The 72,089-nt window shown below is 35.8% G+C and overlaps 1 protein-coding gene across 3 annotated transcripts; it reads left to right on the top strand.

The window, feature by feature from the left end:
- Nucleotides 1-19,321: 19,321 nt before the first annotated feature.
- Nucleotides 19,322-59,918, top strand: LOC107857630 (villin-4). 3 transcript variants are annotated; one of them, XM_047405279.1, is made up of 24 exons: nucleotides 19,322-19,612; nucleotides 20,848-20,955; nucleotides 22,207-22,306; nucleotides 24,270-24,341; nucleotides 24,706-24,774; nucleotides 24,850-25,086; nucleotides 25,177-25,354; nucleotides 25,437-25,569; nucleotides 34,530-34,692; nucleotides 34,783-34,930; nucleotides 35,065-35,165; nucleotides 35,384-35,539; nucleotides 36,790-36,858; nucleotides 36,951-37,019; nucleotides 37,124-37,261; nucleotides 45,658-45,786; nucleotides 46,027-46,174; nucleotides 46,339-46,349; nucleotides 47,252-47,392; nucleotides 57,821-57,946; nucleotides 58,014-58,079; nucleotides 58,555-58,882; nucleotides 58,958-59,202; nucleotides 59,291-59,918. In XM_047405279.1, exons 2-24 carry the CDS (start codon nucleotides 20,900-20,902, stop codon nucleotides 59,402-59,404), a joined length of 2,997 nt encoding a protein of 998 aa, XP_047261235.1. In that variant the 5' UTR covers nucleotides 19,322-19,612; nucleotides 20,848-20,899; the 3' UTR covers nucleotides 59,405-59,918. The 3 variants fall into 3 exon arrangements, with proteins under 3 accessions (XP_047261235.1, XP_047261237.1, XP_016557970.1); XM_047405281.1 differs by having other exon boundaries at nucleotides 24,270-24,335; XM_016702484.2 differs by lacking the exon at nucleotides 24,270-24,341.
- Nucleotides 59,919-72,089: the final 12,171 nt, after the last annotated feature.

A 72,089-nucleotide genomic window follows, 5' to 3' on the forward strand; every position in this document is an offset into this window, starting at 1 on the left:
ACAAAAATAGATATAAGAATTGAAATTGGGCCCTTAGTTGACCCATAACTAAAGCTGCCCATTGTTTGGGCTTTGAATTATGGACTTTAGGTCCATTTTTCTGAACTGTATACCAGCTGTATATCACAGCTGTTTCCCCTGCGTTTTTCATGTATATCTCCAAGTATACACTGTATATCAGTGTAGAAATCAACATATTTCTTCGCCATCTTTTATTATACACTGCGGTATAGTGCCCAGAGACTGTTTTCAGTGTATATACACTGTATGTCAGCATATACCAGCCTTTGGATAGATTTTGATGAAGATTTTTGACTCGAGTAAGGATGGTTTTGGTCCCAAGGAAATGCAGGGGCGATAGAATCCAGTTGGACTCATCAAGAAGAACATAAACAAGAGAGGAAAACTAAATTAGTAATTATTCAAGTGCTCTTAACGCATAACTTAAAAAAAAGAGAAATATATATATAACCATTTGCTCAACGATGTAATAAATGAAGGAAAGACATACCACAAAAAGGTAATCAAAGGTGTTTAGCTAAGTAATTCGTATGACATGGATAAATCAATCAATTAAAATAGCTTTACCGATGATTGAAGCTTGAGGAAACAAATAATGATAAAAACTAAGCTATTAAGTCCAAGCTTTCCATGAGATAGACTTAGGCATCATTTGTTTGCACTTAATGGAGGTCTGAATCTGAATGGTTCAGACTTCAGACCATTAAGTGCATTTGTTTTTTATTAAGGTTTTAACTCTGAATAGGTCTTAATCATTCAGATCTAGAACCAAGTCTTAATAGGTCAGAAGAGATATTTTAGTGTTGGATAATATTCACCACTCTATTCGTATTCAGCAGTCACTACCACTAACCACCTCTGCCACCATCACTATTGTCAACCACGACACACCTCCACCATCACAATCACCATCGACAAAAAATACCGCTACCAATCACAATTGTCAACCGCTACTACACCTACTACCTCTTTTATTCTAATTATATTCATCGTCACCACTGCCGTCAACAACACCACAATCAGCAACCACTACCGGTCAATCTCTACTACCAACCAACTCATCTATCACAACTAGCACCACCACTAACTACCACTAATACATCACAACCTCTACACATTTTTTGGCCGCCACTACCATTGTCACTAGTAACGCCACCTCTACCACCACTTCAACTAGTACCATCACTACGATTTATCTCAACTAACAACCATCTCCACCATCTCAACTAACAACCATCTCCACCATCACACAATCAACACCTTAAACAACTAACATCAAGCAACGTCACATCACAACAACCACCACCACCATCAATCACCACCATCATAACAGTCATTACAATACCGACCATCACAATTAATACCAACAACATCATTAATCACTAACATCAATCATCGTCACCGCAACTACCATTATAAGTCATCTCCACTATCACTAACAAACATAAATATTTTTTCTCAATCAAATACTAATAATTTTGTTATATTAAATTACATACTTTTTTAAATATATAATTAATTTTTTATTTGAATTGTATTTTTTATTTTATTATATATACAAATAATTTTTTTTATACATTCAGATGTTGAAAAACAAACAGTTTTAATCATTCATTTTGCAGATCTAGAGACAACATCTTAATCATTCAGATCTGCATTCAGATTCAGACGTCTGAATCTTAAAACAAACAAATGGAGCCTTAAGGCCATAACATAATTCATGTATTATATACTATCAACAACTTATGCATTTATCTGGAAAATTTTATTTATTTATTTATTTTTATTTATTTTTTATTTTTTTATTGCTCCCATGATTCACAACAATGATTATTATGTAAACCAAAGGATTTGCCAAGTGATTTACTAACAGAGGTAGCATAGAAAGATTCAGATCCTCAAAATTTCAGTTTTCCATTCTAGTGGATTATAGCGCAATAATTTGTAAAAAAAATACTAGGTGCATAAAAAGGCCGCTGATGTTGCTCAGTTACCACTCTCAACCACAACGTTATGTCAAGAAGATGCAAAGTAACATCATGTGCTAAAAAAAAACATGCTTCTAAAAGAAGAAAAAAAACAGGCGAGAATTTTGCAACAAAGCCATATTTAGAGATACTATACTTTTTCTGTACACCGGTAAGCCTCCTAGTTGCTGCCTTTTATCAAAAACAGATCCTAACTAAAGGATAAATGAAATTTCGCCGCATTTAAGAAAAATTCACAGGAGAAAAGCCAAAGATCGAAGCCCACTCGATATGAAGAAAAATCGTTAAGAATCTTCAGTCCAACAAAGTCGAACACCGCATATAATTTCAAACAAGCCCAAACCACATAAAAGAAATACCATATCGCAAAAATACATAACAATAGTAATGTTTTCATTTTTTCTTACACACAAAGTACAAACACAGATAAACGGAAAAAGATTCAAAAGGATGAAGTGATCACCTTTTTTCGGGCAGCGAACTGGAACGATGAGTCAACGACTTCACCATTGTGTTTCTTCGAGAATTTTTGATTGCGTAGGATTAGAAGCACGCGCCTTCCGAATCCTCAATTTACCCCCAAGTCCTCCCCTTGACCCCCATCCCTCATCGTCTATTTATAGAGGAAAAAAATTAGGGATTTTCGGACTTCAAATCTAAATTGGAGTTGATTTTCTTGAGACGTTTGAATTCCATAGTGAGACAAAAGGGAAGCTATTGGGAATTAATTACTTGCCGAAAATGGTGATCCAAAGACATCGAATGATGAAAGGCCTCTGATCTTTTTTCAAAAATGGACTGAAAATTAAATTCATACTCGTTGTTAACTGAACGTTGTTGAAGCTAATGGTTGTTACGGGTTTTGTTGGAGTATTGTCGTTTTTGGCTGTGGGTTAGGGACGTTTGCTCGCTGTTTTGTTACGGTGTTATTGAAGCTGTATTGCTGTTGTTGAGTTGTTGTCTTGTTTACGCTGTTAAGGGGAATTAAGGGGAAAATGAGAGCTGGGTCGGGTCGGATATGGTTGTTGGGCCTGTTGGGTCAGTGTGTTTGGTATTGTTGGGCTGTTTGGTGAGAAGTTATATTATGCAGAAAAAGAATAGGAACAATAGAATTGGGCTGCTGAAATATCATTTGGGTTGGGGTGACTGGCCCAATTCTAAAAAATGGGGAAAGGGTTATTTAAGAAAAAGGATTTTAAAATCAGGTTAATCAAGGGAGTCCGATTAACAATTGTAACCATTTTATATTAATAAAAAGGCCATAATTTAATTAATTTGAAAAAAATTAAGACAAAATTAACTTTTAATTAATTTGACGAATTTATCTAATTCAATAATTTTAAAATAAATATTTAATAAAAGCACAATTATTTTTGTTTTAAAAAAATTAAGAAACTAATTGTGTCATCAATTTCTTACTTTCAATCGATCTTGAGAAAAGTAAAATATTTGTAATTTAATCAAACTTTTCACTCTGAATAAATTTTAAAGTATAAGTGATAATTATATAATAATGTATAATTGAATACTAAATATATTAATTTCACCTAAATTCAAAAGGTAGGGTTGAAATTTATTTCAAAATGACTCAAAATAAATATTTTTAAACTATTAAAAATTGAGAAATTCAAAAAACTAATTTGAAATGTGGAGGGCAAAAATTAGGTGTTAACACTTGTGAGGTTATTGCTTGTGATATTGATATATCTCACAGCTAAAATAAATGAATGTGTGATGGAACAGAAATATCTAATCACAATAAACACTAATAGTAAGTCTCAAATTGTGTTTTTTTGGCAATAACATCGAATTTTGATACACTCAAGATGCACTTTCGATGATGTAACATGATCATGTATAAGTATAGTATCCCAAAAATTATTGAGGTTAAATTCCATAGAGAATAGGGAGAAATAACTTACTAGTAGGATGAATACCAGATTGACAATCAGTTTCTATTTTGTAAGGATTGAAGAGATTTGATATAATTAAACTAAAAGATTGCAGCAAATGACTGTGAATGTAAAACTAATAAGCTTAAAGAACTAAGATTGTGTTTCTGTAATGGGTTTCATAGTTCATCGATTTTCATGCAATTACATATATCCGGATATTACATATGCAGTACCTGCATTGTCACTCAATCTTTTTTAAGAGTTGATCGAATGATTTATCTCCATATGAAGTTCTCACAACTATATGAGTTTTTTCAAATAAGAATGAATAATCATGCATATGAATTCTATTATTCCTAAATAAAAATTCACTAAACGAGGGTTAGCACTTCGAGTTCATATGAAGCTTCTTCTATCAAATCTTAATCTATTTTTTCATGAAAAATAAAGATATTATGGTTCAAGTTAATGTTTGCAACCATCAACTAATAATTAAAAATTACAAAAAGTTTCAAATCTTACTACCCTAATATCATTCAACACACAAAAATCTTTTGAACTTTACAGTTGCATTGGGTTTCATAACCTTAATAGAGAATTTAGCTACTAATACTAAAAAATAAAAAATGAGTTAAAAGAATTCATGAACTTACTTTAAAGATTACAACTTAAAAGAATAATGTTGTTATTCATTTGATGAACTAATGAGAAGAACCTCAGAGTTTGTTCAAAAACCTATTAACTAACGTACAAAAACTAAACCTTAAACTAACTAGCCAACTCTTTACAAAATAAACCTAATAGGACTATTTATAATGGCCTACAAAGTTGGAATCCTATGTAACGCCCCGAATCTGATACTCGAAATGCTACACAGTGCTCACGACCCCAAAGGATCACAAGATAACTCATGATTGATATCTGTACCTGTACACTGTATAACATACTAAATATAATGCGGAAATGAAGGCTGAAAGGCCATAAGGTTCAAAACTGCATGACTGATAAAATATAACATCTGAGTGGGGCAATAGAATACCCAAAACTGAAATACAGTCTAAACTTATTGTAGTCTGAAAAACCTCTAAAACATAACTGTCTGGATAAGAAGTTGATGGGACATGTCCCCAACTAACTCCAACTTATAAATTAATTAATGAGATAATAAATAAATGATCATGTCCTCGAAAGATGAAGACTCACTGCTAACTTTGACTGTTGAGACTGGAACGCTACTGATGCTGTGGAGCTCGTGCTTCTGAACCTATAATATAAGACACTATAGCGTAAATATGTCAGTACTTTGAATGTACTGGTGCAACGGAAGGTAGGCTGGATGCATGGAGTTCATATGCAAGAACAATATTGGCTAACTGACTAATGTGAATGTGAAAATACATACATGAATACGTCGTAACTATAACTGAGATCGTGATAACATGAATTTACATGGCTAAGACATTTCATCAAACACTTGACATACATAACTTGTACTTGAATGGAGATTTCATATTATCATACTAGTATGACACTTTTCCCTCACATAGGCATTTAATCAAACATGGGGGGAGCATGCTATGGTTATACAATCATCAACACATCTAATAATCAAGGATACATCAACTTGTGAATTGAAGGGTTTATCATGAATACCACGTAATTCCTCACATGCTAGAATCAATTCTTGTAATTAATAGTCTATAACATGGAATAAAACCAAATAACAACATGAACATCACTTTTCAATTCAATCAAATCATGAACATTTGTAAATAGTCAAATCTTTGATTTTAAAAAAAGATTCTTGAGCTTTATGGGTGAAAGAGACCCATGAATTAACACATGACATACCTTAGTTCTTAATTTAGTGAAGATTGACGGAGAGAGTTTCTTGAAACTGAATCCCTAATTGAAACCCTAGCTTGTTCTTGAGAGAAAATTGAGAGAAACTAGTATATTTTGGGTTCCAAATAGCTGAATCTCGTGTTAGAGGCCTTAAATAGGGGGTGAAAAATTGACCCTTTTAACCCTAGACGCGTGTTTTAGATTGGTGAAAATTTCCCCCTGGTGCGACACGGCGCTATCGCGCCGTGTCACTGGAATTTGACAATTATGAAATAGGAAAATAACGCGACGCAGAGCCATTGCGTTGCCACTTCATTTGCAACCTGAAAGTTTGGCGCAATGTGGAGAAATCACGCTGGGACACTGGAAAAAGGACAATTGTCATTTTATCTTGTGGCGCGGCGCGCCACTGACCAATATGGCTCTGTTTTACGATGGGGACTTGAAATAGTCCTAACTTCTTACCCGATTATCAGATTTAGGCAAATTTTATATCGATGGAAAGCTTATTGAATTTGCCACACGACAAAAAGTGAAAATCTTGAAAATTCCCATGGAATAAACATCATTCAATTTAGAAGCTAATACTTGACATTCTTGAGACAAAATTAGTCAGAAAACTTTGAGGTATTACAATATCTCCCCCTTAGGAACATTCGTCCTCGAATGAGACTAACTGAAAGGGGAGAAACAATAAGCCGAAGTGCATACTGAACATAAACACTGAAACATAACTATATATCTGACATTTCTGAGATTCATACAGAGCATGCATATCTGATGCATGATTTCATGACTGAGCTGATACATAAATGCATGACTGAGAGTATTGATAAGCTGATCACATATATATATGATGCATGAATACATGATGGAACTGATTACATGACTGAGATTTGTAATAACTAAGTTTTCTTACAAGGAGAATGTGTGTCTGATGCATAAACACATGACTAATCTGATGCATGGACATATAATTGGATATGCAATGGTACTTAGTACCAAGTTTAAAAATGGAATCCTGAACATGAGGCTGATACCAAGTTGTAACTAAAATCTGGACATGAAAACTAAAAATCTTAAGGAGAACTGTTACCTTGAGATTGATCTGAGTCAGTGGAGAAAAGGTGAGGGTACTTGGTATGCATGTCTGCTTCTGCTTCCCAAGTAGCTCCCTCAACGGACTGATTCCACCAAAGAACTTTGACTAGAGGGACTTCTTTGTACCCCAGTCTACGAGTCTGGTAATCTAGAATTTCAACTGGAATCTCCTCATTAGAGAGGTTGTTCTAAACATCTATGCTCTGAATAGGGACTACAACTATTGGGTCACCTATACATTTATTGAGCAAAGAGACATGGAAGACTCGATAAACCGAGGCTAGATCTGAAGGCAATTCAAGCTCATAAGCTACCTTACCCAAACGACAGGGAATTTTGAAGGGATCAAAATATCGGGGACTTAGCTTTCCCCTCTTGCCGAACCTCTTCACTCCCTTTATGGGAGAGATCTTTAGATAGACATAGTCACCAACCTTGAACTCGAGATCTTTTCTATGCACATCTGCATAAGACTTCTGTCGGCTCTGAGAAGCCCAGAGTCTTTCTCTGATCAACTAGACTTTCTCTAAGGCATTGAATACCAAGTCAGGTCCTATGACCGAGGCCTCACTAACTTCGAACCAACCGACTGGAGATTGTATCTCATATCGTAGAGAGCTTCGAATGAAGCCATCTGAATACTAGAATGATAGCTATTGTTGTATGCCAACTCAATCAAAGGCAAGTGTCATCCCAACCACCCTTGAAATTAATTGCACATGCCCTTAACACATCTTCTTCAGTCTGAATGGTCCTTTCTGCTTGACCATCTGTCTGAGAATCAAAGGTTGTACTGAGATGAATTTGGGTACCAAGACCCTTTTGGAATGCTTTCCAGAAATAAGAGGTGAATTGGGTACCTTTGTTTAAAATAATGGATAATAGAATACCGTGTAATCTGACCAACTTCCTGATGTAGAGTTTGGTGTAATCCTCGACTGAATAAGAGGTATGAACTAGAAGAAAATGGGTTGATTTGGTCATTCTATCTACAATGAACCAAACTGAATCATGCTGATGATTAGTACGAGGCAAACCCATCGCAAAGTCCATGTTTACTTCTTCCCACTTCCAAGTAGGAATATTGAACTCTTGCATATACCCAATAGGCTTTTGATGCTCTATCTTAACCTGCTTACATGTAGATCACTTAGCCACAAACTCTGTAATATCTCTCTTCATCCCATTCCACCAATAGATCTCTGGCAAATCGTGGTACATTTCTGTGGCCCCTGGATGAATAGAGTAGCGCGCACCATGCGCTTCTGTAAAAATTCGCTGCCTTAAGTCATCTACACCTGGAACACAAGGACGACCCTGACAACGCAATACACCATCTCTCCCTTGGGAGAAAACCTCTACTTTCTGGTCTTTAACTGACTCTTTCAACTTGACTAAACTAGGGTCTCTATCTTTCTTTTCTTTTACCTCGGAAACTAGAGATGATTCTGAACTACTCTGAACCCATATGTCATCCTCCCCTGAATCGACTAAGAGAACGCCTAGTCTAGTAAGCTTATGGACTTCCTAAGCTAACTTTCTCTTACTGTCCTTGACATAAGTAACTCTACCCATAGACAATCTATTAAGAGCGTCGTCCACTATATTGGCCTTGCTCGGATGATAAATGACACTCATGTCGTAATCTTTCTAGAGATCTAACCACCTTCTCTAACAAAGATTGAGATCTTTCTGAGAAAAAACATACTGAAGGCTCTTATGATCGGTGAACACATCTACATGAACTTCGTTCAAGTAATGTTTCTAAATCTTTAAGGCAAAAACTACGCTGCTAACTCAAGATCATGAATAGGATAATTCTTCTCATGGGGTTTAAGCTGTCTGGAGGCATAGGCTATGACCTTACCGTGCTGCATGAGGACACAACCCAAACCTACTCTAGATGCATCACAGTTCACTACAAACCCATCTGAACCATCTAGAAGAGCTAAGACTGGGGTTGAGGTGAGTCGAGTCTTCAACTCCTGAAAGCTCTTCTCGCAATGATCTGACCACTGAAACTTGACTTTCTTCTATCAATCTGGACATAGGGGATGCAATAGATGAAAATCCTTCAACAAACTATCTGTAATAGCCAGTCAAACCCAAGAAACTCCTGATGTCTGATGGAGAGACAAGTATGGGCCAGTTTCTTACCACTTCGATCTTTTGAGGATCTACTCTAATGCCATCATCGGAAATGATATAGCCAAGAAATGCTACTGACCTTAGACAAAATTCGAACTTACTGAATTTGGAGAACAACTGATGATTTCTGAGAGTCTGAAGTACAATTTTGAGATGGTCTGCATGATCACACTCACTACAGAAATAGAACAGAATATCATCTATAAAGACTATGACGAACATGTCCAAGTACTGCTTGAACACACAATTCATCAAGTCCATGAAAGCTGTTGGGATATTGGTAAGACCAAAGGACATAATTAGGAATTCGAAGTGACCATATCGGGTATGGAAGGCTGTTTTTGGAATGTCACATTCTCTGACTCTGAGCTGAGAATAGCCGAATCTGAGGTTTATCTTAGAGAAATAACTGGCACCCTAAAGTTGGTCAAACAAGTCATCAATTTTGGGAAGTGGATACTTGTTGTTGACTATGATTTTATTGAGCTGAAGATAATCAATGCACAGTCTGAGAGAACTGTCTTTCTTGCACACGAATAAGACTGGTGTACCCCACGGGGATACACTAGGTCTGATGAATCCCTTATTTAAGAAATCCTTTAATTGCTCTTTTAGTTCTTTGAGTTCTGCTAGTGCCATTCTATATGACAGAATAGATATAGGCTGAGTATCTGGAAGAAGGTCAATACCGAACTCTATTTCTCTTTTGAAAAGAATTCCTGAAAGATCTTCGGGAAAGACATCTAAATATTCATTCACTATTAGGACTTATTCAAGACTAGGAGTATCGGAAATAGAATCCTTAACATGAACAAGATGATAGACATATCCCTTAGATATCATTTTCCATGCCCAAAGGTAGGAAACAAACTGACCTCTGAAAGTTGAAGTACTACCCCTCCACTATAGGACGGGTTCATTCAAAAATTAAAATTGGACTATTCTATTTCTGCAGTCGACTGTGGCATAGCAGGAATGAAGCCAATCCATGCCGAGAATGACATCAAAATCAGTCATCTCTAATTTGACTAAGTCTGCTGAGGTGACTTTCTGAAATATCATAATCGGGCAGTTCTTGTATACCCACCGAGCTATGATGATTTTACCTACTGGGGTAGAGACTAAAAAGGGCTCTATTAGAATTTTGAGATTGATTCCGAAATCAACTGCTATATAAGGAGTAACAAAAGACAAGGAAGCTCTTGAATCTAGCAAAGTATAAACATATACATGAAAGATCTGCAACGTACCAGTAACCACATTAAAAGAATTTTCCTGATTTTACCAGAACTGGAGAGCATAGAATCTATTTGGGCGTTGCCTACTAGTAGCACTAGAAGTGGCACCCTGCTGATTTGGGCAATCGGACTGAGCTGAGGAACGGTTCTGCTGACCCTGATAACCTTACTGGGGACAATCTTTGACTCTGTGGCCTGGCTTGCCACATGCAAAATAGACATCACTACCAGCTCTGCAAGCACCCTTGTGGTTCTTACCACAAGTCTGACAAAGGGGTTTAGTTCAGGCATTGCTGACACTACCCTGAGACTTAGAGCCTGGCACCCTATCGCTATTTCTATCCCTGAACTTAGGAGCTAGAGCACTGGATGAAGAAGGAGCTAGAGCACTGGCTGAAGAAGGAGCTGGAACTAATGACTTAGGACGGAACTGAGAGCGACTTGCTCCTTCTGATTTGGGTTGAGCAAAGTTGAAACTACCTGTCTTTGCTATCTTATACTATTTCCCCCCCATCTTAACATTTTGATCTTCTATCTGCTGAGTATGAGTCACAAGCCTGGCTAAAGTTTTGTTACTCTTTAACATCGCAGACCTACATTCGTTAACCACACTATCGTTCACCCAAGAAACAAACTTACTCATCTTGGCCCTGCTATCTGCAACCACGTGAGGAGCATATCTGGCTAATAGGACCTCTTGATGAATTCTAACACCTTATCCTCTCTCAGTTCTTGGAGAAAGAATCTATCTAAGAATACAGTGACAAATTCCTCCCATTCAATAGGCCCTGCATCACCTGGCCTTTCTGACTTCCACTGTTTAAACCAAGTGTGGGCAATATCCTGCAACTGGTATGCAGCTAGCTCAACACTCTCGATAGGAGTAACCCCCATGATGTCTGTAACCTTCTGAAGCTGATCGATAAATTCCTGAGGGTCCTCATCTGACTTAGACCCGAGAAAAAATGAAGAATTTATTCAGGTGAAGTTCCGAATCCTGACTGCAGCTGAATTAGCCATTGGGTTGGTCGGAATGATGGTTGGTCATTCATTCTGAGTAGCAAATGGTTGAGCAAGAGTAGTAAATGCAGGTCTAAACTATGCACGAGAAACATGTTCGCCCAAAGGTTCTTCGGGCTGAGGGGTTGACTGACTTTTGTTTCTTCTTTTAGGAGGCATGTTCTGTAGAAGAAAGGGAGAAACAGATTAGACTGGGAGATTGACTTCATATTATGCTCACTGGCACGACATAAATACTGAAAGAAGGGAAAACTATTCCTAAAATATCTTATAGCCTCCTGTACATAAATGTGGAGCGCAACACACCTATGTACAAGACTCTACTAGATGCGGCTTTCAGACTTCCTAGGACACTATTGAACCTTAGACTTTGATACTAATTTTGTAACGCCCCGAATCTGGTACTCGGAATGCTACACGGTGCTTACGACCTCAAAGGATCACAAGCTAACCCATGACTGATATCTGTACCTGTACACTGTATAACATACTAAATATAATGTGAAAATTAAGGATGAAAGGCCATAAGGTTCAAAACTGCATGACTAATAAAATATAAGATCTGAGTGGGGTAATAGAATACCTAAAACTAAAATACTGTCTGAACATACTGTGGTCTGAAAAACCTCTAAAACATAACTGTCTGTATAAGGAGTTGATAGGACATGTCCCCAACTAACTCCAACTTATAAATTAATTAATGAGATAATAGACAAATGATCATATCCTCGAAAGATGAAGACTCACTGCTAACTCTGACTATTGAGACTGGAACGCTACTGATGCTCTAGAGCTCATGCTTCTAAACCTACGGTATAGGATACCATAACGCAAATGCGTCAATACTTTGAATGTACTGGTATGTATGAATGGTAGGCTGAATGCATGGGGTTCAAATGAATGAACAATATTGGCTAACTGACTAATATAAACGTGAGAATACATGCATGAATACATCTTAACTATATCTAAGATCGTGATAACATGAATTTACTGAATACTAACATGGCTGATAACTAAATTCTGATGACTGATATAACTGATGACATGAGTGACTGTACCTGACAGTCCTAAATTTAATGAAACTAGCTGAGTTCCATAATGTTTTGAGTTGACTGTATTTGACAGTCTTGAATTCTGTAGAACTATCTAAGTTCTATTACTGAGACTTAATGACTGTATCTAACAGTCCTGATTCTGTAACTGGAGCTGTGGGAAGTAGTTATCTAACCGACATGCCCCTAATACACTGTTATGGCTGAGTTGGGGTTCAATCTACAACCCCAATTGGAAGGGTGTCAATACCGCGCCACTGGTAAGGACAAGATGTGAGTGACCCTTATTTGACAGTGTCCCCAAAAGATAACGGTGGGGCCCTCATCTGACAGTACTTATCCACCTCATCAACCCTCATCTGACAGTGTTGATGTCTCAACCTATGCCAGCTACATAGTTCTGGAACGCAAGGATGACTTCTAAGAATCGCACCCTCATCTGACAGTATGTATTCCCATCCTTGGGTTCACTCGGTGCTAATTCCTACTCCCATCTGAATAGACACTGATCATGGATTAATGAACTGAACTAGACTGAATTAACTGAGTTTCGTTGACTGACGAAATAGTACAGAGATTACTGTATTACTGAGCTTTCCTGAGTAACATGACTGACTGAGTTCTATGGATTATGGCTTGACTGAGGATCTCGTGAAAACATGACACGGACTCTAGGCACATAGCTATATTTTTCAGGTACAAGTACCCCCAGGACTCGATAGAAGGAAACTGACAAAGCATGACTTTCTTAAGTATATGACCAATATCAACAATACATAATCTATTGGCTAAGATATTTCATCAAACACTTGACATATATAACTTGTATATGAATGGAGATTTCATATTATCATACTAGTATGGCACTTTTCCTTCACATAGGCATTTAATCAAACATGGGGAGGGGGGGCATGCTATGGTTATACAATCATCAACATATCTAATAATCAAGGATACATCAATCAACTTGTGAATTGAAGGATTTATCATGAATACCACGTAATTACTCACATACTAGAATCAATTCTTGTAATTAATAGTCTATAACATAGAATGAAACCAAACAACAACATGAACATCACTTTTCAATTCAATCAAATCATGGACATTTGTAAATATACAAATCTTTGGTTTTAAAAAGAGATTCTTGAGCTTCATGGGTGAAAGAGACCCATGAATCAACACATGACATACCTTAGTTCTTGATTTAGCAAAGATTGACGGAGAGACTTTCTTGAAATTAAATCCCCAATTGAAACCCTAGCTTGTTTTTGAGAGAAAATTGAGAGAAACCAGTATATTTTGGGTTCTAAATAGCTGAATCTCGTATTAAAGGGCTTAAATAGGGGTGAAAAATTGACCTTTTTAACCCTGGATGCATCTTTTAAATTGGTGAAAATTTCCCGACCTGGACTCCTGGCGTGCTGCAGCGCGAACTGGAATTTGATAATTGAGAAATAGGGAAATGGCGCGACGCGAAGCCATCGTATTGCCACTTCATTTGCGACCTGAAAGTTTAGTGCGATGCGGAGAAATTACGCTGGGACACTGGAAAAAGGAAAATTGTTATTTTATCTTGTGGCGCGGCATGCCACTGATCAATATGACTCTGTTTTCGATGGGGACTTGAAATAGTCATAACTTCTTACCCGGTTATCGAATTTAGGCAATTTTTATATCGATGGAAAGCTTATTGAATTTACCACATGACAAAGAGTGAAAATCTTAAAAATTCCCCATGGAATAAACATCCTTCAATTTAGAATCTAATACTTGACATTCTTGAGACAAAATTAGTTAGGAAACTTTGCGGTATTACATCCTAAAAATAATAAATTGATATATCGACATAATCTGCGACTCAATTTATGGCCATACTTTATGTCACGTTCCATGTCTACACCTTATCTGTGAGCCATACTAGTTGCTCGTCCTAGAAGACCTTGTCATAACACCTCTATAGAGTAATATAGATAATTAAAATAAAGGAGAATCATAAATAGTGATAAGGGCTAAATCTGAAAAGAGACAATCTTTATTAAGACATGACTAGAATAATAAAAGATAGTCAACTACGAAGCAACTGTATGTATAGTGAAGCCTGTACTATTAACATAAGAGTCAACAAATTCCCCATAACCCTTATTGAATTCAAATTCTAAACCAAATTAAAAAGAAAACTAAAAGCAATTCCACTTTTCTTGGATGATAAAAACTCTCACCAATCATCTGAATATCAACTGCTATTAAATGTATAGCAGCAAATCTTAAGCTTTAGTATTTGAATCTACATCATATGAAAGATATAGTCAAAATGCAGTTAATACAATTGTAGTACCCTTTAAAAGTCTTAGCTCGTTTTAACTCTCAGTTGCATGTTAAAGGGTCCAAAAACTTAAAAAATCTGGCTAAGTGTTGAAGGCTTAGTCATTTCCAAGACCCTTGAACTTCGAGGATTTTATTTTTGATCTTTTCTACCTCGGAACTTTGATTTTTGAGTTGATTCATGATTGAGGATGCTAAAAGTACACCTCAGGTGAGTTTTAAAATTTTTGGACGAGCGTAAGGGCATGTTTGAAACCCAAAACAGTGGCAGCACCGGGATTAGCCCGTACCGTTCTCCAGAGCCCACGTCGCGCCCTCTATTTCGACGTTTCAAAGCCTGCGTCGCACCCTCCATCGCTGCCAGTTTCTATTTTTTGGCATTTTAAGGACATTTGGATCTTTTCCCTTCACCCAACTCGTCCAAAACACGAAATTTAGATTCCCAAAGAGCACTAATTGCTTTTTTCATCACAAATTCTTTCAAAAGAAGGCTTTCTTTCCTCAAGAACAAACCCTAACCCATTTTCAAGCAATCAAGAAATTCAAGCTTCAAATCTTAAGAAATTTCCAATAATCTTAACAAAATCATCTAGTGAGGTATGTGTGATGTTCATCCATGGGCACTTTTCACCCATGGAGTCCAAGAATCCCTTTTTGGTTTTAAATTATGAGTTTTTACATGTTCAAGTTGAATTATCTCCATGAAGCTATTATTGATTTTGATTTTTGAGTTATGTTTCCAAGTGTTTTTCGATGGGATGAGCTATTACATGTTTTGAATATTGAAATCTTTATATTGAAATCCCTAATTTATAGTTTTAGTAATGTAATCATGTTATCCTTGCATGCTTTACCCATTACCATGCTTAAGTTCATGACTCTCATGTGTTTGATGAAATGCCTAAGTGTTGGGTTTTGAACAATGATATCCTATTATGGTTTAAAGCTTTTATATGACATTACTATTGATTCCATTCAATGTTGGTGGTTATGAACACCCGATACCTATGTGATTTATATGAAATCATACTTTTCAAGTACTCAGATAGTTAATCCATGACTCTTATCAGTATACTTATATGTTTATATTCATGATGAGCACTATTAGTTATGTAATAACATCCAGTTGAATTTAGTTCAGTCCATTATTGGCGTCAGTTTAATTGGGAGAAGGATTTAGCACCGAGCGAACTCAGGGTTGAGGGCTCACATGACAATAGAGGGTATAACCCTTAGTAGCAATCCCTGAGTTTCAGAACTATATAGCCAGTGTAAGATAGAGATGTTTACCTGCCAGTTGAGGGTTGACAAAGTGTTTACCTGTCAGTTGAGGGTGACACATATCTCATTAGAACACCTGCCAGTTGAGGGTGGCTCTTTAGTCCTTCGGGACACTAGTTTAGTAGATCCACACAACCATTGTTAGTACCCGTGGCACGGTACTAATGTCCTTCCAACTGGGGTTACAGGTTGGACCCCGGTTAGCTCAGATTGGGGCATGTCGATTTGATGATACTTCTTACAATCTCGGTATGGTACTTCAATGTAGTCTTAATTCAGGTTTGTTGGATCAAGTATACAGACTTTCAGTTATACAGTTTACAGTCTTTCAGATTTCAGACTTACTTCATATTACAAAACTGTACTTTGTCTTGCATTCTCAGATGTTACAGTTTTTATGCATTCATGTTCAGTTACCTCATGCTATTCAGTTAGTCCTTATTTCACATGCACAGTACTCCATGTATATCAGCCTAACCTCATCTCATATACCAGTACATTCAAAGTACTAACTACATACTGTTCTTTGCGCTAGGCCAAACCCATCGGTGGCCCCCTAAACTTGGCACGAACTTCCACTTAGGCATCTCAAGTGGATGTTATTCACTTTTGGCACCTCAAGTAGCTATAAAGTGTGTCACTTTGACACCTTTTGCTGATCCAGCACATTGTGTGTGTTGCACTATACTAAAGGTGCGTGAGGAGCTCTATTTTATGGTTTTTGTGTTTTTTTTACCTTCTTCTTCTACCTCTTTCTTTTTCCATCAATTCAACCTTCCACCACCATTAACAACTATTGCAAAGCTTCCAACATCAGCTTTAAATCTTCTTCTTCTCCGTCCATGCTTCACTTTCCAACGTCATCACCATCATCCACCAAACTACCACCAAATTTTTGAATTAAAAAACATAGAAGAAAAAAATCACATACGTAATTTTAAAAATTAAAAATTACATCTCCATGATTGTTGTAGAAAATTAAAAATAGTGTAACCAAATTTTTCGCACAACCACCATTAATTTTGTTATTCATCTCCACAATTTTTGCACCACAATTGAATACAATATCACCATCAAACTTACCTTCACTCAATTTTCATTAATTGAATCTATCCTCAAATGTGATCCAACCAAAATATATCAGAGTATATCTGCACGAAATCATACCAAAGCAACTAGACAGAAATTGAGGCCAAATGGGTTCCTTCTTAAAATTATTTTTTTGACCAATTTATTTTTGATGAGATGAAATTGTTGTCAATTTGATCGAAAATTATTGTCAATTTGGACGGAGAGTGAAAAATTATTATCAAATATGGTCAAGTTATTGTGAATTTGATGTCAATTTGGTCGGATTGTTGTAGGGGTTGGGGGTTTGTGGATTGAAGAAGACAATATAGAGGGGGTGGGTGGGTAGCGATAGGGGAGGGTAGGGTAGCGGCAAACAATTTAGGGGTAGGGTGGGGGAGGGTGGCAGAATACAATTTGGAGGTGAGGGTAGCAGTAGATTTGGGAGTGAGGTGGGTTGAAGAAGATGATATGAGATGGGGTGGGGTAGTTTAGGAAGATGATATAAGGTGGTGGTGGGGAGTTATCAATATTTTTTATTTAAATTAATTATATAAAAATTATTTTATAAAAATGTCAAGTGTTTTTTTTTATAATTGGTCCCTTTTTATGTGTTTTAGGTTTTTTTTTTCAAAAAATAAAATAAAATTGTAGGTGGATATAGTGATGTGACAATTTAAATGAGTTGACACAAATTAGTTGGCCATTTTTTTCACGTTGGCAGCGAGTGAGACACACTCACTGGTGCTGGTGTCGAAAGGTGTCAAAGTGACACGCTTTATAGCTACTTGAGGTGCCAAAAGTGAACAACGTCCACTTGAGGTGCCTAAGTGAAAGTTCATGCCAAGTTTAGGGGGCTACCAATGGGTTTGACCTTGCGCTATGATGTCTTATATCATAGGTTCGGATGCACAGTTTCCCGACCACAATTAGACAGCTCAGCGTAATCCAGCAGCCACAGTGGTGAGTCCTCATCTATTGAGGACATTTTATGTTTATTCAGTTATTTCAGTATTTCATTTTGTTCAGTCAGTCGGAGTTAGTTAGGGGTCTGTCCCATCAACTCCTCAGTCAGTTTAGAGGCTTTCAGACATTCAGACAGAACAGTTAGACAGTCAGTTAGTTACTTTCAGTTCTTATCAGTTGTTTCAGATATTTAGTATTTCAGTATTCACACAGATGTTATGTTCATATTTATTCCGTGCTCACGGCAGGTATCGTTTCACGGGTTAGCTTGTGGTCACTTATGACCGTAAACACCATTATCGCAACTAGGAGGTAGCCTCGAGTTGTGACAACAATAAAATGTAATGATATGCAAGTTATACATATATACATATCATAAACTGACTGGTCGTAAAATCATATGGAGAGTGACTTAAAATAGTAGATAAGATACAAAACAACACTTTTGAGAAAGTAAAAACATGTGACTTAAAAAATAAAAAACCTGAAGCAAAATCATGATGGTTGAAGTCTAGATAAAATATATCATGAATATGTATTTTCTTTTAGAACTTTCTTAATGAAAAATCTTGAATCCACACTTATAAGAAAGTGCAAGGTTATGCATCTCAAGATAAATTCTTCCTCCCATGTATATTGTGTTGAATTTTAATTATTTTAATTATTTGTATTCTTAATTATATTAGAAGAAGTTATTAAATTGTAAAAGTTATAACTTTGAAATTTTTAAAATATTTTACCTAAGATTTCCAAAAGTAAAACTTGCTGTATGATTTATATGATTCAATTTAATTAGAGTTTGATCATAAATTTTCAAATATTTTTGACATGTTATTTTTGGATAAAGTTTAACCATGTATTTGATTATAATTTTTGAGAAACATATTTTACCTTTTTGAGATAAAATATAAAATATGATTTGTACTATAAGTTCTCAAATCTCTTAAAAATATGGATAAATTTGTATTATCATTTTTTAAATGAACATGTTTCCTGATTCAAAAATTTATATATTATAAGCTCAAATTATTACTGATCTATATGCATAAATGCACATATTTGTATTAGTTCGTCAAGAGATAAGAATTAATGATTCTTTTTATAAAATATAAAAATTTAAGGTAAATTTTATTTTTTTTGAAAATATAAAAGAATTAGAATTTGATCCGAAAACTGCTTTTCTCTAATTTTCGGAAACTTGAATTTTTTTTAAAAAATGATAAATTATAGGAGCAAATAATTTTTGTCAAGATAATTACTACTTGCCCTATTATGACCAACGGAGTCTTAGTAGATACAAAAAAGATAAAAAAGAAAATGAAAAGAATCTGCAATTAATAAATACACTAATTTGATTATTCATAGTAACTCTTTACAGTTCATGCGAGTCCTTTTTTGTTTTCTCTCTCCTCTTTCACTTGCCTTTTCTTCTCTGCCGTTAGTGACAAGCACGCCTGGCAACAAATCATTCCCTCCAACCCCTACTTTCTCTCTCCCTCTCTCGAACGTATATTACCATACTGTTTCTCTCTCCTCTCTTTCTCTTTCTCTCTCCATAGAAAAGAAGAAGAAGAAGAAACACTTTCCATTGTCAAATTTTGCATTTCAGCTTAATTGTGTGGTTTGGATTGGATCTGTTGATCTTAAAGCAGTGGATTTTGGTAAATTCAGCTAGATAATCTAATTGTTTTGTCGTTTTTACTGATAATTCGTTCTGTGTGTTGTTTTGGCCTATGAGAGAATTATTAACTGGGATGTTTTATGTGTGATCTGAGAATGGAAGTTGCATTATTGAAGTTTTTCGATCGAAATATGTGGCAATTTCAATGCTCTCTGCACCAATTGCTTTTTTTATTGTGTTTTGTTTTGGATTTGAATTCCGACATCATTGCAATATGATACTATTGGTCCTTTTGTTTCCTTTTTCATATCCCGCTTCTCAAGTTTGTCTGCTCTCCGGATCCTTTTGCTCCTAAAATTTATTGCCTTTGTTCAATTCAATTTCAACTCACTAACTGCTCTCATCCTTCCTATTATTCCCCCCTCACCCCTACCCCCCTACCCTATCCCAACTAAAAAAATGATGGGAAACCTCAAGTATGCTATAAAAATATCTTGCATCACTGTGAAACTAGTGGCTTCAAGATTAAAAGGGTTCAAGTAAAAATATATTGCATTTGCTTAATTTGAAAACTGTTTTTGTTCCTTCATATACCACATGTCTCTTTCTTATTTGTAGTTGTGAATATGTTTTCATATGTTGCACCAAATTGCTCACTAGCTCCTACACCCAAAAGGATAACTTAGTGGCTAATGAAGAAGGTTGAGAGTCACGAGGTATTAGGTCCATTTTCATAGCTGAGACTAAAACATTAGGCGATATCTTTCCATCTGACCAAGCCTTGATGGACAGAGTTACCCGGTACCTATTGCGGTACCCTGTGGATTAGTCGAGGTGTGCATAGGCTGGACCAAATACCATAGTTATAAAAAAGAAGAAGCTTTACTAGCTCCTTTCATTAAAAATGTCATCTTTCCTTTTGTTTTAGTGTTATCTGGAATTCGAGCAGTATTTGAAGTCATGAGAGGTTAAAGGGCGATGTCTGTTTTGCCATGGTGAAGCATACATTCAGTTGGTTTGGTGTTTGACGGATTTTGTCTGTTATCCTATGAGTTTTGTATAATTTTGTCTTTTTCTGCTAAAGGTTGTGGCTGTTGTTGCTTATCTTTTCATCCTTTTATCCTTCTTTACGTAGTTCTGTGTCTGCCATCTTTCTTTGTCTTTTGGATAATCATGTTTTCTCTCTTGTGCCATACACCTAGTAGAGAAAGGATTTGTTTTGAAACTTCCTCTCCGTCTTGTGATATTATCCCTGATTATACATTCACTTTTCAGTTATTTTCAGCCTTCTGGTTAGTTGAAGTACTGAAGGTAGAAAGGAACAACTATGGCTGTTTCAATGAGAGATTTGGATCCAGCTTTTCAAGGAGCAGGCCAAAAGGCGTATCCTCATTTTAGGTAGAGTTGTCAATACGGGTTGGCCCAGCCCATCTGGGCTAGCCCATACGGGCTTTGAGTTTGACGGGCCAGGACGGGCCGGCCCATTTAAATGATGGGCCAAAAAACACCAAGCCCACGCTATTACCCTGTGGGCTACGGGCCTCACGGGCCAGCCCACTTTTTAAAAAATAATATTTTATAATTTAATTTTACACTGTTAATAAAAATAAATATTTATCACAAAATAACACATAGTATTAATGCTTGTTAATCAAATCTCCAACACCTCAAAAATAATCCTAATAACGAAATTAAATAACTTTTGACATGAATATAAATAAACCACAAAAAATGTCATTATTTCATTCACTAAAAATAAAAATGAACTCAAGAAAAGCTTTCATGACATTCATTATGTATCTAACATCACCTCTTTATTCTTCATCAAGCATCTCTGAATCATCTTTTGATAAAGTTGTCTCATAATCTTCATTTTCATCTATAATTTATATACATATTAATTAATTAGACATTAAGAAATAATAAAATTTCATAACTAATAATATTTACATGTATGCAAAAACTATTACCAATTTGAGAGTAACCGTGCAACCAATTTCGAGTGGTAACAAGTTTTTGGACATTTTCATGATGGATGCAGCTTCTATATTTGGTGAGAACACACCCTCCAATGCTGAATGATGTTTCTGATGCTACAGTAGTAATAGGCCCACGGGCTAGCCCAACCCACATTCCTCAAGCCCTATGGGCCACGGGCTTATCTGGGCCGGGCTAAAAAGCCCTGTTCTTAAATGGGCTGCAAAAATTGAAGCCCACCCCCATTAAATTACAAGCCGGACCGGGCTGGACCAACGGGCCTTGGCCCATATCGACGGCTCTAATTTTAGGTCATGTAGTTGTAGAAGATTGTGGTGAAATGATATTTTCTCTCACTTATCTTTAATGAATCCTTAAAAACTTGTTTTTGAGAGCCACCTTTTCAGTAAGAGCTGCTGCTTCAATGTTAATTAGAGGATGAACTTTCATCCTAATATTTCCCCAGAAGATTGAAGAAATAGATACAGACAACATTACACTGAAAGAAACAAAGAAATAACATGTGAATGATGAATTAATTATAACTTTTGATATCATTGATGCCTATGTTCATTTTTGGATTCATCTTCTAATTTCACTGGCTTATGTTTTAGTTAAAGAATAGTGCAAGTTCAAATTCCTTGACCCAATTAATAGCGGAATAGAGATCTGGCGTATTGAAAAGCTAAGTCCAGTTCCTGTTCCAAAGTCATCACACGGTAAATTTTATGCAGGAGACTCGTATATTATTTTGAAGGTATGCTATTTTTGGTGATCTATTAGCTTTCATCATATGCTGAAGGTTCTTACTGAAGTCATTTTGTTTTACTTCTATACTGTTAGATTCTAACAGGAGAACATCGATTGTAGCTGCAAAATGTTTAACTGTTATATCATATTACTATGTGGTATAGTTTTAAATGTACAACTTACCTCAAACTAGAAGCTATTAACCTTTTAAAACAAAATAAAATATTCTTTTGTAAGCTAGATTTTCTAGAATGTTTCGTCCTTTAATATGACTTGACTGATCCGTAGAAGATATTGCATCCTATGGGTGAGAAATAATCTAACAAACACATCTATGCTAGTCATATCTGGCTTGTTGTATTATACTGCTTGATTAAAGTTCCAAATTGGAATATTACCTTTATTTTCTAGAAGGCTCTGGTGCTTCCATATCATGGTAAAGGGGAACTGTCATTGTCCTATTATGGTGCCATTTATGGTGTTGGACCAGCGTGAGACTCACATAATATAATTGCTAACTATTTGTGTCTTCTCTGGGTGATTAGATGGTGATGACTTGACTGTCAGCTTTATATGTTAGATTTGTCAGCTAGAAGGGCTTTGTCTTTCCTTTTTCTTTTTGGATTGTAGGGTTTACTGTGGTTGTGGGTAGAATTTGATTTGAGTACTGAATATTTATTAGACCTCATACTGAGGACATTTGGACGGAGTATTTAGAATGTAAGTTTAGTGACTCGAGGCAGGAGGACGAAGTGGTGGTGAAGTTGGACTCCCAGGATGTGTGTAAGAGGGATAGTTTTAAGTACCTTGGGTCTATGATCCAGGGGGATGGTGAGATTGATGAGGATGTTTCTAACCGTATTGGAGCAGGTTGGATGAAGTGGAGGCTCTCCTCAGGAGTGTTGTGCGATAAGAAGGTGCCCTTTAAGCTTAAAGGCAAATTCTATAGAGTGACAGTTCGTCCGGCCATGTTGAATGGAGCGGAGTGTTGGCTAGTTAAGCACGTTCACATCCAAAAATTGAAGGTGGCGGAAATGAGAATGTTGCGTTGGATGTGTGGGCTTACTAAATGGGACAGAGTTAGGAATGAGATTATCCGGGATAAGGTGGGAGTGGCTTCGGTGGAGGATAAGATGCGGGAAGAAAGACTGAGATGGTTTGGGCATGTGATGAGGAGGGGCGCGGATGCCCCGGTTCGGAGGTGTGAGAGGCTAGCATTGGATGGCTTCAGGAGGAGAAGAGGTAGGCCGAAGAAATACTGGAGGGAGGTGATTAGACATGACATGGAGTAGCTTCAGCTTACTGAGGACATGACCCTAGATAGGAAGGCGTGGAGGTCGAGGATTAGGGTAGAAGACTAGTGTTAGTGTGTGGGTTGTAGCTAGCAGTCAGGAGAATTCTTGTGTAATCGAATTTAGTAATCATAGGTCAGTGTACATAGGTGTCTTTGGGATGTGCGTGTATGTCACTACTAGGTGGGTGTCCTATTTTTTATTGCTTAGTTCCCATTTTTCTTATTCTGTGTTGCTCTTATTTTCAGTATTTCATATTCCCGTGATTTTATTCTATTATTTCCTATTCTTTATTTCGGTTATGTCATCCATCCCCTTGTTTATTATCCTTATCTTGAGCCGGGGGTCTATCGGAAACAGCCTCTCTACTTCTTCGGAGGTAGCGGTATGGATTGCGCACATCTTACCCTCCCCAGACCCCACGCTGTGGGAATACACTGGGTTTGTTGTTGTTGTTGTTGTCGTATACTGAGGACATGACCCTAGATAGGAAGATCTTGAGGACGTGTATTAGGATAGAAGGCTAGAGCCAGTTTGGGTCGTTAGTATAGGATATTACTTGGTGGGTGTATTATTCTTGTTATGCCATCTTGTTTCATGCTTTATTACGAATTTGTTTACTATTCCTTGTGGGTGTTGTATTTATGTTATGTCATCTTGATCCATGCTTTATTACAGATTTATGTATTATTCCTTGTCTTGAGCCGGGGGTCTATCGGAAACAACCTTTCTATTTCTCCGGAGGTAGTGGTATGAACTGCGTACATCTTACCCTCCCCAGACCCCACTATGTGGGAATACACTGGGTTTGTTGTTGTTGTATACATGTTATTCTTCAGTTGGATTATGCGTATAGGTTGAAATTGCTGAAAATTTTAAGATTTAAAAAGAGAAGGAAAAAAAAATCAATTTTGCTTGGCCTAGAGAAATTCTAGATGTAGACCTGTTTCAGAATTCTGGAAATAGAGAATTTTGGTGGAAGTATCTGTAGACGCAATATCCTAGAGAAAACGTTCCTTTTAGAAATGTTATGGACTACTGAAACTTTTCAGTAGAAATTTTATTCAGACGGCTATACTTGTTCATATGAGGCTTTATTTCTCCTCCTTCTCAGACCAGCGCTTCAAAAAGTGGTGCCTTACGGCATGATATTCATTATTGGCTTGGTGAAGATACTAGTCAGGTTTGTTTCTATTTTGAAGATTATGCAGCCAGTATTTTTTTTTAAATGTTATCTCATAGTTGAATGTTTTTTTAGGATGAAGCTGGTGCTGCTGCCATAAAAACTGTTGAACTAGATGCAGCACTTGGTGGGCGTGCTGTTCAATATCGTGAAGTTCAGGGCCATGAAACTGAGAAGTTCCTTTCCTATTTCAAACCATGTATAATCCCTCTAAAAGGTGGAATTGCATCTGGGTTTAAGCATGTAGAGGAAGAAGAGTATAAGACGTGTTTGTACGTATGCCAAGGGAAGCATGTTGTCCATGTGAAGGAGGCAAGTCACAACTACTTTGCTTCTGATAATGGATGAGCAGAAAAATTCAGGCTTATATTTTCATGACCGTTTTCTACATTATTGGGGCAGGTTCCTTTTGCTCGATCCTCACTTAATCATGACGACATCTTCATTCTTGATACCAAGTCTAAAATCTTCCAATTTAATGGTTCCAATTCCTCTATTCAAGAAAGGGCTAAAGCACTTGAAGTTGTTCAGTACATTAAAGATACGTACCATGATGGCAAATGCGAGGTCGCTGCAATTGGTAAGTGGTTAGTAATTTAATTACTCAAGGGAATTATACTGAAGTGTCCATTGCATTAAACTGTGGTCTGATCGACGTGTAGACGATGGTAAATTGATGGCTGATGCCGAGACTGGAGAATTCTGGGGTTTTTTCGGTGGCTTTGCTCCTCTTCCAAGGAAGACTACGCGAGATGAGGCTAGAAGCATTGTTACTGTTCCTACTAGATTGTATAGGTGAGTGTCCTTAAATCAGGTGAGTGTCCTTAAATCCCCCTTTCCACATGCGTTTAGGTAATGCTATTATATATGTTGCTGCTAGATTCATCACCTTTTAGTTTTTATTTTTTAGGAAAATGGTTACCTGTTGTATTACAATTACAGAAGAAATGTCGTGCTGATGACCAATTACAGATTCCAAAAAGAAAACCTAACCTTGCTCTTCTTACAAGTATTCCAAAAGAAAGAAAAATCTATCCTTGCTCTTCTTTTTTTTTTTTAATAACCAAAACAAAAAAAAAAAAGGGCAAGGATAGAGTTTTTCTTCCTAACCTTGCTCTTCTTACAAGGACTTTATGATGTTAAGTGTGGATCTACTTCATTGACATAAATTTTTGTATACGACTACACCAAATATGAAAAATCAGAATACAAATTCACTTTATCACCTGGATAGAGCTGCTTCTGTCTTGAAAACACAGGGCATTCCTTTCCTTCCAAGCTATCTGCCCTATGCAAGAACATTTAAATTCCACCTTTCTTTTGCCTTAATACTGCCTCCCTGTCTAAACCATCATTTCAGTGGATATACTGTGGATGTTGGCATAGTCCACCTAAGTCCAACAAGAATTGCCACAACTGAGAAGTGACATGATAATGTAAACATAGATGATTATTACTCTCTGACTCTGCAAATCATAAATAACATCTGGAGGTCAGTTGAATTCCTCTTTTACTTAGATTTTCATGAGTTAAGAAAGTCTTTCTAGCCACCGACCATGTGAAGCGGATTATTTTGAGGGGGGTATTTTACTTTGAGGAGGGCTTCCTACTTCTTGAATCCCCATCCTTGAATTTGATACCAAACTGCAAATTTTGGACTTCTATTAGTACCTTCAGCTTTGGAGTCAAAAAAGTGTCATGAGAATAGTCCCCGCCTCCCATTCGCACCTTTGAAAGTCGACCTACATTGTTTGCTCAGTTTAAGGAAATTGAACCCACAGTGGGGACTCCTTTTCTGCTTCACGATATTTTATCTCGAAAGGAGTGGCTTCATCTACCTCCAGAAAACCAGAACTAGAGTAAAACTGGAGTTGATTTTCACTAGCCGTTTACTATCTGTGCCATGTTCTATTGCTTCTCCCGTTGGATGATAGTCTGTCATCTCCCTTTTCCTCTTGCACAATTTGACATGTGAGCGATCGTGAAGGATTTTGTTTGTACTATCTGCAAGTCTGTAAACTTCGATCTCGTGTCTGTGGTGGCTAGAGCATTTTGATTAAGAAGAGCGAAATTGGCTTCAATCTCGATTGCGAGTGGATTAGCTTGAAGTATTATCAAAGGTGCGCTTAAAACGCACTTAAGCCCTAAAGGGAGCCTCAAAACGAGTTGAACGCTTTGCCTTGCTTTATGTGCGCTTCACTGTCGTCGTCAGATTTCTAAGGCATACTTTTCCTTGCCAATAAGTCTCTTATGAAAAGGCAACATTAAAATTGATATTTCACTTTATTGTAATTGTTTTTCGATTCTTTTGTTATACATTTGTCATTCATGCTTAAAATTATTAGTTATGGACTAAACAAAAATATTTGTATCTTTTCTCCTTTTGCGCCTCTTTTCATTGAAGCCCACGCTTTTATTTGTGCTTTGCGCTTTAAGCCCCAACAAACCTTAAGAGGTTTTTTGCGCTTTTCATTTTTGATAACATGGGCTTGGCCTCCCTCACCATAAGTTGCGCCCGCAATTTGTAACCGAAGGTTTGAGCCTAATCCGTTAAGTGCAAATCATTTATTTTTGGGCTTCTCTTGTGTCTGACCCAACACATTATATTCCTATTAGAGTTATAAGCCTTGCCTCTCCCCTTTTCACATATAATACGACCGTCACTGATTTTTGATATTTGATGGGCTTGCTGTTAAGCTCCACAGGATCATCTCGCTCTTAGATTATTACAGATCCTAGATATTACTTCTGAATCATAGATATATTGGCTTTATGGTGGTCAAAAGTATCAGACATTCCTTTTCTTCAAAGGTCACCTCTATTGCTCTTGGAATCTTCTGCGACGACCCTTAACTTTGTTTCGAGCCCATCTCAAATGATTTTTTAGTTGTGTCTCCTTCGACTTGATCTAGCCATAAGGGTGGCAGCTAGTCGAGAACTCTAAACCAATCCTGTGTCAAACCTCGTTTCAAATGTGTAGCACGCCCTCGACGAAGACCGCCAACTCTACTTTAAAGAAGTATTTTTCCATCTCTCATGTTTCCCCAAGGTTTTCTCCGCTATCTTTCTTGTTGGGTAATGGGTATACAAACAAAAATGAAGACCATTTAGCTTATAGACTTCTATTGCATTACTCGATTTACTGCTTTCCTATTTACGAACATCTGGACATGTGGGAATTAGGTCTAGAAACTGTAGGAGCAATGCTAAGACTACTTGCTAAAAAACAATGCACTACTACTTGCTAACCTCCTATCCTAATTCAAATCCTCTATAACCTCCTATATAAGGTCATGTTCTCAGTAAGCTGAAACTACGCCATGTCATGTCTAATCACCTCTCCGCAATACTTTTTTGGCTACCTCTACTCATGTTATCATAAGCAAAAGCACGAAAAAGCTTAAAGTTCTACTGGGGATTTAAGTGCAAAGTGCCCATAAAACGCGGTCTCTAATGACAAAGGAACAAAGGGAGAAAAGACATAAATATATATATATATATAGTCCAAGACAAATAATTGTAATCATGAATGACAAATATAATAGCAACAATAATAGCAACAACATATCCTGTGAAATCCCATAAAGAGGTTTGGGGAGGGTGAAGTGTACACAGACCTTACCACTACCTTGTGGAGGTAAAGAGGTTGTTTTTCAAAAGAGCCTTCTCTCAAGTATAGCAAATCCAGGTATAAAGAATAAGGAAATAGTGAAGAAAATAGTGCAACTAATAGGCACCCAAGGGTGTGGCCTAATGGTTCAATGATGTGGGATGAGCACCATGAGGTCTCAGGTTTGATTCCCAACAGAGACAAACACTAGGTGATTTCTTCCCATCAGTTCTAGCCTTGATGGACAGAATTATGTGGTACCTGTTGCTGGTGGGAGGTGGCAGGAATCTCGTGGATTTAGTCGAGGTGTGCGCAAGCTGTCTTGGACACCATGATTATAAAAAAATATAGTGCAACAAACAGGCAGGGTAAAGTCTACAAGAAAAAATAAGAACAACAACAAATAGTGCAATAATTGAAGCACAATAAATAACAAATTATCCTAGATATCACAAGCATGGACTACAATGCTATGGCTAGTACCATAACACCAGCAAGTGTAAACCTTCGAAAAGCAAGATAACACACCTTCCCGACTAACCTTATACCTTAATATGTGTCCATCACGTGTCCTCGTCACATGTCCAAAACATCCCAATCTCGCTTCCGTCATCTTGTCCACCACAGAGGCCACTTCTGCCTTAGTTTGAATATCCTCATTCCTCATCTTATTTCACTTTTTTGCAAATTTTTTTTTAAAAAAATGATAAAGTGAAAGATTAATAATTTAGTGTCACCTCTTCTGAAGAGTCTCATTCTCATTGGCGATGAACAATATGTCTTGTAACCTTGATGTTGAAAATGAAGCACACGTTAAGCAAGATGAAGCGTTGAACATGTTTTGACTATTGTTTCTGGCTTAAACGCGCCCTTGACAACACTGCCTCTACCTCTCCTAAAACCATCCATAGCCGATCTTTCACACATCGACACTAAACCATCCATAGCCATCTCTCACACCTCAGAGCTAGGGCGTTTTCACATCTCCTCTTTTTACATGCCCAAATCTTTTGATCTAACTTTCCGTATCTTTTCCTCCAACGAAGCCACTCCCACTTGTCTTAGATATCCTCATTTCTAATCCTGTCTCTCTTTATATGCCCACACATCCATCACAACATCCTTATTTTTGCAACTTTCATTGTTCGAATTTAAGAGTTCTTGACTGGACAATACTCTACTCCATACAACATAGTTGGTCTAACCACCACTCTTAAAAATTGCGTTGAAGTTTTGGTAGCACTTTCTCATCACACAAGACTTTAGGTGCAAGCTTCCATTTCATCTACATTACACCAATACGGTGTGTGACATCCTTGTTAGTCTTCCAATTTCCTTGGATAAAAGGCCCATGATACTTGAGACTTCCTCTCTTTTGGATGGCTTATGTATCAAGCCTCACTTTCATGCCAGCCTCATGTGTTATGTTACTGAACTTGCACTCCAAGTATTTTGTGTCGGTCCTGCCCAACCTATACAAGAACTTACATCTAGAGTAGAAGAGATTATGTCTTATCATACACTCCCTCCAAAGAATTAAACAAAACTCTCCTAACCAACTTATCTTCTTTCGCAACCTATATGCTTTATCACGTATGGTTTACCAAAGAAGCACTATCCTTAGAAACTTCATCATGGATGGACATCATCAATCCCAACAATTTCAACACAAGATTCATCATCCTTGCTAAAATTCTCAGGAAATGGTACTTCATAAGTAGAATTAAGATTAGCTACCTTTAGAGGCTTGCTATTGCGTCTTTACTTTCGCTCTTTTCAATTTCCTTCTCATCTATAAAACAAAGGGCGAATCATACACACTCAAATGGCTTTTTGTAGCTTCATGAGTCACACTTTCCACATATGTGAAGGCACAGGAGTACTAGGCACACTTGAAGCACCACTAACATATGCATAAGATTGAGGTGTAGCCAAGTTATCTTGCCTACCACTAGATGATCTATGGTAGTATTAGCGTGTATTGTAGCTTGTAGCGCAATACACCCCTTGGGTTGACGTTGTAACGCTCTAGGTGCACTAGTAGCACGACTTACAATTAGCCGTTGCATCTCCACATCCATTCACTCAAGTTTTAGTTCTTATCTTTTTAAGGGAGCCCAGAAGTTCTCTCTGAAGTAGATGTACTACTAGGAATCGAACCTTGACCGTCCTCCATGGTCATTGCTGCAAAATGATCAAATAATTGCCAATAGAGTTCCTCACCATCTTTCTTTAGTGTATCCTCACAGTGACCTCGCTCAATTGCACTTACCACTGTAGCCTATTTCCTTCTAATGGCTGTTCAAAATTTTCTTAAGCAACTGGCATTCTCAATAACCCCAAGTAGGCATTCAAGTATCAGTACAGAATGGAGGTTTTGTTCATATGAGAGAAGGAAAGTCAAACTAATGGACTATGAGCCAATAAACACCTAGCGAAAATAAAAGAGGAAAGTGCTACACAATTGGCATGAAATGAAAAATGTTTAATCAGTTTGCAGGAATTACCATGGAAAAGAAACTACTGGACATAGATCTGTACAAAGAGAACTTGCTAGAATGTTCAAGTGCAGGGAACTTCTTGGCCACGATTGGAGTCCATAGGCAGGAGTGTGGCTGGACATGGAGCTTTTATGGGCACGACCAAATTTCATGGTAGACGATTCTGGGCAAGTTCTGACCAAAAATTTGCAGCAACACTTTGTGGGGACGATGCTATTCGTGGAGCCTAGTTTGTCTCTTTCCCAGCATCTAGGGTAATCGTCATGATGATATCTAGTCGTCTAGAAGTTTTGGACGTGAGGCATCTTCTTGTCTTCTTCCCCAGGGCATGATTTAGTTCGTTTCCACGAACAACGACACGATTCTGAACCGCGTTGCCTTCTTCAACAAGCTGGAATTAGAGTTTCAGCTCTGAATAGCTCAAATCTATTTCAGACGGCCCCAAATTTTGTATATGAGGCCCTCCAAGTGTTTCCAAACTAATGCAACATCGCTCACTCAATTCTATTAAGATTTGCCCAACTCCAAATTCTTGAAATCTATCTTTAAATCTACATCAATGGATTTCTAGATTTGTTCTTCAAGTTTTGACACTCCAAGTCACCTCATAAACAGTCTAATAAACTTCACGAGTTATTTCGAATAGATTTAAACCTCAAACATATCAAACTTGAAATTACCATTCTAATGGCAGTCGAACCTTTGTACAAGTGACTATAGAGTTTTCGAACTCCAAGCTTCCCTCCACGCTTCTTAGCACAGTAACTCCAATTGATTCCCAACCAACACCAGTTGAGAAATAAACAAAAGCAGATTCCAAAAGTTTGAAATCCTTCTGGAAATGGAACCCGCAAAAGAGAACACAAAGAACACACAGTGCTCCAATTGATTCCCAACCAACACCAGTTGAGAAATAAACAAAAGCAGATTCCAAAAGTTTGAAATCCTTCTGGAAATGGAACCCGCAAAAGAGAACACAAAGAACACACAGTGGTTTCTATTTTTTGATTATTGAATCTTTTGATTGTTTTTATGTTTTTTAATTGGAAATCAAAATTCAAACAGTGTTTAGAGGAACAATCGCTACCCTAGCTGTGATACCAAGTGATAACTCTCAACCCAGGAAGATTAAAAAATTTGTATAAAAATAATCAACCCTAAGAACACTATCGAAGTTTGATAGGGACGCAAGTAATCATATTTGGCATAGGCATTACGGCTAGAACTATCAAGCACCCAACTAAGAACTAGTTGAACCTAAACATTTTCCTCTGCTGCTCCCCTGCTCCATATCTTCCAAGGCTGCCTTTAAGTTACAATATTCAGTTTCAGAAAAAATATCTTCCAAGGCTGCCTAGCTGCATGTTTTAAAGCATGGAGCATTTTTAGTTCACAAATTTTGGGCAACTTTTAGCTTCTTCTTCCTTTGTCTTGTTCGACTTGAAAACTTGGTTTTCACGACCTTTTGTAGCACTTCGAAGATTTTATATCAACGCGGAAACCCTCCGTAGAATGAACTGTCAAATCATTTAAGTTTTCTTGTGATTCAATTATCCCTAATTTCCGTGACTGAGATTCTATTGTAAGGAATAATTCAAGTTCTCTTTAAACTCCACTGCCCTTAATTTCTCTAACAAGAGATTGACACTTCCATTTTTTCAATTAGAGAATTCCGTCTAAATTGTAAGTTCCAACCCATGTACGAAATAGTCTAAACTTGTACATTCTTTATCAACTATCATGCTATATCCTAAAAATAAGCTCAGTAGCTTGCAACTCTAAAAAAGTTGAGTCTAACAGTACTAATTCCATTAGTTTCAAATGATGATAAAACAACAATGATTGTGGAGTTGGAAGATTTGGCTAAGAAAGAGGAGGGTAGCGGGAGGCAAAAATCCAGTCTCCCAGCAAATGCTTTAAACTCCATGTACATGACTCACTAGCTTTTAGCATTTGCTGGGAGTTTCTTCTGACCGACATAAACCATGTGAGCAAACATGGAGTCCAGCGTCTAGCGTCTGACCCACGTCGGGGAGGGATGCTCTATACCTTGCCATTAATATAGAATCTGAACTGAGGTGGTTCCACGAAACCGAGCCTCAAAGGGCTAAATATGACCTAAGCTGGTATGTAGTTCTGCAACTTGGGTTATCCGGAACCTGTATCCGTTCGGTGCTAAATACTACTCCCAAAATATATTACTAGCTGCTCATAAATGTGCACTGATGTTTTAAAATAAAGCATGAACTAGTTAAGTTTACTGTTTTACTGATATTCTGAAATACTGGAACTAGTCATGCTAAATTTACCGAGTTCTAGGATCATGTGTTCAAAACATGTCAGATTATTCTGAAATAGATTGAAGTATGTCAAATCATGTATAATTGTTCTTCAAAAATAATAACTGAGTTCGGACTGCTGAAATCATGCATAATTGATAAAAACAAGAATAATAACAACATAATAACTTATGAACCCTAAATTTAGAAATCTCATAATTTAGACAATTGGGTTTGAACCTTAAATCATGGAAATCATGAAAATTATAACTAAAAATCTGAAACTGTGCCTCTTGGAAAAAAAAAAAAAACTGAAACTGTGGGCATGAGGGTGAAAGATAACCCTCATTTAAGTCCACATACCTGATAGCTTGAGAAATCTAGGCTGAAAGTTAGAGAATTGAACTTGGAGAAGAACCCTTGGTATTCACTGCTTGAAAGAAACTTGAGAGCGTTCTTTGTTCTTTTCTTTTTCTGACTTGGGAGATTTAATCGAGTGAATGAGAGTTTTATCGGTTGATTAACATTTAATCTTCCTTAAAAGAGTATAAAACGACGTAATATGGGGTTTAGAAAATAGGGAAAAGATTGAACTGCCTTTAAAAACGACACTGCTGGAAGTGCGTTCCACGAGTCGTGATACGACTCGTACCATGATTCCATGAGTCGTAGTCTGGGACTAATTTGGGACCTTAAATGCTTTGGACACCATGATCCTCTCCACGAGTCGTACTATAAAGTCACGACTCGTAGTTTGAGTTGTGGTTTTCATGAGCTGTTTTGAAGGGGTTTCTAGAGAGGCTACCTACGAGTCAATGTACGATTCGTAGGTTGATACCACAAGTCGTACTGGGACTTGTTTTGATCAGGTTCTATTTTAGGGACCACAATTTCATTCCACGACTCGTGATATCAATCCATGAGTTGTGGTTTGACTCATAATCCCAGAAGGAAATTTTCATCTCTCTGATCCTTATCAGTACAAGTCAGTGTACGACTCGTACTCTCATTCCACGACTCGTACAATGAGCCGTATTGGTCTGGGACTTTGATTTTTCAGATGGTTTTCGGATCTCTGTTTGGGTTTAATCATGGAAAAGTTTTGGGGTGTTACAGTTTCTGACTTTAGTAACAGACCAAAGTAAATAAAAAGCAAAATGATTTTTATCCCAGAAGTTGCACAATCATCGGGTGCAATGTTTATACTTGAGAAACGTTTCCCAATAAAGAAGGATGAAAATCTTGTTTTAACTGAGAAGTTTCAAGATGTTCCATGTGTAAGTTCTTCTGTTTTGTTTTTCTTTTGTTATGATCACCTTATAGCCTCCACATCTCAATTGTGCTGGTATTTGCTTACTTTTATAGAGCTCAGAAAGGGCAAGCAGAACCTGTTGAGATTGAGTCTTTGACAAGGGAGTTGCTAGATACGAATGGTTGCTATATAATTGATTGTGGGATAGAAGTTTTTGTGTGGATGGGAAGAAACACTTCTCTTGATGAGAGGAAAACTGCAAGTGTGGCTGCAGATGTAATATTTCATTTGTCAGTTTGGATTATTAAATATGTATCTCAACTTATATGTACCTAATCATTATCTCATTTAACTATCACCTTATAGGAATTACTCCTTGGCCTTGATAGACCAAAGTGCCATGTAGTTCGTGTAATTGAAGGGTTCGAGACTGTCATGTTCCGCTCGAAGTTTGACTCTTGGCCTCAATCAACTAATGTGGCAGTGACAGAGGATGGTAGAGGAAAGGTTGCTGGTTAGTCACTTACTGGTGGATTTCTGCTAATTCCTAGAACTTAAAGCAATCTACACTTTTGTTTCTTCATGCATTTTTTCTGAACCTCCTGATTATGATAATACTGATGTTCTCCTTCCTTCGTTGTTCTCCAGCACTTCTAAAGCGTCAAGGGCTTAATGTGAGAGGCCTAATGAAAGCAGCTCCTCCAAAGGAAGAACCTCAACCCCATATAGACTGCACAGGCAATTTACAGGTGGCTAACTTCTGTCTATTTCTATATTGATCTACAAAGATTTTCTTGAATTTTCATTTTAAAATAGAAATTACTTGCGAAGTTTAGTATGAGAGGCCTGTGAAGAAATATCTTTAACAAGAATTTTCGACGGAACATTGCATTTTCTTTAATAAGGTTTGATGGAACTTTACATTTCTGTAAAATATCTGATTCGTTGCTTTTATGTTTACGTTCAGGTGTGGCATGTGAATGGCCAGCAGAAGACTCTTCTTCAAGCATCCGACCAATCAAAATTCTATAGTGGTGACTGTTACATATTCCAATATTCTTATCCTGGAGAAGATAAAGAGGAGCATCTCATTGGCACCTGGTTTGGGACGCAAAGCGTTGAGGTAAAATTTTCGGCATTATCATTCTCTGTTTTGTTCCTGGAATAATTTTTGTGTCATACAGATCTCTATTTTAAAATTTCAATTTGAGAACTCTAGGGTAAGGGAGTTGTCCTGTAAGAGCCTGTTTGGATTGGCTTATTTTAGGTGCTTTTCAGCCAAAATAGTTTTAAAGCAGTTTTGTAGTGTTTGGGTAAAATAAAGAAGTGTTTATACAAATTTGTTTTTAAGCCAAAGTGACAAAATAGGACAAAAGCCATAAGTTAGAAATCCTAACTTATGACTTTTGGCTTATAAGCCATATAATTCATAAGCCTGTCCAAATGGGCTGTAAGTTCTGTCATAAATCTTGACGTAAAAGAAGTCCAAGGATTGTGCTTCTCGACTTGACCCTTTCTTTTGGTAAATCAAACTCGTCTGTTTCTGGTGCCAAGAAAGTGCCAGAATGAATATAATAATCAAAATATCAAGCAAGATAGCTATTCTTCTCTACTCCCATGGACGAGCTATAGAGGACAACTCTTGACCTTCCATACAAGTATTTTCAACTTCTTCAAAATGTGAGCTTTCCTCTCCTTCCATGAAATCCGAAGGAGTACTTGAAAGGTGCTATGATCCATATCTTCTCTTGGTCCCTGTTTATTGAATGTTCTGTCTCGTAGAGTTTTAACTTGCGAAGAATTGGAAAGGCAATGATCAATATAAAAAGGATACAAGAAGATTATATAAATTATAATACTTTCCATTTCAAAAAAAGAAAATTATACTCCCGAAGTCCAACTTTATGTGACCTAAGCTTATTTAGAGAGTCAAAGGAATTTTGCTTTGACCATGATTTTTCATATGCCTTTTAAATATTTTGAATTGTTAATTATTGTGATTTGTCGTACTTTTTATGTAGTTTCTTAATATGTACATTTTATTTTAGAAAGCTTGAAGATTGTATGTCCGAATTTGGACAAAAATTTAGATAGTTTGACCCTTATACTCTGGATCGTCTTAATAAAATGGAATTGGGGTGGGAGGGGGGAGTATAGAATGTAAATAGAATATCTTTCAAATTATCAAGTCAGCAAGGAAATGAATGTTAAAATCATCTAGAACTAAAAATAGCTAGCGGAGAGAAAATGGCTTTTGGTTTGGTTTGAGGAAGTAGAGTGGGAATGTGTAGCTTCTAAATGGTTCCCTTGTGCTTGTGTCAAAACTAATGTTAAACGGCTATTAAGCATCCTGCTTTCTGTTATGGAACATAGGAAGAAAGAGTTTCAGCAATTTCTCAAGCTGCCAAGATAATTGAGTTACTGAAGTTCTCAGCTACTCAGGTAATTCACTGGCATGATAATAATTCAGAATTAAATATTGATCGTTAACCTAGAGTTGATGCTGAAATTTGGTTAATATGGAAAACTTCCAGACTCGCATTTATGAAGGATATGAACCACTCCAGTTCTTTGTCATCTTTCAGAGCTTTATTGTATTCAAGGTTTGTGGAAGTGCAAAAGTATCTCGACTCATACTATTGTTTTGTCTTTGTTTAAAATCACGTTTGAACATTTATTGATAAGTTATTTCTACTAAAATTACCAGGGTGGTCTTAGCGAAGGATACAAGAAACACCTAATAGAGAAGGAACTTGCAGATGATACATATAAAGAGGATGGAATTGCATTATTCCGAGTTCAGGGTACTGGACCTGATAATATGCAATCAATTCAAGTAGAACCTGTAAGTTCATTCTGAAAGTTCATCTTCTGCGTGCATACATACCTGACGCCATACATACATACTCCCAACTGGACAATGCTTGGACTTGGTGCCAGAGATGTCATATATGTGTCTGGATAGAGTGTGAATCAATGTGGAATGTTTTCCCATTTCCAGATGATACACAAAAGGATGCTACTAGGGGGAGAAGGGTGCGGGTAGAGGTGGTTTATTTGATATGGGTGACTTAGAATTCGTCTTGTTCCTAATCTCTCTGCGCTCAATCCATCTTAGAACTATAGCTCGGAAACACCTGAAGTGTATGATGATTCGATTACCGAAATATATAAATATAACGAAAAAGGCCTCCTCTTGCTATCCTCTTTCTTTCTCTCTCCTGGTTGTATCGAGTGTGATACCCTCCAAAAATTGAATATTAAAATAGCTGATACTTGTTCCGGTTTAAATGAGATTAGAGTTTCAGATTTGAAAGTGGGCGGCGTTACTCAAGACACAGCTGAATTATCAGCATTTGGTAATTATGCATCTTCTCCACTCTGTCCAACTAACTAGGAATGAGGAGGGGAGTGGGGGTGGGGAATAACCATTTTTCAGGTACTGCTCAGATTGCTGTATATATTATTCTTTTTTAATTCCTGTTTTGTGTGTAGATTCCCTATTTATTTTAGGATCACTGTTCTCTTTATTTTCTTTCCTCTTTTAGCTGTTTTATATCGGCAATGATTAAGAGTGTTAGTTTAGATGCCAGTTCTCGTTATTATATGTTGACATTGGAAGTAGTATTTATTTTTGATAAATCAATGTTGTTTTAGTTTATCACTAGTTTCTCTTGGTTTTAATGACAAATTATGCCAGTTTCTTATTTCTTTCCTCCTCCTTGCTCACTCTAAATTCTAGCTAGCTAGCCCACCATACTTCTCTTTAAATTCTAGTGACAGGACTGGTCTTCTCTGATTTGGAGATTTTTCTTAGGAAGGAAGATGCTTCCAGATGAAAGTTTTATGGACCTTAACTTCTCACTAAGGACCTCAAATTAGCTTCCCTAGTGTTACGCTGGCCTAAGTTGCTCGGACTCGGGTGCGGGTGTCCGATTCGGGTACGGATCTAGGGGTCGGATCCTTCACGATTTCAATTTAAAGATTCGGGGATAAGGATCTAGGGATGGATACTGGTGCGGGGATTCCGCAAAAAATAATTTAAATATCTAAAAATGGAATTATAAAAAATAAATTATGAGATATCACATGGAAAACTTGAGGAGAAAATATTGTTCAAGAAGAAAATCCTGAAAGGAGATAAAAGGTAAAGTATTAACATAGAAATTTCTATACATAAGGTATTCCATTTTCTTCGATTCCACCTTAGCTTTTGTTTTGACTAAAGAATTTCTTAAATCTGTCCAGACTTTCCTAGTCGATTTTGGTCAAAGTACCCAAAATTGGTTGACCAGATTGGATGCGGATCCCGCACCCACACCCATGTCGTGTCGACACGGATGCGGCACCGAAAGTGAAGAGTCCGAGTAACTTAGACGCTTGCCACTTTACTAGTACTTTTCACAGAAGTGTCATCCTGTAGATGACATGATTTGACTTGTCAAATCTTTCCTTAGATTCTTGTTGTAGTCCGAAATTCATTTGTCTAGTGTGCCCTCCCATTTTTGTGTATTTAACTTGTTGTAAAGATTAAGAATTAGTCTGACAGTGTAATGTACTTGCAGAAGTAATAGAATATATTTATATTATTTTTAAATTCTTGCAAAGAAATATTATTTTATTAAGAAAACATCAAACTACTTGAGTTGGAATGCTTGAGAGCTCCTTTGAAGGGCTGAAGTAACAACTTTTGAAACGAAGGAATCCTAGATGAATGACATTTGTTGAATTCCTGCAACCTACTTGAGGATGTAATATACAGAATTACTCTATACATATATGGGTGGAGGTAGCATGTTTTAGGTGAAATAGTTGAATTGCGTGCAAGCCCGCTAGGATATCAAAGTTATAGAAAGGAAGAGTTCTTATTAAATCTTGCCATTATAGTATGAACTGGGTATAGGTCTTAAGAAATGTCTAGTAAGAGAAACTCCTACTTCTCTCTAGAATCTACGAAGGAGAGAATGTCTTTCAAAGAAGCCTTAGCATGGCCTTCTCTAGGCTTAGGGGGTAACGTCAGAAGAAAGATCCATGGATAGAACCCAACATCTTACCGCCAGAAGACTTCATTTTGAAGTGAAAAAGTTTTTTGAATTCTTGGTTGGTTGGTGGTTCCTTCATCAAATGGGAACAAGGAAGCTTGATTGAGAAAAAAAGTTAAGGAACGAAACAGCTTCTCCAATAGCCCTGTTGAATAGGCGGACGAAGGCTTTTTCCAAAAGTCTTTTTTGTCTTGTAAATGCATTTTTTCCTATTTATTGGGTATTGATCTTTTCAAAAAAGGTGGGTAATCTTTGTGTGGGGGCTTTGTGAATGTGATATGCAACTTGCACGACATGTCTAGGGTGAGAATTTTAGTGAAAAAGGGGAGAAGATACATGTTTCGATTAAGGTGGATGATAAAAAAATGGAGTATAGAGTGTGGCTTTCCATGGAGTTTCATGCCATGAAACTGAAAGTAGATAGGGAGGAATTCAAAGTTTATAGTAGGAGAGGAGGTGGTCTTAGAGGAGACAAGACGGGTAATAAATTTGTGAAGGAGGTGAGGTCGGAAGCCATGGGAAGGCAATCAGATGTGGGGATGAAGAAAGAGGGAGAGGGAAATTTCGAAAATTGGAAAGGGAGGCAAAACTCTAATTTGGAAAAAGGCCTCCCTATCCTCGGGTAAGTGACACAAGGAAGAGAGAGATTAAATTGGCTTAAATTAAAAAAAAAAAGAACAGTAATTTTTCTACTGAACCATTGGAATCTTTTTTCTCAAAAATGAGTTTCGTTTTCCTAATAGCCGGCAGTCGGAGGTCGAATATCAGTGGTTGAAAAACTTGTATCGAGGCTCGGATCTGAGGCATGAGCCAGACGACACAAATGGTTGCCCTGATTTCGGCATGGGTGTAGAAAGCAACGGGATTCCAGGCCAGAGAAGCCTCCATCTAGCTGGAATCACTATTCCGGCGACTTTGAAATCAAAGTTTCGAGATTGGGTTGTTGTCATTTGGATTGGAATAATTTTTCTAGGCAACTACAGGTGATGTTACTCTGACTGGTTCAAGGGCTGGATTAGATATGGTGGTTTCATCGGTGCCGAAAAGAGACTCTGCAGTTGCTGTAAACGTTGTTTTGGGGCCTATTTGCCCAGATTTCAAAAACAAAATTGGATTTGTTAGTTGCTTGTTAGTTCTAAAGGTGATTGTGGTGATGCTTAAGGAGTAAATGCACTTCCCTTAACATGTGTTAAGGTTGGAAAAGTCATGTCTAGATGGGTGGATGGGAAACATCTTTGATTGGCGGAACTTTTAGGAGTGGTTTTTGAAGGGGAGGAGGATAGGGTGCTAGATTTGCTTCGACACATTGAAAAAGAAGCAAGAAGAGTTAAAATGAGAGGAGAAAGAAGGTCCTAGGGGGAAGCAAGGGTGTTCAGTTAAGGATAATGAGGGAGAAAGAAAACTGATAACATATGAAAAGAGAGATAGAAGGAAAGGTTAAGGGTCTCAGGGAAGGAAAAGAGTGGGGTAGAAATTAATTTTGTTATCCAAAATTATTTCATGCAATGTGATGATTTTGAACGACCCTAATAAGAGTGCCACCATCAAAGTAGGGTTTAGAGAATGGGAGGCAGATGTGATATGTATCCAAGAAACAATAATGGAGATTTGACGAAGAGTTTCATTAGAAAAGTGTGCGTGCGTGTGTAGGGGGAGGGGGGATTGGGTGAAGTATGATTATATTCCGATGGGAAAGTATAAGTGGAATACTTTTGCTTTGGAATGATAGAAAGGTGGAGCGTAAGGAGGTCAACAAGGGGTAGTTTATGTTAGGGGCTCAATTTAGAAACTTTGGCAATGGAATGGAGCAGGGTTTTGAGGGCATCTATGGTTTGGTAGAGGAGGGCTCAAACCAAAGTTTTTGAGAAGAATTAGGAGATAGTTTGGGGAGGTGGGATATGCCTTGGGTGCTAGGTGGGGATTTTAATACCATTAGATTCTCATAGGAGAGAATGGGGGGTAGGGCTGTGTCAAGGGCAATGGACGAGGAGTTGGTGTTTATTGATAACCATTCTCTTGTGGATTTTCATTTGATAGGTGCCTCTTATACTTGGTCCAGGTCAAAGAACTCTTCTTCCGGATTGAGACTAGATAGATTCCTTGTGTCCACTTCTTGGGAGTTGCTCCCAATGTGATTCAAATCCCTCTTCCAAGATTGATTTTAGATCATTCTCCTATCTTCTTGTTGGATTGTAGTAGAGAAAGACAAACATGGTCCCTTTTTATTTGAGAACATATGGTTAAGAGTGAATGATTTCAAGGATAGAGTAGCTGGATGGTGGGGCAGTTATGCGGTGGAGGGGCGCTTCTTTTTTAGGCTTGCCAAAAAGTTGAGATTGCTCAAGAAAGACTTAGAGAGTGGAACAATGAAGTGATTGGTGGGGTAGAGGTGAAGATGAGGGAGATCATTATTGAAGTGGGGGAGTTAAAGAGGTTTGAAGCAGAAAGGGAGTTCGAACTGAGGGAGAAGGAAAGAAAATCGAGGTTGAAAAGGAGCCAGATGAATTGGTTTTAGCTCAAGAAACTAGTTGAGACAAAAATCGAGGGTGTTATGGTTGGAGGAAAGGGATTCTAATACAATTTTTTTCATCGGGTAGGGTAGCTAATAGGAGGAGTTTTGTAAAATCGATAGATGTATAGGGTGGCGCATATGGGGGAGAGGAAGTAGAAGGGGCAATTGTAGATTATTACAAACATTTGTTTGAGGAAGAAGCGAACTGGATGCCTAAGTTGGGGGTTAGGTTTTAGTCATATTGAGGGGGAGGAGTTTGAGTGGTTAGAGAGGGCAATCGAAGAGGAAGAGGTGAAGAGGGTGTGCGGGTGAGAAAGCTCCAGGGCTTGATGGATTCTCTGCCTTTCTTTCGGCATTGTTGGAATATGGTTAGAGCTAATGTGATGGGTAATATTATTGAGTTTCAAGAGAGGGGTGAATTCAAAAAGAGCTTTTCAATGCTTCATTTATTTTCATTATCTCTAAACGTGAGAAAGCTTCATGCATGAAGGATTATAGGCCTATTAGTCTAGTGGGAAACATTTATAAGATCATCTCTAAGGTGCTTTCCATAAGACTTAAAAAGGTGCTAGATAAAACTGTATCTTCTTTGCAAAATGCTTTTGTGGAAGACAGACAAATTTTGAATGCAACTTTGTTGGCAATGAAGTGGTAGATTCAAGGAGAAAGCAAGGAGTGCTAGGTGTGTTGTACAAGCTTGATCCGAGAAGGTCTACGATTATGTGAGCTGGAGTTTCCTACATTTCATAGGCCTACGATTATGTGAGCTGGAGTTTCCTGGATTTTATCGTGACTCAGATGAGATTTGTGGAAAGATGGAGAAAATGGACTAGATTTTGCATTTCTTTCGTTAGATATTCAGATTTAGTGGACGACAATCCATGCGGATTTTTTTGGAGTTTAGGGGCCTAAGACAAGGGGATCCTTTATCTCCAAGCCTGTTCATCCCAGTTATGAAAGCTCCGAGTAGAATGATGGATAAAGCTGTCATAGGAGGTTTTTTTAAAGGGATTTAATGCAACAATTGAGGTGTTGGGACAATCTTAGTTTCCTACTTATTCTTTGCAGATAATACTTTGGTTTATGAACCAACTGGATCATTTAGGCCAAGTGCTTACTTGGTTTCAGGTGGTGTCAGTCGCCAGGCCTTAAAATTAACCTAAGTGTAAGATTTTTTCAGTCGGGGAGGTGGCTGACATTGGGATGCACGCTCAGGTTTTGAATTGCACGGTGGGGCTCTTCCTACTACCTATCTTGGACTACCACCGAGGGCTTCAAACTAGGATGTTTTGGTGTGGAATTCGGTTCTTCAGAGGGTTGAGAAGAGATTAGCGAGGTGGCAAAAATGATATTTGTCCAAAAGAGGAAAAGAGGTGCTTATTAAGAGCACTTTATCGAGTATACGCACTTTTTTCATGTCTTTGTTTCAAGCTCCAACTCCAGTCTTGAGGAATATTGAAGAGGCTGTAGAGAAATTTTCTTTGGGATGGGGCGGATGGAGTCCTGTTTTCATGTATTACTTTGATCTTGTTAACTATTCTTTATCTTGAGCTGGGGGTCTATCGGAAACAGCCTCTCTACTTCTTCGGAGGTAGCGGTATGAAGTGCGTACATTTTACCCTCCCCAGACCCCACTTGGTGGGAATACACTAGGTTTGTTGTTGTTGTTGTTGTTGGGGCGGATGGAGTAAAGAAATTTCACTTGGTGCATTGAAAGACTGTCACATCTTATAAAAAATGGGGAGGTCTAGAGATTAAAGATTTGGTGCTTTTTAAGGAAGCTTTGTTGGGAAAATGGCTTTGGCGTTTCGGGGGTGGAGATATACAAGCCTTTTGGAGAGGGGTGATTGTTGATAAATATGGGGGTAATGGAAGGGGAAGGGAGAACTAGAGATGTTACTATGCCTTTTGGGTGTGGTTTGTGGAGGCATATAATGAAGGGATAAGATGATTTCAACAAACTCTGTATAGAATGTCATGCTAAAGGAACCTGTCGGTCCAACAAATTAAGAGATACTTGGTGGAGAGACGTTTTGGGATTTGTGATTTAGAAGGCATTTTCATGATTGGGAGGTGACCGAGCTCTAAAGGTTGATGGCATCCTTTACAGGCAAGTCAATTCGGTGGATGAACCTGATGCTTCGTGGGGGGGTTTGATGAACAATGGAGCTTTCTCTGTTAAATCTTTCTATTAGAAACTCCTAATTAGGGAGGAGGTTGTGTTTTCATGCATGCAATTGGATAGCATTGGTGCCAATGAAGGTGTGTTTTTTCTCTTTACTAGCATCTAAAGGGGTGATTTTGATGGCGGAAAACCTTAGAAAACATAAGGTTGTTTGTGTCAGCTGGTGTTACATGTGTAAAGAGACGAGAAGAAGTGGATCATCTTCTCATACATTGTGCCTTTACCATGAGATTATGGTGGCATATGCTTTGATGGTTCAGAGTTTCCTGGGTTATGCCAAAATTTGTGGAAGATTTAATGTTTTGTTGGGGAAGCAGGAATAGGAGGAGAAGACATACGACATGGAATTTGGTCCCTCTTGTGTCTGTGGGTTATTTGGGATGAGAGGAGTAGGAGAGCTGTTGAGGGGGTAGAGTCGAGTTTTTTTCAAGTGAGGAATAACCTTCGGTCTCTTATTTTCTTTTGATGCACCCATAAAATCCCTAGTTGTATAGAAGAATGGGTGGACTTTGTGGAGAATCAGATTTTATAGATTCTTTACCTTTTGTTTTTTCCTTTGTATATGGCCAACTCGACCTTGTTTATGAATGAAATACACTTACCTTATCAAGAAAAAAAAAAGAGTTTGTATTAACTGAGTTGTTTATCAAATATTTTATGGAAAAGGGCCAAATATACCCATGACCTGTACTATTGGAAATAGTTTAAATATACCCTCCGTTTCACTATCCATTAATTAAGACCCTACCACTATACTACGCAAAAATATAACCCTAATTTAAACGGAAGAACATGTGGCAGATTAGGAATAAAAAAGACCCACAATTTTAAATACCCATTCAACTAAAGCCCACATTTTTTACGAACCCATGCTCAATAATTGAAGCCCCACATATCCATCTCATAATCTCGTTAAAAGGAGGGGCATTTTTTAACCACGACGGACAATTGAGGCCCACTAGGTGTAATATGGGGCACTTTTAACCCGAAAATTAACGGTAAGGGCAATCGGGGTCCAATAGGTGGAAGGAGGCAAATTTAAACCATTTCCTATATGGTAGGGGCATTTTTGACCCGTTTTAAAATAATTTAAGATGTCCCAATTTGGATATGGAATGTGTGTAACATGAAATGATAGGAGTAATTAATAAATCATTGAATATATGAGATATACCATATATTATTCCTGAAAGTGTCATGTTTGTGTATAACACTTCGTGAGTTTTAAACGTCTTCGTATGTGGTTCTTCAGCAAAACAATTTTTGGATTTTTAAATTAGGTTTTGCAAGTTCTCTCTTAACATTCTTTTCTTTTTTTAAGATCTTGATAGAAAGGAAGCAAATAGTAGATAGGTAGTCCAGTTAATTACAATCGAGGTGTCATTGGTTTGAGGAAATTTATTGACCTTTATTGTCTGTTGTGCTAAGATTAATCTTCACTTTCCTACATAGTGTCTGGCTAAAGAATCATAATTTTCTTTTTTCCTTTTTAATGAAATCAGGTGGCTTCATCTTTGAATTCCTCATATTGCTACATATTACACAGTGGCTCCTCAGTCTTCACATGGACTGGAAATCTTACCACCTCTGAGGATCAGGAACTTGTTGAGAGGCAACTGGATCTTATCAAGGCAAGTTTTCATGGAATGTTTTCCCATAGTAAACATGTATTACTTGATCTTTTTTATCTGCAAGCTAAACAAATATGCTTGAGGGTCTTCGCTTTTACTGTTTGTTTTTTGAAAACTTTGCTGCACAACCCTCTAACAAGAGACAGTCAAACTGAACCAGTTTTGCTCTCTCATTGAATTATCTTAGCTCCATTAATTATGCTATATATATCCTTGTCTTATTTGTTACACAACGTGCAGCCTGATATGCAGTCAAAATTGCAAAAAGAAGGGGCAGAATCTGAGCAATTCTGGGAAATATTGGGTGGAAAATCTGAATATCCTACTGAGAAGATTGGACGGGATGCTGAAAGCGATCCTCATTTGTTTTCGTGCACCTTCTCAAAAGGTAGGATTCTCACTTTCTTTTTGTTTTTTATTTTCAAAACTCTTTTTACTGAAAAAATAGCATCAAAATTTTGCATTTTATGTTTTTTTGCTTTTAATAGTTGTACTAATTTAGTTTTCTTCACTTGTCCATTTCTTGGCTATTGGAATTTACTTGATCTCCAGGGGAACTAAAGGTGAGTGTCCAGCTGGACTGTTCTTATTCCCTCTTAATCTTATTGGAGTGTTCCAGTTTATTTCTTTGCCTTATTACTGGAGATGAGGAAGTGTTAAAATCTAAGTTGTGCGGACTCTTGACTTTGGTGCCGCACCAGTGTAGACACGATATGGGTATAGTGGGATCCGTACCGGATATGGTCTATCGATTCTGGGAACTTTGATCAAAACCGACCGAGAAATTCGAGATAAATACAATGATTGCTGAAATCAAAACAAAAGCTAAGCGAGATCAATAATGTAGGCATATGTTCTCTTGTCATTATAAGGTATTTGTATTGAGTCTGGAACCAGAAATTGTTTTAAAGATATTCGCGGGTTAAAATTTGTTGAATGTGCAATGAACTCAAGAAGTCTATCATGACCTCGATATCATTTGCAATAGCCATGTTACACACACACAAAAAAAAAGGTACGGAAATGCATTTGTACTTAATAATAATTACAGATTCAAACTTGCTCTAAACAATTTGTGCATTCCGTTCCTTCCAAATAGTCCACCTTAATTTAGGCATATTTTTATAACTCTATTTTTAGATATTTGAATTATGTTTTGCCAAATTCTCCCATCTGTATCCATACCTGTATATGTACCCCTGTATCTTAAGATTTAGATCATGGAGGATCCGACCTCTAGATCCGCACCCATGTCGGACATCTGCACCCGAGTCCGAGCAACTTAGGTTAAAATAGAACGGTCACAACATACTGTTTCCTTTTACTAGTAGCTTCTGTATATAATAAGAGAATTTTTTACACACACTGAAATGACTGGACGTCCGGATGCGCACTTATTGTCAGATCAAAACTGCCAGAAATATTTCTAGACTTCACTTGGAATTGATTCTCTTAAAACTTGCAGGTGACAGAGATCTACAATTTCAACCAAGATGATTTGATGACAGAAGATGTATTTATCCTTGATTGTCATTCAGATCTTTATATTTGGGTTGGGCAAATGGTGGAGTACAAGAATAAAATGCAGGCTTTAGCCATTGGTGAGGTATGCCTTAAAGCATTTTACCAGGAAGTTCTTTCATTGCTTAGATTATTATGAACTACTAAATACAAACTTCTGCATTTATAATGTTGGTGAGGTTTACTTTAGGTTGTTAATGTTGAGGTCGACAGAAAATTTGGGATGAGCATATATAGGATTGTTATCCTGGTATGGCTTTTCAATGAGGGCATGCGTTGTTTGAATTCATTGAATGACTGGAAGCTTCAAGGTGGTAAAAGTATAGCTTGTTGTGTTAATGGAGTACCAAAATTAGTGTTTTGTACTATGTTTTAAGTCGAGTAGAATGTCTACACAGCTTAGATGATGAAACTAGAGTGATCTATGAGTTGTAATTTCACAACACATACAGCAAGATGAATTTTGCAATTTAAGTGAGATATTTTTAATTCAAAAATAATAAAAGCAATTTGACCAAGGGACTTTTGACTATGTGATGAAGGTCAAAGAAAAAGTTTCAAACATCGAAGAGGAGTGTATTAGGAGAAAATAAACTTTCAGCATAGGTTCCCTATCTTGAGAATTTTGAAAGAAGACTAGGAGGGTTATAGAAGCATCATCTTTTTTTTTTTTTTTTTGTGTGTGTGGTGGGGGGTGTTAGCAAGCTATACTCTCTCTCTCTGTTTTCTACTCCAGCTTGATCATAGTTCACAAGTTGATTGAGAATCTTGGGTAGCTGTCTGTTATAGGGAGATAGTCGCTCAGTTATTTGACTTGCAATTTTTAGGCCTGTGCAATTGAAGTTCCTCTCATTCAATAGAGCTCTCCAAGCGAGCCATGTGGATTGTGGTGTTGGGAGATATGCTGCCGAAGGGGCAGGCTTTTGGACAAGTTTATCACCTTAAATTTAATGCAGAGCTATGGGTTGGTCAAATAAGTCAGTTTGTATGTCTGTGTGGTGTAGCAAGCTATACCCTCTCTGTTTTCTACTCTAGCTCGATCATAATATAGTTCACAAGTTGATGGAGAATTTTTAATAGCTGTCGGTTATAGGGAGGGAGTCGCTAAGTTATTTGGCATGCAATATTTTGGCCTGGGCACTTGAAGCTTCTCTCATTCAATAGCTCTCCTAGCCATGTGGTATTGGGAGATATGCTGCAGAAGTGGCAGCCTTTTGGGACAAGATCATTACCATTAAATTTAATGCGGAGCTACGGGTTGGTTGAGTAAGTCAGTTTGCATGTCCTCTTAGTTTATGAGAGGAATTAAATGAAAGCTCAATAAACCAACTTTTTCAGATTTTGTAACGGAAACCTAATTAAATATGTTTGATGTTGACTTGTGAGCCAGCTGTTAATGATACAACATAGAATTTAAAAACAAAGGCACTCACTCAGTCACTCTGTGTTCAGCCAAATGGTGCTGTATGGAAGTACCAAGGGCCTTTTCTGGATAATTTCAGAGTAAAGTTGGACTAAAGTTGTTCAACTTGAAGAACAGAATGGGAATTGATAAATAGCTGAGGATGTTACGTTGAAAGAGCTCTTCCAGATTTGCTCAGCTTTGTCAGAAATATACGAGAAGAATATTATTGAATTGTGTGTATCTACATTATTACACTGAGACCCTATTTATAGACACTACATTCCAATCCTTTTCCAAATAGGACACTACGTTTCAATCCTTTTCCAAGTAGGATTTTATATACTATTCTTGTTACTACTATTCTAACACTCACCCTCAAGCTATTGCATACAGGTCATATGTATAGAGCTTGTTATAGATGTAATTAATATGAGGACCAATGAGGAACTTGGTGAATAAATTTGCAAGAAAACTTGTAAGGACGGTTCTAAACGTCAGGGCTACCTCAGTTGAAAAGGAACTATGAGAAATAAAGGAGAATATTATTGAATTCTGTATCTTTATTATTACACTGAGACCCTATTTATAGATACTACATTCTAATCCTTTTTCAAGTAGGACACTATTTTGCAATCCTTTTCCAAGTAGGATTCTATAAACTATTCGTATTCCTACAACTATTCTCACCCCCCCTCAAACTGGTGCATACAAGTTATATGCACCGAGTTTGCGGTAAATGTAACTAATACGAAGACCAATACGGAACTTGCTGAAGATATCTGCAAGAAAACTAGTAAGGACTGCTCGGGATGTGAGGGCTACCTAAGTTGAAAAGTTGAAAAGGAAATGTGAGAAATAAAGGAAAATATTATTGAATTGTTTATTTGCATTATTAAACTGAGACCCTATTTGTAGATACTACATTCTAATCCTTTTTCAAGTAGGACATTACATTACAATTCTTTTTTAAGTAGGATCTATAAACTATTCCTATTCCAACAACTATTCTAACACTCCTCAAACTGGTGCATACAAGTCATATGCACCGAGTCCGCAATAAATGTAATTAATACGAGGACCAATGAAGGATTTGGTGAAAGTATCTGCAAGCTGATCACTCAAATTTCACAAATTTTGTAATAATATCTCTAGAAAGTGTTTCTCTATAATAAAATGACAATCAATCTCAATGTGTTTAGTCCTATTATGAAATACTGAATTTGATGCGTATGAAGAGCCGTTTGGTTATCACACACAAGTTCCATTTGCCTGATTTCTCCAAATTTTAGCTCTCTCAACAACTGGTAAATCTGAACTAGCTCACAAGTGTCTATCGCCATTGCTTGATATTCTGCTTTTGCATTAGATCGAGCAACCATACTTGTTTCATACTTTTTCAGGACTCCAAATTACCTCTTACTAAAACACAATATCCGGATGTGGAACGTCTATATCACAAGGTGATCCTACCCAATCAGTCTGTATACCCAATGATCTGCTTATGCCCTCAATCCCCAAACAATAGTCCTTTACTTGGAGCTGACTTTTTCTTTTATGATAACCATGGTGTGCGGGCCAGCTTGCGCGCACGTAGATTAATGTCACGAGATACTTGCCACATTCCACCAACAATAGGTAGGGGTGGGCATGGTATGGTATATATTGAAAAAGCATACTGAACCAAGATTTTTGATACCATGGTTCTGGCATTATGGTTTATGGTATATAGTATACATTTTAAATTTTTTTGGTATTCGATATTTATAAGGGACAATACCGAATACCAAATACCATACTGAAGTAATAGTTGCATAAGTAACTTATATATATTATTAAAATATTAACAAATATACAACTTAGTATTAGTATAAAACTAAATGTTTAGACGTTGGAACTTTGACTACTCTATCATGATTGAAATGTTCTTTTATGTAATTGATTAACAACATAAGTTGTTTGTACTTTCTTTTATTTCTACATGTGTAATGTGTTAGTACTATACAACTGAGACCTGTTTTTGAAAAGTTGAAGTCATAATACTTTATTATACGAGTGGGTACATGTTGTCAAAGTTGAACAAACTATAATTATCAATTGTCATACTGCAAACTACCGAAATCGAACTTCAAAATACTGAATTAATATGGTATGGCAGTGGTATAGTATTTTTAAAAACCGAATACTGAAATTATCGTACCAAAGTTTCAAATACCGTACCAAATCATACCATGCCCACCCCTAGCAATAAGTACCACGTAACTCTGTCTACCAAGGCTGGAACAGATGCGAAGAAATAACTTAGTGTTTGTCTCTGTTTGGAATTGAACCTGGGACCTCATGGTGCTCAATCCAACTTCATTGAACCATTGAATGCGAATAACTGCATCCCATTGACTATCACATGGGGAATCCATAAGCTGACTTACTACCTTACGTGATAGGAAATGTCAGGTTTAGTCACTTTGAGATAATTCAACTTATCAACCATATCTTCCGGGATCACTGAGTGACTCTCCCTGTCCTGACAGGAATTTAGTATTCGGATCCATAGGAGTGTCAATGGGTTTACATCCCACCATTTTTGTCTCCTCAAGAATGTCTAAGGCATACTTGCATTGTGAAATAACAATACCTGATCTGGATTGAGCAATTTCAATACCTAGATATACTTAAGTTTGCCGAGGTCTTTAGTCTGAAAATATTTAAAGAGGTGTTGCTTCAAACTAATGATAACATCTTGGTCATTGCCGCTATCAACAATATCATCAACATAAACCACCAAATAAATACATAGATTTGGAGCAGAATGTTGATAAAACATAACGTGATCTGTTTCTCTAGGAACTATGCTAAACTCCTAAATCATTGTGTTGAGCTTTCCACACTAGGCTTGAGGAGACTGTTTTAGACCATAAAGTGACTGTCGCAATCGACACACTAGACTAGGCTCACCGTGAGCAGCAAAACTAGGTGGTTGCTCCATATAAACTTCCTCCTCAAGGTTACCATGGAGAAAACATTCTTAATATCCAACTGATAAAGAGGCTAGTGTTGAACAACAATCATAAATAGAAAAAGACGAACAAATGCTATTTTAGCCACGGGAGAGAGTATCACTTTAATCAAGCCCAAATATTTGAGTATACCCCTTGGCGATAAAGCAAGCCTTAAGCCGATCAATTTGTCCGTCTGGACCAACTTTCACTGCATAAATCTGACAACAACCAACAATTGATTTACTTGAATGGAGAAGAACAAGCTCCAAGCACCACTTGCATGTAAAACAGACATCTCATTAATTATAACTTGTCATCCTGGATGAGAAAGTGTTTCTTTTGTGAACTTAGGGATGAAGAAAGAGAACCAAGATGATATAAAGACATAAGGAGGTGATGACAAACGGTAACTTAAAAAGGTATAATGAGAGTTAGTATTACGAGTAGACTGTATACGATTTTGAAAGGCAATTGGTTGATTAAAGGGGACAAGTCTGTAGTAAGTGCAAAGTTGGGTGCAGGATGGGAATAATCTAAGCTTGATGCTGTACGTGGACGACAATGATAAGTTAGGAGTGGTGGCATTGTAGAAGGTGTTGTAGATTCCTCAAAAGTCAGTGCATCGATGGCACTATGGATGGAGATGTAAAAGTAATAGTGGGATCCTCAAAAGTTGATGCAGGTAAGACCTCAAATATGTTAGGATGGTAAAGATCAGAAGATGTAAATTATGGTCGAGACTCAATGAATGTGATGTCACCTGACATAATGTACTGACGAAGATCTTCATCAGTTAAGTAGGTGAGTAGCAATGATACCCGTTTTGTACTCGAGAATAACCAAGAAAGACATATTTGAGAGCACGGGGGGTTAATTTATCTTTCCCCGGGTGAAATGATAAACAAAACATGTACTCCCAAATACACAAGAGGATGAGAGTATAGAAGTGACTGGGGAAACAATATTGAATAAGGAAATTGATTTTGAATGAAAGTTGAGGGCATCCAATTAATTAAATAGCAAGATGAGAGAACTACATCACCTAAAAATGTAGCAGAACATGCAATTAAATGAGAAGAGTGCCAACAGTCTCGATAAGGTGCCTATTCTTCCTCTCGCCTACTCCATTGTGTTGAGGGGTGTATGGACAAGAAGTCTGAACAATTCCTTGACTGGGTGATGCAAGATTAAAAAGACAATTAGGGACATAAAGAACAAAATATAAAGTGACAGAGGATAAGGGATTAGCTTGTTCAACTGCTTTTGCTTTGGTTTGGTTACCATTGGCTAAAGAGACTGTGAATAAAATATTTTTGACAGAAGAGATTTTGTCACCAAAAATATGATCACAAGCGCGAGTCCACAACCCATGATCCAAAGGTAGGAGACTGTACAGTTGAGGCTACTTGTAGAGATATCTGCTTACTTGCTTGATACGGAAGATACTCATTATATTTCTCTTTAGATTAATGAACCCATTGATTACCTATGGTGTTAGACTGCAACTTGAATATTTTTAGGTGGCCGATCATGCAAAGAGTAGCATATTTTATGTGCGTCCAAGCCTATTATAATGCTACACTTTGGGTCGAGAATAGCATACGACACGAGTGTATCCAAGCCTATTACAATAACTACACCTAGGTCGAGATCTTCCAAAATGACCTCCCTCTTGTCGATTCTTTATGGACTATGATGTTTGATTTTCTGATCTCCTCATTAAGGGTTTAGACTTAATCATAGGACTAAATTGAAATCTATGGTAAATGTTTGCAGAAATTGTACTGAACTGCCAGAAAAATCGAAAGGGTAAGATCTCGTCGAAAACTGGCAAAGATTGTCAGTATATTTGATTCGACTTTTGGAAAGTGTTCAAAATCTGTGAAAAATTATATGGGTAGGGACGAAATGATGGCAGGACCCTAGTGGAAAAGAGAAATTACTGGAAAAGTGGTGTATGTTCCACCTGATTTGGGGGAGTCTGACTGGGGTTTGATCGCCGAGAAACTCCGAACCGGGTGCTGATGTTGGTTTTGAGAAACACTGGCAGAAAAGGTTACTTACTTGGACAATTGCTTAGTGACAACTGATTTTGTTAGAATGATGCACGATGATACTTCTCACAAAGCTCTGATACCATGTGTGAAATAAATGAGAATATTATTGAATTGTGTATCTATATTATTACACTGAGACCCTACTTATAGACATTACATTCTAATCCTTTTTCAAGTAGAACACTACATTATAATTCTTTTTCAAGTGAAATTTGATAAACTATTTCTATTCCTACTCTTGTTCTAAAAGGTACAAACTGAAAAAGGGGTTAGAAAAGTAGGAAAGGTTGCCGGAAAGTTGATGTCGCAAGAAAATTGTTGGAAACTGATATAACATCATTTCAAAATCAAGAAACTAGTAGATCTTAAACAAGAAAGTCATCGAAAAACTGGCTAGAATAGGCTCATGCACTGTCAGTGCATAGTCAGACCTTATTGGAGGTGAAGAGATCCGGGCAGCGCATGGGAGGTCGATTTACAACAACGTTGGTTGGGGTTTGGTCGTAGGGAGATACTAGACCTCTTGGTGGTGTTTGTTTTTGCACAACCCTGACGAAAAGTGAAACTACATAAATCAGATCTGAGGAGTCATCAAAATGACGCACGAAACTTTTTAAATCAAATTCGAGGAGTCCTCGAAAAGACGCACGGTGCTATGCAGCTTAGATATGAGAAAACAGTCCAGAAAAAGGCATGGTACTACGGAAATCATATATGAGAAAGTAGTTACCAAAAAAATGCACAGTGCTATATAAATTAGATATGAGAAAATATTCATCGAAAAGACGCACGCTGCTATGCAAATTAGATATGAGAATGTAGTCCAGAAAAATACACGGTGCTACGGAAATCAAATATGAGAAAGGAATCACCAAAAAAATGCACGGTGCTATGCAAATCAGATATGAAAAAGTATTCCTGAAAGATACCTGGTGCTACGCAAATTAGATATGAGAAAGTACCGAAAATAAGCACAATGTCTACTTTTTCCGTCCCTGATGCTTCTCAAATCAGTCCTTCTCAGTGTGATCTGGCTTAACTTTTGCTAACACAATCATTGGCCAAACGGGTTGCTATATTAGTTAACTGTCTCGACATCAAAAACTTTTTTTTTATATTCTCTACCAAGATCATAGAGGCTCTGATATCATGTGAGAAATATAAAAGAAAGATATTACTGAATTGTGTATCTACATTAATTATTATAGTGAGACCCTATTTATAGACACTGCATTATAATTCTTTTTCAAGTATTCTGTATACTATTCCTATTACTCCTCTAACACACACTATTACAGACCTCTCTATGCACACTCTGAATGGTATTTATTATGTAGAAGAAAAATCCATCATAGCCTGTCGCCATCGTGGATGCGAAGGTGTTTTTTTTTGGACTTAGGGATGGAGACAAAGGACAAAGATGATATAAGGCATAATGGAGTGATGATAGAAAATGATAACTCAGAAGGGTATAATGAGGGTTAGTATTACAAGTGGACCGTATACCTTTTCGGAGTGCAATTGGAGGAGACAAGTCTGTAGGAGGTGTAGGGTCAAGTGTAGGACAAGAATCATCTGAGCCTATACGTGGACAACGATTATAAGTCAGGAATGATGGTATAGTAGATGGAGTTGTAGAATGTATTGTAGATTCCTCAAAAGTCAGTGCAGGTAAGACTGGTGACACTATGAATGGAGCTGTAGAAGTAACGGTAGGATCCTCAAAAGTTGATATAGGTAAGGCCTCAGACATGTTAGGATGATTAGGATCAGAAGAAGATGTAAAGTAAGGTTGAGACTTAAAGAATATGACATTAGCGGACATAAGGTACCGACGAAGATCGGGTAAGTAGCAACAATATTTCTTTTGTTGAGAGTAACCAAGAAAAACACATTTGAGAGCACGAGTGGTTAATTTATCTTTCCCTTGGGTGGAGTTATGAAAAAAAAATGTACTCCCAAAGACACGAGGGGGAAAAGAGTATAAAGGTGACTGTGGAAACTATACTGTATAAGGAATTTGATTTTGAATGGAAGTTGAAGGCATCCGATTTGTTAAATAGCAAAATACGATAACTGCGTCGCCTCAAATGGGATTGAATAACAAGTGTGTGTGTGTGAGTAGTCTTGATGAGGTGCCTATTCTTCCTCTTTGCTACTCTATTTTGTTGAGGGGTATATGGACAAGAAATCTGATCAATACTTCCTTGATAAGTCATAAATTTTTGAAATTGGGAGGACATATATTCTAAGGCGTTGTCAATATGAAAGGTACAAATAGAGACACCCAATTGATTTTGTATTTCAGCACAATAACTCTTGAATGTCGGAAACAATTTAGTGCGATCTTTCATTAAGAAAATCCAAGTAATCCAAGTGGATCCCTAGTGCAACCCTATCAAAACTGTGAAGTGCTTCGAATCTTCACCTACCGTCCTCACACGAGTCTTCGCACCATCATACATATTCTGAATCGACCTAGTGTACGCCACGGGCACCCCTCTAGCCTCCAAGCACCTCCACAGAATCTCCCTAGGAACTCTATCATATGCCTTCTCTAGATCAATAAACATTATGTGCAAGTCCTTCTTCCTCTCTCGAAACTGCTCCACTAATCTCCTCACAAGGTGAATGGCCTCAGTGGTCGAGCGACCAAGTATGAAACCGAACTGATTCTCAGAGATCGTCACGATCCTCCTCATCCTCAACTCTACCACCCTTTCCCAAACCTTCATAGTACGACTCAACAACTTAATACCTCTATAGTTGTTACAACTCTAAATGTCTCCCTTGTTCTTATACACTGGAATCATCGTGCTCCATCTCCACGCTTCTTTAAAAGAAAAAAACAACTTCAAAAGATTCTTTAAAAGCTGGATACCTTAAGCTTTTTTGCCAGTGTAATCTAACCCCGGTAAATAGCAATGGTCAGTTCTTGGACTTTGTTCCCGGATTCTAGTATAGTTTCCTTTTTATGTATTTGAGCTAGCAATCCCTCTTTTATACCTCTTGCATCCTCTTGATGCCTTTTAATGAAACATTTTATTTACCAAAAAACATACTTTTGTTGTGGGATGAACGTGAACATATTATGGACTTGTTAGATTCTTTCAATCTATTAGATGACGTAAAAGTCCAGACTTAGTAAGGGGTCGTTTGGTAGAATGTATTGGAAAAAATAACGCTTGTATTAATTAATGTGTACTACTAGTACTTTGTTTGGTGCATTTTTTAGCTAATGTTATAAATATGTGTTCCTTTTTCCTTTACAACCAAGTCTTTACACAGAAAAAGGAGCAGGAAACAACTGTGTTGAGAGCTATTTCCTCAAATATTAACGCAGGGAGCCACGGAAGAGGCCTGCCAAGTAGAGAATTGGGACGTAGTTTCTAGTTTGGACCGTTTAGTTCATAGACTTGTTTTTTTAGGAAATCATTCAATAAAAAAATTATGTAAAGAAAAAGAAAGGTGAAGAAGAAGCGAATAAGCTCTCAAGCCTAGGAGGAGAGTACCCTCTTCTGGGAAAAAAAGGCACTTGCTTGGAAGATCCGGTTTAAGACAAGCTTGATTCTATCTGAATGCTTCAAGAAGATGAGTCAGCGGGAATCCAAAGATTATAATATAAAAATTGTTATTCGGTGAATAATAATTAGAATTTGCTATGTTGTTGAAAAACGTTACTAGGATTATTATGAGTTGTAATACTAAAGTGAAGAATTAACTTTATCATGGTATGCTAATTGACATGTCCTATTCCACATATATCCAGTATAAATAATACATCACCCACATAAGTTATACAGGTATTAGTTATACAGTGCTATAATAGAGACCAAGCACTTTACATGTACTCTTCTTTCTCTGGACTTCCCCTGTGAATAATATTAGATATGTTTCTTTGGAAACCTGAGCACTAGTTGCGCATAGTTTGTGAAGTGCTAAAACATAAATTTATAGCTTCACAGAGGTTCTACAAAAACCAGGATTGAATTTGTGATTCCATATGCTGTTCCGATGTTTGCTAACATGACATAATTTTTGATCAATTCCATCAGAAATTCCTGGAATATGATTTTCTTATGGAGAAGCTATCTCACCAAGCTCCCATATACATTGTTATGGAAGGGAGTGAACCACTTTTCTTCACTCGTCATTTCAGTTGGGACTCCACCAAGTCTGCTGTAAGTGTCTTCATGATGTTTGCATATGATTTTGAAACTAATTTGCTAATAGAGAACACTTTGGCAGATGCACGGAAACTCATTCCAAAGAAAGCTCACACTAGTGAAGAATGGAGGCCCTCCACCAATGGATGTAAGTTTTCTTCTCATATCTCCTTGTTTTCTTTCCTTTCCTCGAAGTACGCAGGTAAGGATTACTATGGTTTTGTTCATGTTTGCTTTCTTTCCTTCTTTTACCATCTGAATGCTGTTGAATATGACACTTCCTTCTGTAATGTATCCTTCCGAAGTGTTGTTGGTACTGCAAAAGTAAAAGATGTTTATCCTTCTAATAAGATAAAACTTATAGATTGCACTTTATTTCAAATTTTACTTTGAAGAGATGACTTTTTCCTTTATATTCATATATTCTGGAAATAGAATCATCATGCTCTTTTGTCCCTTCTACCTGATATTGGTGTCGTGTTTCTTCCCTGTATAGACTGCAGTTCCTTTCTAATTTTAAGCTTTTGGTGAGTTTTTCGACACGTCATTTCCCTTCATGTAAGGACTCCTCTTGGACTCCTCTTAGTGTGGATTTTCTTTTTTTGCATGCTTTGCTCCATCAGAAACCTAAAAGGAGAACACCTGTGTCCTATGGTGGACGGTCTGTTGCTCCCGAGAAGTCACAGAGGTCTAGGAGCGTGTCTTTCAGCCCTGATCGAGTTCGTGTTAGGGGCAGGTCTCCAGCTTTTAATGCACTAGCCGCTACCTTTGAGAACCCAAATGCAAGAAATCTATCTACGCCTCCTCCAATGGTGAGAAAGCTTTATCCAAAATCTGTGACTCCAGATTCAGCAAAATTGGCACCCAGATCAGCAGCTATTGCAGCATTAACAGCAAGTTTCGATAAAGCTTTACCTGCCAAGGAAGTCATAATTCCTTGCTCTATCAAAGGTAGAGTCTTTTCATTTCGGAACTAACAGCTATGCATCCCCATATGAGAAAACTAAAGCTCTTCAAATGATGAAGGGGGAAGTCCTGAAGCACCAAAATTGAGCACGGAGGTCCTGAAATCAAGTCCTCAGGGCAATTCAAAGGAGAACTCGGTTAACAATATAACAGAGGAGACTCCTAAACCTAAACCAGAAACAATACAAGAAGATGTGAAAGAGGGTGAAACTGAAGATGAGGAAGGACTTCCGATCTATCCATATGACCGGCTGAAAACAATAGCAGCAGATCCTGTTACTGAAATTGATGTAACTAAGCGAGAGGTGCGTTTTCAGAAAGCTTCATTTGGAGATTGTATATGATGCTTTTCTTGATTTTACTGTGATCCTTTCTTACTGCTTTTGGCTGCAGACTTACTTGTCTTCGGAAGAGTTCAGAGAGAAATTCGGGATGTCTAAGGAGGCTTTCTACAAGTTACCCAAGTGGAAACAGAATAAGCTAAAAATGGCACTCCAGTTGTTCTGACTGCGTTCGGCCTGCTCTCTCCCAGGTTATATAGTGCGGATAGAAGAAACATATACTAAGAGAATTTTACAACCCTTCTCTATTAATTTTTTGCCCACTCCAATTGCTTCCCGGTTTTCTATAATTGACTCGCACCTACTATACAGCAGCAAGGGTCCGATTTCAACAGTGTTAAGAGGGACAGCGCCAGTGTATTTTTAGCTGCTACTGCTCCTAAGTTTCAGAAGTGGGCAGGACTGAAGATCCCGTCTTTACTTGCCATGATATTTTAGCCAATTTATTATTATAAGTTAGTTGCTTGGTATTCTTTTTGTTTGTTGTGAGTTTGCAATTTTTTAACGCGTCCTATTTTTTTCTTTTTTAAGCCATAATCGGTTTCATAGAAAACTTGGGGGTTAGCAAATGAAATTCATTATGCTGTGATGCGAGGTTGTGTACAGTGTTTAACCACTCCACTTGTTATTTGTTGTTTGTTTTAGTGGATGGAAGTCTGATTGGGTTTTCCCATTTCCTATTTTCTCTACAGTGTTTGACTGGTTTAATTTTTAGTCTTTGCTGTTGATTCTCTTCCGTTTATTAACAATTTGTTAGGGCGAAATAATCAGGTGTCATGCGGAAGATAGCAAAACAAACATAGAAAGACGGCAAATAAGAAGATATGCGAGAAATATATCAAAAGAGACATACTAATTTAACGTGGTTTGATCAATCGATCTACATCCACAAAAGGAGATGAACAATTCACTATATAAAAGAGAGTACAAATTGTTAAGAGAGACAATCTTATACAATCCACTCAGAATAAAAAAAGGTTCACACAAGTGACACCGCTATACTTGTGTCTCACAAAGTCTTCCTCAAATGAAACTCTCAAACCCCTAGGACTAACGTTGTGAATGCTGTCAAACTAGAAGAAAGGAGTTTCTATTTATGGAGTTTATAACCTTTTTCTACAAGAATGAGGATCAATCAAATATGGAGAATATGTCTTCCTTTTTCTAAGAGAGATCAAATTATGGTATCAAAAGGAAAACCCAAAAATGATAAGAAAGTCGGGACAAACACCAACAATTCTTCCCTCTTGGCCTGAATTTCTGACAAAATAAATTTACTCCACCTTTTTTACGTAGTCTTCTACAAGTTCAATCTCCATCTCCAAAATCTCCTCCATTAAATCTTGTCTCTACACAGAGTAACATTCTGATAAGATTTCTCAAACCAAAATCTTCATTATTGTCTAATAGGTTGCGACTAGAATTGAATCCGTCAAGATGAACACTTGGTTTTAACCTGCTCTGATACCACTTGTTAGGACTGAAATAATCAGGTATCATGCGGAAGCTAGCAAAGCAAACATATAAAGACGCAAATAATAAGGCATTCGACAAATACACCAAAAGAGACGATAATTTAACGTGGTTCGGTCAATCGACCTACATTCACAGAAGGATATGAACAATCCACTATATAAAAGAGAGTACAAACTGTCAAGGGAGACAACCTCATACAATTCACTGAGAATAAAAAAAAGTTCCACAAGTGACACCGCAACACTTGTGTCTCACAAAGTCTCCCCCTAAACGAAACTCTCAAACCCCTAGGACTACATTGTGGATGTTGCCAAACTAGAAGAGATGAGCTTCTATTTATCGAGTCTATAACCTTTTCCTACAAGAATAAGGATTAACCAAATATGAAAAATATGTTTTACTTTTCCTAAGAAGAAAACCCAATTATGATACCAAAAGGAAAACCCAACTATGGTAAGAAAGTCAGGACAAACACCAATACAATCAACGTTTCACCTTGTTACATTTTATTGAACTAGTCAAGTGTACGTGTTTTACAGGTGTGTCACGTTAGTTAATACTAATAAAGTTATGAGAAGAAGCACGTGTCTCACATTAATTAATTCTAATAGAGCTATGATAAGAAATTAAAGTAGTACAAAATTATACTGTATAAACGTAGGATTAAATTACTTTCGTGTAAATCAATACCATGGCCTTTGACTATATTAGCATTTTCATATCGTGTATCTAAATGAACATTTTTTAATCGATTAACTCAAAATTCTAACCGCTAAGGACACACATTGATAAGAAATATCTTATTGATTTGGTTATCGATTTAGTACAATAGCAACATACCCAACATATACCCACCAAACATTGGTTATCGATTTAATATGTTTAGAAATTTAAAACTAATAAAACAAACAGATAATGCATAATACCGAACTATAAATCAACCGATGGTGAAATATCTTAGAAAGGAGTAAAACATGTGGCAATAAAAAAGAGAATCATCGTTCTCGTTATATAAATTTAAATTCCTAGGTAAGATAAACATTGGATTTTTACTGCTACTTCATTCGGCGGCAGCAAGTTTGTCTTGTCCAATTAACACAGGAAATTATTAAAAGGAGATAAACCATTGTCAAGTGCTATTTTTGTATAATTCATATACAATCTTTAAACTTATCACTGATGATAATGAATGAAAGAATACGACTTCAATCATAATCAAAATAAGAAGAAAAGTATAGCAGAATAAGTGACAACTTTTCTTTGTTAAAATTTGATCAAAGCATTATTTAAATAAAATTGTAGATTTTTTTTATATATAGAATAAAATTCTAAATGATTTAAAAGTCCAAAACATTTTCTGTAAAAAATAAATTATCCAAATATAATAGATTTTTACTTTTATTTCATAAACTATCTATCAATACTAAAATAATATGGATTCCAATATAAACTCACAATTTTATTTTTATCTTTTTGTTTACTTTTTTTTTCAAGACGTGTTGCTTTTTTTTTTTTTTTTTTCTTTTCAACTATATATGTTATCTTTTACTATTTAAATAAATGGCCCAAGGAAAAAAATAAGTAAAGCGAACTGTATTTAAAAGGGATACTTATGATTAGCCATGTTCACATATATTTACTTTTTTTATTAAAAAGATATTACTTATCAAAAATATATATTTACTTCTCGGAAACAATGAATATAAAAAATTTAGCACATATAAGCTCTAAATATTAGCGTCATAATTAAATTTTTTATTTTTAAATGCTTGAAATGTGTTCTATACGTATATGTCAAGTCAATCAATAAAAGAACATACAAAAAATAAAATTATTAAAAAATATCAATTAACTTTAAAATAAATAAATTCATGAAAAGACTCTAGCTTTGGCTTATATACAAAGAAAAACGAAAAAAATAGATAGTAAAAAAGAGGTATATCTAAATTTTGAATAAAAAACATGTTTGTAAGTTGCAAAGCATCATTTATTAGAGAGTTATTTTAATTGACAATAGAAACTAAAATTACCTCTGGAAAGAGTGTATAATAATAAAAAAATCGTATATGAATAAACATAATGATGATATGTTAAATCTCATGATTTATTTTCAATTAAAATAATTTCATATAAGCCAAAATTTAAAAGGAACTTCATATAACAAAGAAGGCTAGAAATCTTAAAGAATCCAAGAAAAAAACGTTAATTAATCATCAATCAAAATCAAAACAAAACTAAAAATAAGAAAAAAATATGGAAGTATAAGATATTTTCTAGTAAAATTTGATCAAATAACTACTTAAATATAATTGTAGACATTCTTTTTTTATATAGGGTAAAATTCTGTTTTATTTAGAAGTGTTAAATATTATGAATTTTTATGTAAATAAAAATATATTTTTTTCTTTACATACATATGTTTTTAAAAAAATATATTTTGGTTCCTAAAATTTTTTCATTAATAAATTGGTACCTTTGCTTTTCTATCTTTTTCTTAACCATAATGTTTGATTCTTCTTACCAAAAGAAAATAAATTAACGTTTGGTTCTTAATTTTCCTTTTTTCCTTTTCATGGAAATTTTTTTCCCTACAAAGTTGTGTAGGACTCCTAATTAAAATTTTTTTATATTATATTTAATTCCTTTTAATTGAGTGATTCTTTCTTATTTTTCTTTTTGTATTCTAAATATTTGAATAATAATTTAATGATAATTATTTTTTTAAAAAAGGGAAAAGACGATTTTGTCTATTGCGGGGTGTTTTAATGAAGGACAAAAAGTTCAAATCACTTTTCTAAAGGTCTTCACATCTTTAATATATTATAGATTATGGATTATAGATATAGATTCTTTCAACAGGTCAGATATATCGATGTGCGCTTGTAACTTTGTTTCTTAAGTGAATCTATATTCCGTTCTTCAATAGTATATAGACCAGGGTTAAAATCATCTACGCTCCTTAAGGTTGCTTTAAAAAATAAATCAAATTGCTTCTCAACTTTGCACAATAGATGTTTATCTTACATAATGTAATGTTTCTTTTACTCTTGCATTTTCATTTTATTATCTATACTTTATATCTACATCTTCTATACTATCTTAAAAACACGAACTTCTTAAATTTAAAGTGAAATTATTAAAATTCTCTTTCTAACATGAATCTCTAAACGTAAAAGTTAAATTACTTAAATACCCTTTTAAAATACTTAATAACCTTATTTATTCAAAAAAAAAAAAAAAAAGATACGACAAACCCCAGTTCGAAAGGTCGTGATCTTTTGATCATAACTGTTTGGCATAAATCTCTTGCACAGAAGTTGCATTGTTTAAGCCGCTTCCTCAGTAAATAAACTTATATTTCAAAACCTCAAAGGTGCAAACTACAAAGTATTTAGGAAAACAACGTTGGTTGCATTATACTTGTCATTTTTGTATCGTAAATTTTAAATTACATGGTATATTGCTGATTATGAAACTTTTCAATCAAAGAATTCTTTGACAGTTTATACTTCCTTGGCATCTTGTCTACTTTTTCACAGCAATTTTTTTGTTTTGGGGCTTCTTATTTGTTTGAATAATTATACCAAATCATAGACTACCTTATTACTCAAAATTCCTTACTTTTTAAATAGTTATTTAAAATTTTAAATTTAATATTTTACTCTTATTACTCAAAATTCCTTACTTTTTAAATAATTATTTAAAATTTTGAATTTAATATTTTACTCTTGATATATATGAACAAAACTTTCATCCTACTTTTACTCCACAATTAATGCATCCAGTCCATTTTTTTCTTTCCAAAAATTTCATACCCTAAAATATCTCTCAAATTTTCATCAATTAATACAACTTTCATCTCCATTACTGTAATTTCTTCACCAATTTCACTGTCTTTTTTTGATATTTTTATCAACTTTTCTTTTATCAATTTTAATTTTTTTTCACTTTTAAGTTGATACACATTAAGGAAAAGAGGAGAAATTGAACAATCAATTGTTAGATTTTCGACGAGAATAATTAAAGTGGCAGTGGTGGTGAGGACGAACGACGGAGGAAGTGGGGTAGCCAAGGTGGTGGTGATGGTGTGGACGAACGACGGAAGAGATGGTGGTGGCGGATTATATGTATTAATCATAAGTAAATTGAACAATCAATTGTTAGATTATCGATGAGAACGACCAAAGTGGCGGTGGTGGCGAGGACGAATGATGGAGGGGGTAGGGTAGCCAAGGTGGCGGTGATGGTACGAACGAGTGATAGAGGTGGTGATGGTGGTGGTGGATTATATGTATCAATCATAAGTATCAAGACATATACATATGTATCAAATAAATGTATTTAATACATTTATATATACATGTCAAGAACTGGTATACTCTTTTCATAATTTTAAAGATGATGCATATGTTTTTTGTCATTTAATGGTTTCACCACCCTCATTCAATTTGGTTATTTTCAATTGATACATATGGTATTTATTTAATTCTGTGATACATTTAAGTATGTACCATTGATACATTTTATCCAGTGAGAAACGACATGTGTAACACAGATATAATAGTCTAAAAATATGTATTGATGTTGTTAATCAGTTATAAAAAATATCTACATTATCAATATGACACATTTGTTATTGGAATACCGATGATGCATATGACAAATATTTTGTGATAGTAATTCATATTTTTGATTTATTTATAAATGAATGACATATGTAAACTATTTATTTTTGAGTGAGATTAAATTTTTAATGGGTATTGAGTAATTTTACCAAATGTATCATTATAATACATCAGGAACCAGATGTATCATTATGATACATATAGAATTAGATGTATTTATATTACGATTTACGCCTAATCTTACTCTCTGTAATAATTAAAAACTAGTTACTTTCTTATTTAATTAACCACTAAATTACAAATGTATCACAATGCATATGTATCAAGGCTAAAAATATGTATCACAGATATCAAAATCAGGGATATCATGTAATTAAACAAAATTATGAAAAAAAGTGTTAGAACCCATTAAAAATTCGAGATTTATGTATAGTATAGATTTACTAGTGAAAGTTACCGCGCTTCGCGCGATTGCGAAATACGTCTAAAGTTGATCTTTTTCTATTATCATAATTTTAAAATGATTAAAAGTAATTTTTTATAGAAGTTAAACAAAAATAAATTTTATATGAGAGAATTCCTCTCGTACAATCCTTTGAATGGCGTATATCTGATCATAAAATCTTCATAATATATACGTAAGTTGTGCATATATATTTTGTATTAGTGGTATAACTTTTCGTCTAGACTAAAGAAATAAAAAAAGAATGTAAATATATATTTGAAACTTTTTGTCACTGCATGTCATACTTGCACAAACTACAATAAATATAAAATTACAAAGAGTATTTGCTATCCTATTTATGAAAAATGACGAATACTTTTTGAAACTTATAACTTACTAAGTGCATAATACTCTTAGTACAACTCAAGGGATAGATTTATCAACCTCTAATAACATCTCTAAATAATATTTTCAGTGACAATATAAACAACTCAAAAACTCATATAATTTCTCTGACATCTAACTTTTTGATCACAAAACACACAATATACATTCCTTCAATTATGCAATTCCAATATATTATAATTTTTTCTATGACTGTCTATAATTTCATAACAAAAAATGATTCAATAAAAATATTTTTATAATTTTATTATAAGTTTTTTTAACAAATATTTTTTTAAAAAATATAAGCGAAAAAAAAAGATCTCAAAAAGACAAATACAAATTCTAGTCTAAGAAAGGTGGTACTTCACTTCTTCATTGTCCGCACTTATGGCATGTAAATATAAACTATAAATTCATTCGTTAATTAACAATCTCCAAAGAATTAGAACATAAATTACGAGAATTAAAATAAAATCTTGCAAAAGTATAAATAACAATGAGATTGATAAAATAAATTCTTTCTTTAACTCTTCATATCAGCCAACCTTATATTCGTTAGCCTGATATAACATAAATACACATTAAAAATCAAGCACAAAACTTAAAGTTTACAAAGAGAGAGAAAGCAAGGAGATTTTTTTTTTTTTTAAAAAGAGAAACACTTCCCATTAGACCATAAAGAAAAAATGGTATATATATATATATGAAACTGCTTTAGGCCAATGAGTGTATCACCAATGTGGGCCGCCTCTATAAATAAATAGTTAATATACAAAGCTTTTAAACTTCAATTAGTAAGTAAATTAGAAAAAAAAAAATGAATGATTTTTTTTAAAAATAAATGAAAAAAAAGATAAATATAAATGGAGGTCATAGAGAGGTGTCGCATCACCTTATCTATGTTCCTTCTTTATATTATATACAGATTGTTTTCAATATATGAAACCAAAAATTATCTATTTGAGTACTTTTTATAAAATATTTACGGCTCTTAAATATACTTTTTATTTATTACTTAAATATATCATATCTAGAAAATATTTACCATCTATAACAACTGCATTATGTATTAAAAGTGAATTATGTATGCAATATAGATGTATTAGAAGTGTATTAAAATGTATTATAGTTGTTTTGATTAAAAAATGCCCTATATATATTAAAACAACTATACATGCAATATGGATGTGTTACACTATGTACTAAAAGTTAATTATACATGCAATATAGATATAGTTTAAGTGTTTTAAATGTATTATGTTTGTTTTGATGAAAGATATATATTATGTATTAAAAGTGAATTATGCATGTATTAAAATTATATTGCTATAAATAATAAATATTTTTTAAATATGATATATTTAGGCTAAGTTTTCCTAAATGAAAAGCATAGACTTTAGATATATAGCAAAAGGCTTCGGTGGCTCTCATTTATCACACATCAAATCCATCGACAAAATAAAGAAAGGAATCCAATCTTGACGGCAAAATAAGATCACAGTAAATACCAAAAAAATAAAAATAAATCCTTAAACGAAAAAACACAATTTATCCTAAATCCAAGATTAGATGCAACCCCCTCCTAAAAAAAGTAAATTCATAAGAATTTTCCATGTTAACACCTTTTCCAAACTTCAAAAAAAATCCAAACTTGGCAACTATAATATCATATCAGAAAAAAAAAACTACAAAAGTTCCTCATCCTAAGTGGACAAAATAGTCCTATATATGTGCTGGTATGAGATAACACGTGCTTGAAAATTAAACGAGGTAAGTATGAACTAACTCAAACACTACGAATTTAGAAAAGAACACTACAAGAATCTCTAATATTAGGTGTACAAAGTTATTCTACACATGTGTTGGTATGAGATAACACGTGTCTCAAAAATTAATAAACATACACACAAACTGACACTATGAATATATAAAAAAACACTGTAAGAATTTCTAATATCATGTGTACAAAGTTATCCTATACATGTGCTAGTGCGAGATAACACATACCTCAAAATTAATCGATATGTGTACAAACTAACTTAAACACTACAAATAAATATAGGAAAAAAAAAGATACACAACAAAGTGAATTGAGTTTAGAAAACTTTACTTCTTCCCATGGTAGAGTTGTACTAGTGCACCAATATAAGAATTGAAAATTAGTGAATAAAAATTTTACTATTGATTTTAAAGCGTACATCAATACAGTATAGCCTAGTGCTATCAACAATATCGTAGTAGTTTTTAAAAAATGCATTTGCAGATCTCTTGTGAGGTTTCAAGTGGGACTTCGTTTGCTCCGATGTGGAATAGTAAAGGAGGAATAATTATGGAGTACAAATGATTTTCTTTAATATTTATACCAACCAAAAAATTAGTAGCATAACATGAAATAATGCCAACGTATTTGAGTAATTAAAAATGAATGAATGAGTATTAAAGTGTATTAATTTACCTATTCAGCTTTTTACCGTAAATAAACTTAAATTAGCAAAACGTGGGCTGGTTCAGATTTTAATTGATCACTACGTTTTAGTGTTTTTTATGAAGTATTTATTATTATTAACCCTTTAATTAGTAGCAGAAATGACCAAAAAATTACAAAAAAAGAGAAAAAATACCAAAAAAGGAGATAAAAGATAAATTCAAATGGTGATCATTGAAGGTGCCACATCACCTTCTCTATTAGATTTCTTTATATTATATATAGATTGACGGGATTGGTGTCGTAAAGATTGTAATATATATAAAAAAAGAATTACTGCAAGGTAGCGGGAGGTAACGTTTATATCATAAAGATAATGTCTATATCATAAAATTAATTTTCGGCAGAATGAAGAAGCATATATATATAATCTCAATCTCTAATCTCTAATCTCTAATCTCTAATCTCTAATATATTAAAAGTGTGAAGAGCCTTAGAAATATTATTTGAACTTTTTACCCTTCATTAAAATATTTTGCAATAGACAAAATCAACTTTTTACTATTTTTTTCAAATTATTATTATACATAAATACTAATAACATGTATTTTTGGAATAACAAAAACTGTAGTTATTTTTGGAAAATTAAACGAGTCCTAATAAAAGTACCTAATTTTTGACAAACAAATACTGCAGTGGGAGTATTATTTTGGCAAAATAAAATATGCACCCTATTTTCAAAAAATAAAAATGTTATTTTTTGGGCAAACTAGACATGAAAGTAGGAGTCCTAAATCTATAAGGTTACTCCACAAAATTTATCTACTAATTACGTTGGGATTTATTAGAAAGAGTCTAATTTTCTTTAAATTCATTCCAAATTGAAGGTCTTGGATATATATGGTAATTCCAAAGTAAATAGGCTTGATAAGGTCCTATAAATTTGGTTTATAACTAGTTTCAATTTTGAAGGCCAAAACATAAAAGAATATTGGTTTATAACTAGTTTCAATTTTGAAGGCCAAAACATAAAAGAATATCTTTAACACACTCCTTATTGCATTTCAACTTTTCTTCGTCTTCGTCTTTTTTTTTTTTTGAATTGTACATAAATCATAATGGTGTAGACTTACAATTTCAATTCAAAGTTGTTGTAGAGTCCAACTCAAACTCGGCGTGCCTGCAGGTATGTCAATATGTACAACAAACAATTAGAACGAGATCATCTAGATCATCTCCCTGTTCGTGTGGCATCTCTTGCAGGAATACAATTTGATACGCGGTTAATATGCTAAAATTTGGTCTCATCATTAATCTTTCAGTCATTGGCTACATCATTATTCCTCTCTCTTGTAGTGATGAGTTTAAGTCACTTGAATTTTATTTTGCTTCTTTGTCTTTGAAATTATATATATTTTGTTACATTACTTTGTGTCTTTTTATATGAATCTTGAGTAAATTAGAGTTTTTTTTGTTGATTTATTTCAAATAGTTGTATTATATTAGTTTGCTCATATATAATGTAGTTTGTTTTTTTTCTTTGTCGTTATTTAGAGTTTTTATCTTTTATACGCTTAATACTTATAAATTTTTAATTGGTTCATCAATGCACACATATTTGTGTATGAAAATAGATGATTGAGGCAATTCATAAGTTGGAGACTAATGGAGCAGGAGATCAAATCCGATATGAATAAGCACGTGACAAATCGAACACCATGTAAATTGTAGCCAATATTTGAATAATGTACAATTGTGGTATTTATGAACTAATTGTTCTATACGTCTTACTTGCCATAGCTTGTTACATGGGTCGTGAGTGGGAGCTTAATTTTCGTCTGGGTATATAACCTTGGATTGTTGGTGCATATTCAACTCCTGTTGCAGCTGCTACTGCAGTTTTCTTGGTCTACCCAATCGGTCAAGGAAGTTTTTCTGATGGTATGCCTCTAGGAAACTCTGGTACTTTCAATTTCTAGCAGTTTTCCTTGTCTACCCAATCGGTCAAGGAAGTTTTTCTGATGGTATGCCTCTAGGAAACTCTGGTACTTTCAATTTCATGATTGTATTTCAGGCTGAGCACAACATACTTTCCGACAATTGCAAGGCTCTTTTATTTATTTATGTTCAAAAAACAAGATTGTTTAGATCCGTTGGGACGCATTTTGGTGACATGACCGAGTGGTAAGGCAGAGGACTGCAAATTCTTTTTTTTTTTTTTTCCAGTTCAAATTCAAATGTCGCCTGATCAACAATTTAAGCAAGCATGGAGGATCATTGATGGAAATTTTAACTTAGCAAACAAATGCACTTGAAATCAGAGGTAACATCGGGATAGTTTCATTGACATTGAGGCTAAGGCAAAATCCTAAGGCGGTACAACAATAATAATAGGTGTAACATGTAAAAGGTTTTTCTTTCCTCCCGCACATCCACAATGCAACTCATAAAAGTTTTTGTCTAGGGGATATTATTCTCTTAATAAATTTTGTGTTTTTAATAACATTTTTTTGGATTTACAAGTTGCTCCTATTAGATCAATGCTTAAGAAGACTGAAATTAGAATTAATCAAGGTTTGAACTCCTCAATACATAATCGATCTTTTACAATAAATGAAGCTTATATGTGAAAATACGATTCGCACGTAAAATTTATTAGTCATAAAATATATGAAACAAAATTTACTCCTAAAATATATTAAAAGAGTTTTAATTGACGTTTAAATTTACGTCTGTTACTTTAAAATTAAAAGTAAGATGTGTATTTTGTAATGGACCGTGAACCTTATTCAAATAGATTGGCGACCAAACTTTTTAGCTATTACTTTAAAATATTCATTGTCTTGAAGTTCTAAAATTATATGAAGATTTAGAGTTATTAAAATCACCCTATTTTTTTCTCACACTCTCTACGAAGTTTTTAAATTTTGGAATAAACTTGCAACACATTATTCTTCCTTTCTATTTCCTTTTATGCTCTAATTTTTATAGACATTGATTGACAACCTCCCTGGACCTTGAAGAAACCATTGACAAAGGTCCAACAGATGATAAAAAACATGAATTGTTAGGTTACATTGTTACAAAGAAGCAGAACACGATTCTAGCTAGACATGCTACAGTAGGAGACAATAATGAAATCTACTATAGAGAAGAAGATGTACACTAGAGGAGGGTTGAGATAGTTTGATAACTTTGGTTTAATTATGCTTTTCATTATATTCTTAGTCTAATTGAACTCTTATATTTGCTTGATTTTCTAATTGATAGGAGTATATTGTCACGACCAAAAAACGAGGGTCATGATGACACTTGTCGGCGTACCTTGATAAGTAAACCTATCCCCCAAACAGATACAAAAAGAGAAAAAGACAGAAATATTTCAAGATAAGGCTTCTAGAATGAAACTGAGCCATATAAGTAATCATAACAATGAGGAAAGAACTTATCCAAAATACCAATCATGCCCAAAACTAAGTGTCAATAGTGTAAG

The sequence above is a fragment of the Capsicum annuum genome, chromosome 2, assembly GCF_002878395.1.
Source record: "Capsicum annuum cultivar UCD-10X-F1 chromosome 2, UCD10Xv1.1, whole genome shotgun sequence".
In the NCBI taxonomy this organism is placed as follows: domain Eukaryota; kingdom Viridiplantae; phylum Streptophyta; class Magnoliopsida; order Solanales; family Solanaceae; genus Capsicum; species Capsicum annuum.

What these genes read in the sequence shown, in the direction of transcription:
- LOC107857630 (XM_047405279.1), top strand. Translation starts at nt 20,900, where the DNA reads ATGGCTGTTTCAATGAGAGATTTGGATCCAGCTTTTCAAGGAGCAGGC. An exon ending in ATGTTGTCCATGTGAAGGAG is followed by an intron (nt 25,087 to 25,176) that starts GCAAGTCACAAC and finishes TTATTGGGGCAG; the next exon opens with GTTCCTTTTGCTCGATCCTC. An exon ending in GGCAACTGGATCTTATCAAG is followed by an intron (nt 45,787 to 46,026) that starts GCAAGTTTTCAT and finishes CACAACGTGCAG; the next exon opens with CCTGATATGCAGTCAAAATT.